General features: G+C 48.3%; 1 protein-coding gene across 2 annotated transcripts; it reads right to left on the minus strand.

Moving 5' to 3' along the window:
- Window positions 1-27,409: 27,409 nt before the first annotated feature.
- Window positions 27,410-32,184, minus strand: LOC134911910 (putative nuclease HARBI1). 2 transcript variants are annotated; one of them, XM_063919858.1, is made up of 6 exons: window positions 32,167-32,184; window positions 31,317-31,431; window positions 30,860-31,232; window positions 30,529-30,550; window positions 28,661-29,233; window positions 27,410-27,531 (listed from the first exon to the last, which is right to left on the minus strand). In XM_063919858.1, the coding sequence occupies exons 1-4, from the start codon at window positions 32,179-32,181 to the stop codon at window positions 30,547-30,549; spliced, it is 507 nt and encodes a 168-aa protein (XP_063775928.1). In that variant the 5' UTR covers window positions 32,182-32,184; the 3' UTR covers window positions 27,410-27,531; window positions 28,661-29,233; window positions 30,529-30,546. The 2 variants fall into 2 exon arrangements, with proteins under 2 accessions (XP_063775928.1, XP_063775929.1); XM_063919859.1 differs by lacking the exon at window positions 32,167-32,184 and having other exon boundaries at window positions 31,317-32,160.
- Between the last annotated feature and the right edge of the window lie 39,905 nt (window positions 32,185-72,089).

Genomic DNA, 72,089 nt, shown 5'->3' on the forward strand with positions numbered 1-72,089 from the left:
CAGCGGAGAGACAGCCAGTAAGTATCTCTCTCTCTATCCTGTCTATCTATTTACCTACTACCTACTATCTATCTATCTATCTATCTATCTATCTATCTATCTATTATATGTCTAACTATTTATCCTATCTGCTGTATCTATCTATCTATCTATCTACTGTCTATCTATCTATCTATCTATCTATCTATCTATCTATCTATCTATCTATCTACTGTATATCTATCTATCTATCCAGGGCCGTAACTAGGTGCCACACAGTGCATAGTCCATAATAAAAGGGGACTCTACCTGCCGTAATGTGTAAAAGGGGACTCTCCCTGCTGTACTGTGTAAAAGGGAGCTCTACCTGCCATAATGTGTAAAAGGGGGACTCTACCTGCCGTAATGTGTAAAAGGGGGAATCTACCTGCTGTAATGTGTAAAAGGGGGACTCTACCTGCCGTTATGCGTGACAGGGACTCTACCTGGTGTAATGTGTAAAAGGGGGACTCTGCCTGCCGTAATGTGTAAAAGGGTACTCTCCCTGCCATAATGTGTGATAGGGACTCTACCTGCCGTAATGTGTAAAATGGGAACTTTGCCTGCCATAATGTGTAAAAAGGGGACTCTACCTGCCGTAATGTGTAAAAGGGGACTCTGCTGTAATGTGTGATAGGGACTCTACCTGCTGTAATGTGTAAAAGGGGACTCTACCTGCCGTAAGGTGTAAAAGGGGCACTCTACCTCCCGTTATGCGTGACAGGGACTCTACCTGGTGCAATGTGTAAAAGGGGGACTCTACCTGACGTAATGTGTAAAAGGGGCTCTACCTGGTGTAGTGGCGCTACTCTGTGGCATAATTTGAATAAGGGAGACTACTGTGCAGCATAATATGAATTGGTATTATTGCGTGGCCACACCCCGATGCTGTTTCTTGCACACAGCGCTAAAATGTTTAGTTACGGCACTGCCAAACAGGTTACGTTTCCCAGGTCACCCGGCAGCTGCACAGGTGTACTCATTACTCACTGACACATTTGAAAAGATCCACAGGTGCAGCAAATTATTTCACTTGCAAATCTGTGAGGAGACCTGAAAAACATGAACTGTGTGGGGTCCCGAGGGCCGAGTTTGAGAGCTATGCCCTATAGAATTCAGTTCAAACACCTCACTCTCACCTACAGGAGCCGTCAGGGGAGGGCCCCCACGTTGCAGCAGGGAGAGAAGACTCCAGGTTGCCGGGGGAGGAGTGCAGCATGGTCGGGGACTGATCCATGCAATCTCCAGCCTCCGCTGCTACCAGGAGAGCTGCTGCTGACAGCGGAGGCTAGAGAGTGGAGACAGCAGCACCAGAGCAGTGCAGAGCTCCGGCTGGGGGGCCCCTAAAGACAGGGGGCCCAGGGGTACCGACCCACTGGGCCCCCCCCCGTCTCTATGTATAGTGCTCTGTAAGGTACCGCAAGAGAAAATAAAGTATGCCGCCGATTGATAAGCAAAAAAGCCTTTAGCGCCATTTGAAAGTGTGACAAGTAAATAAATAGACCTCGGCCCCTCCGGCCCTCCCATCCTGCACCCTCCCATCCCATTATATTTCCCACCATTCCCGGTCCAGTCCTCTCTTTTCCCGTAGCGCTCATTACGTGTACCGTGTATTCGCTGCGTTCACAAATGTGTGTAATTACCTAATGTCTTTCAGGCTACAGTTTTATAATAATAGATTATATACTCCCCTAATGGGGAATACAAAGATATTATAAGTCACTGGCTGGCTGCTTTTATATAGGTCACTCTGCGGTGACTTGTATTATCCTAATGTTTCGCAGCAGTGGCTGCATAGTTCTCTGGAATACGTTCTATGACCTTCACCGTTACATATCACAATTTGTGTAGTTATAGTGGTTCTTGTTTTTACCAAGAGAAAGGAAAGTCGTGAAGCTGTGATGTCAGAAGCATGAGGGGATGCTGTAAGGGGAGGGGCTGGGGCGGGGCCAAGCACGGGGTTGTCCTGTATGCAGCGCAAATCCCAGTAACATTGGTGCATCTATAATGGGTGCAGGTTATAATACCTGAAGCTGTATCCTCCCTCATCGCACCTGTGCATGGATTGTGGCGGTGACTAATTGCACCTGCTTGCGACTAATTGCGGGTGTGAATGCACCAATGCATTCATAATGGAAGTGGGTGTACACACTTGCTCACGCACCCCCGCAGGCACACTAGAGTCCGTATACGCATTGCAGCAGCAGAATTCACCAGGAGAATGGTGTGGCAGCCATTTTCCTGGAGATTTGTACATGTGCAGCAGGAAGACCCTGGGACATGGAGGCTACGCTGAGTCAGACACTGGCGTGTTTCCAGGTGCTTCTCTAGCACCGTATAGGCCGCTGCAAGTGCCCATATTTAATGATGATGCATAGAAAGCCAAGCATATCAATAGGGAGGGGGGGAGGGGCCACGTCAGAGGATGCGCAAATCTCTGTCAATAGGCAAATATAATACATGCATTTACCTTCATGTACGCAACTAGTGAGAACGTCCGACCGACTTTGGCTCAAGTCTGCATCAGCATTTTATGGTGATTAATAAGGTGAATTTAACAAGTTCTGATATTTATAACATGGTTTAGCACCTATAGAATGTGGGGATGCGCGGTCAGGATCCCAACACACGGCCACAATGCCGGCACCGAACTCCACCAACGGATGAAATGCAGACGCCGTAATCCCAACATCCAGCATCCCGATCGTAAGTATGCGGGGACTGTCAGTGTACGCCCGCGGGGTGGGGTTTAGGTTTAGGCACCCATAGAGAGGGTTATGGTTAGGCTGAGGGTAGGAGGGTTATGTGTAGGCACTGCTGGGGAGGGTTATGTTTAGGTGTGGGGGGGTTAGGTGTAGGCACCCCCGGGGAGGGTTATGGTTAGGCTGAGGGTAGGAGGGTTATGTGTAGGCACTGCTGGGGTGGGTTATGTGTAGGCACTGCTGGGGAGGGTTATGTGTAGGCACTGCTGGGGAGGGTTATGTTTATGCTGTGGAGTGGGGGGGGTTAGGTTTAGGCACCCATAGGGAGGGTTATGGTTAGGCTGAGGGTAGGAGGGTTATGTGTAGGCACTGCTGGGGTGGGTTATGTTTATGCTGTGGAGGGGGGGGGGTTAGGTGTGGGCACCCCTGGGGAGGGTTAGGGTTAGGCTGCTGGTAGGGGGGTTAGGTGTAGGCACCCCCGGGGAGGGTTAGGCTGCCGGTAGGGGGGTTAGGTGTAGGCACCCCCGGGGAGGGTTATGGTTAGGCTGCCGGTAGGGGGGTTAGGTGTAGGCACCCCCGGGGAGGGTTAGGCTGCCGGTAGGGGAGTTAGGTGTAGGCACCCCCGGGGAGGGTTAGGCTGCCGGTAGGGGGGTTAGGTGTAGGCACCCCCGGGGAGGGTTAGGCTGCCGGTAGGGGGGTTAGGTGTAGGCACCCCCGGGGAGGGTTAGGGTTAGGCTGCCGGTAGGGGGGTTAGGTGTAGGCACCCCCGAGGAGGGTTAGGCTGTGAGAAGGAGATGGGAGGTTTATGGTTAGGCTGTGGGGGGAGGGTTAATTTTAGGCTGTGGGTAGGGGGATTAGGTGTAGGCACCCCCGGAGAGGGTTAGGGCTAGGCTGTGGGGTTGGGGTTATGGTTAGGCTGTGGGGGGTGGGGGTGGGGGTTATGTTTAGGCTGAGGGTAGGAGGGTTAGGTGTAGGCACCTCTGGGGAGGGTTAGGCAGCGGGGAGGGGGGTAAGATTATAAGATTAGGCTGCCGGTAGGGGGTTAGGTGTAGGCACCTATGTAGAGGGTTGGGCTAGGCTGTGGGGGTGGGGTTATGGTTAGGCTGTGGGGGGTGGGGGTGGGGTTATGTTTAGGCTGAGGGTAGGAGGGTTAGGTGTAGGCACCTCTGGGGAGGGTTAGGGTTAGGCTGTGGGAAGGGAGTGTTAGGGTTAGAGGGGCATTGGGGCAGGGTAAGTAAACATAGCTACCCCCAACGTGATTTTCACCATCTGGATGCCGTGGTCGGTCTTCTGACCGCCAGCATCCGGACCACTGGTAATGCTTATTGCACCCACTGTATATTCATTTCACACAGGCACACACACACACGTATGTTACAATGTCTTCTTGCGATAACGTTTCCTGTCTTGTGCTCAGCAGAGCTTGCTCTGTTACACTTAGACTAAGCAGGAGACATGTACATGCTACATGTGAGGTACATGCTATATGTGAGGTACATGCTATATGTGAGGTACATGCTACATGTGAGGTATATGCTACATGTGAGGTACATGCTACACGTGAGGTACATGCTACACGTGAGGTACATGCTACATGTGAGGTGCATGCTACATGTGAGGTACATGCTACATGTGAGGTACATGCTATATGTGAGGTACATGCTACAGGTGAGGTACATGTTATATGTGAGGTACATGCTACATGTGAGGTGCATTACTTTTACATGTAAATCCCTCTGTAAACTTTTCTTCTTGACCTTGTAAAAGTTATTTTATGTACCTGCGCCAACAGGGAATAGAATCTAGCTGGCACCTGGCCATAATCAGAGCCCCCCCCCCCCCCCCCTCCCCGCTCCCTGCCCCTGGCAAGGACACGGAGCACCTGGGGTATTACAGTGATGTACTGTATATAAGTCACATATAATGGCGCAGTCCCTGAGGCCTCTCCGTCCATCAGTCCCTAGCGCAGCGCAGGGTTGAGATTCAGCTGACTGAAGACTAGAAGAACAAATATAAAAAATATGATGATTTTGACAAAAATGTTATTATTATTTTCTTTATAATATATTTTAGGACAAAATACATCTAACGGTGGCCTGATCTGAGCCACTCGCCGCTGCGACCGCTTAACTGGCTTTTACCGTAGGCGTGTCTGCGACTTTATGCTAATGCTGGTGTCAGGGCCCCCCAGGCATGGGAGGAATGAGACGCCCACTTTGAGCGTCCACCAATTATCGGTCGCGCCATAGAAATTTACAGCAGCAGCCCCATGCTACGCGCAGAATCTCCGTCAGAGTCTGCCCTCCAATGTGAGCGATTACGTGTCTGAGTTTAACCCCAGTTCAGTGACATGCCCGATTGGCCACCTCCCAGGATATTTCCAATCCACTTGACGCACCATGCATCTTTATAGCTACTGCGGCTCTGTGCGCACACAGTGTAACACGAGCGCCATACAAATTTTTAGGGATTTTCATGTACGCTCAAAAGCAAAAAATCACCTCGGTGAACAGAAGCGTTGTGCAAGACTCAGGCTCTGTATCTTTTACTGACGTTGTACCAGGTTATACCTCGTTATATCATCATACCATTAATAAGCTGCATTATCTGGTTTTATGGGAACCTAGGCGCCTGGCTTCCAGCTTCCAGGAGACTGAGCTTCGTCCCGTGCGCAGCATTTATTTAGCGAAGATTTTGGAAAGCGTTAACAAAAAAAAACATTTTTTTTTTTATCGTTTAGTCTATAGTGACATAAAAATGTAATTTTCCATCCTCCAAACCTGGATGCATCAATATCACTAATCCTTGTATACACAGTTCCCTTTTCCGCTGAATGCAGAATTTTTGCTACACTGTTATATTTGTAACAGATTGAGGGTTAAAAAAATGTAAAAGTAACAAATGCTGGAATTGTTGTTGTGAAATGTTTATATTAGAGCGTCACTGGCCGCAGATGTTGGGGAAGGGGGTCTGTTCTGTAGGAGACCATCTCTCAGGCCTGACATGGAATCAGAGCGACGCTTGCAGAATATTCTCTTGTTGTGGCAGAAGTTGACCCTTCATGACATTTCCAGTTCATTGTATTGGGAGATTTCCAATAGTTCTGGTACAAGGCATGCTCACTTGTAATGAAATTATCTGTCCTTAGATACAATATTACTTTGTCAGGCAAAGACAAAAGAGGAAGCAAGCGGCGAAGAAAGCGCCATATGGTCAGGATGATGGGAGGCCGAGGAGCGCAGATGTCTAGAAATGTTTTGCTCATTGAATCAAATTGTTTATCCAGTTTTAAACTTTACAAAAATCACTTCAGGAAAATGAAGAAAGTTAGGAGAAGCCATAAACTACTTATTATGGACAGAACACCTGCCGCCTGCGTTCAGCAATCTGCTGCCATAACTCCTGATATTTGTGAGAGCTCTTCTACATGAAATTGCACGCTTAAAATGCAGCAACAGACTGTCTGCCGTGTCACAGATCGGTCCAGTTTACAATCAGTTTCCATGGTTACAGGTGTTGCTAAGGAGTTTCAGTCAACAGTGTGTTTCTGCATTTTAAGCAGAGATGTGCGGGTTCAGATTTACTTTGTTCTTTTCACCAAATTAGCGTAAGTTCGCATTTATACAGATTTATCTTATTGGCTGTCCAAAACACGTGAGAGCCGATAGCCAATAAGATGCCGTTTTATAAATCCTAGTAAAATCTAGTAAATCCGAACGCATTTTAGCATAGCAGGGCTGCGATCGCTTGTGCAGCACTGCTATGCTAAAAAGGTTTCCTGCAAAACAAGACCAGGGTCAGACCTACTTACCCTGTGCGACGGATCTAGCGACGAAGATCCCGGGATTGACGTCAGACATCCGCCCTCCAAACGCCTGGACACGCCTGCGTTCGGATCTCCACGCCCGGAAAACGGTGAGTAGACTCCCCGGAACACCTCACCGCTGTCAATCTTCTTTGCGATCGCGCTATCACTTTCTTCTTTGTTCTGGCTGCTGCCCGGTGACAGCCGTCACCGGGTAATGACGCACGTGCTCATTGCGGCCGCCGCGCATGTGCAGTTCTGACCCCTTCGCACCGCAGCGAAGAACCACTGCGTGCGAACAGGTCGGAATGACCCCCTTAATCCCTTGCTGTAATAATTTAGGGCCTAATTTAGACCTGATCGTAGCCCTGCAAAATTTTACTACTTGTCGCTGCCCGGGTCGCAGCGGCTGTGTGTGACGTCGCCTGCGTTAGCTGGACTGCGCCCACAAAAACGGCGGCCAAATGCCACCGTGCCACCCCCTCCCGCCCATCGACTGCCTCTGCCTGTCAATCAGGCAGAGGCGATGGCTAGGCAATGACAGCATGCGCACTTCTGACCTGACCGCTGCGCTGTGATGAAAGGCTGCGTGCGATCATGTCAGAATGACCCCCTAAATCCTCTGCTGTATTGACGTCTCTGTATTGTATTGCAGCTGAGAACAATAGATGAAAGGCTTATGCTAATAAGCCTTGGTGCACCTTGGTGCAGCAGAGAAGGCTAGATGGGTGAAGCTCCATCTGTTTCTCAGCTGCCAGTAGCCTGGTCTAATATCCGATGAAGGGTCTGATTTGGATCTGTGCATAAACCCGATAGTTTAAGTACAAATCAGCTGGTGGGGGAACTGGGACTGGAGAAGGGGCAGCAACTGGGACCGTTCGACAAAACGGGGGCAGGACACCCTTGTTTTGTAGGTGTGCCAAGCCCAGGGTCTGCAACGCCGGACGCAGACTTCACGAATCCAGCAGACATGTTATAATGGCCAGTCCGAGTAAGCGTCTGCCGTAACCAATGGCTAATACCAGTGTCGGACTGGAGCATGAAGGGCCCACCGGGGGTATGCAGTGGTAGGATCCCATGATTAGAGGTGTGGCCAGCCTCCAAAGGGGGTGTGGCCAGCCACCACAGAGGTTTGGCTAACCATTGTAGAGTACCTGGTCTGAACTTGATAATTTATATAATAATTAATGCTAATGCATGCATGATAATGTGCCAGATTAATGACAGCAATGTACTGTAGAGAATATATCATAATCCTGTGCAGTATAAGGTAACATATATATAATGTATAATTCATGTGCACAGTCTAGAACCTGATCCCTAGAGGAGGAGGGCCCCGCAGGCAGTGGGGCCTACCGGTGGTTTCCCCTGTACCCCTGTGGGCCAGTCCGAGCCTGGCTAATACTACTGTAGTAAATTAAAAAACGATAAAGCACGCCTGATAGCAACACTAATCCAGGAGGTCACCCAAATAAAATACAATGATTCTATGTTTAATATTGTCACAAATATTCCATGAGGGAAGTTTAGTTCTCCGTCTATAAAGGCTCCAGATTATATCACTTTGTAGTCAGGGTTGTAACTCACATTCACTGGAACCCATGGTACAGTTTGGGGGGGACCCCAGCGATGGGTATATATTTACCTATCACATGCTGTGATGTCAACATGTCACATAGGGGATAAACTGGAGAGAGATAAAGTACCAACCAATCAGCTCCTGTCATTTTTCAAACACAGCCTGTAACATTGCAATTAGAAGCTGATTGATTGGTACTTTATCTCTTTCCAAGGTTTGATTTCTCTCCCCCATAGATCTTAAAAGCTAATGAGAATGCCCTAAGCTGCATACCCAGGATGATGACTGAGAGCTGGGAGTTGTACCTGAACTCTCGGAACGAACTGTGATAACTGACAGAAGCCAGAGGATGGCGATAGTGATTCACATGGGTGGCAAAAACAGCACCAAGAAGCATTGATTTACAAGCAAGTTCCTCTGTGTATTGGGAAAATACCCCTACATATGCTCTGGGTGTGGATCATTGGGTTGACACTAACTAGGTCAACAGTCATTAGGTTGACCACTATTGGTCAACAGTGACTAGGTCGACATCTGAAATAGGTCAACACAGTCATGAGGTCAACACGTAAAAGATCGACATAGAAAAAGGTCGAAACGAGTTTTTTTTCTTTCTTTTTTTGTGTCGTTTTCTTTGTAAAGTGACCAGGAACCCCACTTGGTGCACCATGTCCCCTCGCATGGTGAGCGAACTTCGAGCAAGGTTACTATTCCCAATCGTAGTCCACGTGGATAGTAAAGTAAGAAAAAGTTTTAAAAAATATTTTTTATTTAAAAACTCATGTCAAGTGTCAACCTTTCATGTGTCAACCTTTGCATGTCGACCTAATGACTGTCAATCTAAGTGAGGTCGACCTAAAGACCGGATACCATATGCTCTTATGGTGGTTCCATTTCTGGTTCAACAGAAGCATGCCCCGGGGCTGGGACCCCCACTATCCTGGTACAGAGGGATGGCCTATGATTATTAAACTACTTTTTATAAAGTCTATTTGGCCGTCACCATTAACTACTTAGGACAAATGGCCGAGCAGCCCTTACACAGGGGAATGGGTGCTGGTTTGGGCTGCAAGAAATATAAGAAGCAAAACCTGTCTTCAGTTGCTAAACCCAGAGCCGCATTTATAATAACCTTTCCCATAATACAGAATTGTAATACCCACATCTCACAGGTGTGCACAGTAATCAGATCCTCAGCCGCCTAATCCCCAGTAAGTACTGCATAAGTGTTAGGCAATCAGAACAGGGCGACTGATATTGTTGTAAAATTGGACATGACTTTAAAATTAGCCGTTTAGTGGAACAGGTGGCAACACTTAAATGATGAAACCCTTTAGTGGGATTTAATCTGTCGCTTTCACGGATCACAAAAACACATTCCCTGGAAAAGAAGGGCCCTAACTATGTGGCTGTGTAGGAGTCATTATCAGGAAACGACATTAATAGGAAATCCTCAGGCTTTTCACCTCCATCGCCGTGTAATAATAGCGTTTGATAAAATGATACTTCTGTTTTATATTTAGAATTATAAATCAAATATCTGCGACAAATTAAACTGCATCTATTTGTGTGATACCAAAAATAGGATTTTAATTACCTACCGGTAAATCCTTTTCTCGTAGTCCGTAGAGGATACTGGGGTCCACATTAGTACCATGGGGTATAGATGGGTCCACTAGGAGCCACTGGCACTTTAAGAGTTTGAGAGTGTGGGCTGGCTACTCCCTCTATGCCCCTCCTACCAGACTCAGTCTAGAAACTGTGCCCGAAGAGACGGACATCTTCGAGAGAAGGATTTTACACAGATAGTGGCGAGATTCATACCAGCTGACACATACAAGGCACATCAAGCTAACGAGCTTGAAAACTCAGCAACAGCTGAACAATATTACTTAACCAAGTAACAAAACAGTACTAAACCAAAAACTAAGCAGTACTGAACAAAGTAACCACTGCAGGATCACGAAGCACTGGGCAGGCGCCCAGCATCCTCTATGGACCACGAGAAAAGGATTTACCGGTAGGTAATTAAAATCCTATTTTCTCTTACGTCCTAGAGGATGCTGGGGTCCACATTAATACCATGGGGATGTACCAAATCTCCCAGAATGGGAGGGAGAGCGCGGAGGCTCCTGCAGAACTGATTGACCAAACTTCAGGTCCTCAGCGGCCAAAGTATCGAACTTGTAGAACTTTGCAAACGTGTTCGACCCCGACCATATAGCCACTCGGCAAAGCTGTAAAGCCGAGACACCCCAGGCAGCCGCCCAGGAAGAACCCAACTTACGAGTAGAGTGGGCCTTAACAGACGTAGGACACGGCAATCCTGCCATAGAATATGCATGCTGGATAGTGAACCTGATCCAGCGAGAGATCGTCTGATTTGAAGCAGGACACCCACGTTTCTTGGGATCATACAGGACAAACAGAGAGTCCGATTTTCTGTGACGAGCCGTCCTCTTCACATATATTTTCAGAGCCCTTACAACATCCAAGGACTTTGATGAAATTGAGGAGTCAGTGGCAACTGGCACCACAATAGGTTGGTTGATATGAAATGCCGACACAACCTTCAGAAGGAACTGCTGACGTGTCCGGAGCTCAGCTCTATCTTCACGGAAGATCAAGTAGGGGCTCTTACAAGACAAAGCCCCAAGCTCTGACACACGTCTAGCAGAAGCGAAGGCCAACAAAGTGACAAACTTGACCTCAACCTCCTGTAAAGGCTCGAACCAATCCAATTGGAGAAACTGCAGCACCACGTTAAGATCCCATGGTGCCGTAGGAGGCACAAAGGGAGGCTGGATATGCAGAACCCCTTTCAAAAAGGTCTGAACCTCCGGGAGGGAAGCCAACTGTTTCTGGAAGAAAATGGATAAGGCCGAAATCTGGACCTTTACGGATCCCAACCTCAGGCCCCTGCAGGAAGAGGAGAAACCGTCCCAGTTGAAAGTCCATCATAGGAAACTTCTTGGACTCACACCAAGATACATATCTTTCCAAATACGATGGTAATGTTTAGACGTTACTCCTTTCCTAGCCTGTATCAGGGTAGGAATAACCTTGTTCGGAATGCCCTTCCGAGCTAATATATGGCGTTCAACCTCCATGCCGTCAAACGTAGCCGCGGTAAGTCTTTATAGGCGAACAGCCCATGCTGCAGCAGGTCCTCCCGAAGAGGAAGAGGCCTCGGCTCTTCTAGCAGTAGATCCGCGTACGAAGCCCTTCTCGGCCAGTCCGGAACAATGAGGATCGCCTGAACTCTTGTTCTCCTTATGAGTTTTAGAACTCTTGGAATGAGTGGAAGTGGAGGAAACACGTACACCGACTGGAACACCCACGGAGTCACTAGGGCATCCACCGCCACGGCTTGTGGGTCCCTCGACCTGGAACAATACCGCTGAAACTTCTTGTTGAGACGAAAGGCCATCATGTCTATTTGATGTACACCCCAAAGACCTGTTACCTCCGTGAACACCTCCGGATGGAGTCCCCACTCTCCTGTATGGAGATCGTGTTTGCTGAGGAAGTCCGCTTCCCAGTTGTCTACTCCCGGAATGAAAATTGCTGACAGTGCCAACGCGTGTTTTTCTGCCCAGAGGATGATTCTTGTTACCTCTGACATTGCAGCTCTGCTCTTCGTTCCCGTCCTGTTGGTTTATGTAAGCCACTGTCGTTACATTATCCGACTGCACTTGAATGGCTCGATCTCGCAGAAGATGGGCCGCTTGGAGAAGACCGTTGTAGACGGCTCTTAGTTCCAGAATGTTTATTGGTAGGCTCGATTCCAGACTTGACCACCTTCCTTGGAAGTTTTCCCCCTGAGTGACTGCACCCCAGCCCCGGAGACATACATCTGTGAATAAAAGGATCCAGTCCTGAATCCCGAACCTGCGTCCCTCCAGAAGATGAGGTAGTTGTAGCCACCAGAGGAGTGAAATCCTGGCTTTCGGCGACAGACGTATTCTCTGGTGCATGTGTAGATGAGATCCCGACCACTTGTCCAGGAGATCCAGTTGGAAGGGCCGAGCATGAAACCTCCCGTACTGCAGAGCCTCGTAAGAAGCCACCACCTTCCCAAGAAGGCGAATGCACTGATGAACCAAAACCCGGGCTGGCTTCAGGACATCCCGGACCAGCGTTTGTATCACCAATGCTTTCTCCTCCGGAAGAAACACCCTCTGCACTTCTGTGTCGAGGATCATTCCCAGAAAAGACAACCTCCTGGTCGGCTCCAAATGTGATTTTGGAAGATTCAGGATCCAACCATATTCCCTTTAGCAGATTGTCACGCTCGGCGTAAGTTGGGGTTCCGACAACCGAGTTTTGGCTGAAGGGACAGCTACCTGTGAGGAGAGTAAACGAGGTGGCTGAATGTAATTCCTCCTCATGGGGTGGAAGCCAAACTAAGTGTTAACGTTGGCCGGAGGGCGTAAAGAAAAGGAGGACTTCGTAGGAAGATAACTGTAGTTTTAGTGAATAATCAGGCTGTACACGAATATTGGAGAAATAGAAGAAACTGGAAGAATTAGAGCCTATGGTTAAATGACTTGAAGAGTGAAGCTGAAGAACTCCTGTAAAGAAGAGCTGAAGACTGTGTTTTATGATTAAAAGACGAGGCTGAAGTACTTGGACTTTGAAGAAATGAAGACATGGTTTGTGATTGAAAGATGAGGCTGAAGAACTTTGACTTTGAAGAAATGAAGACGTCTGCGGGAACCGCCGTTAGCACCTGGAGCACCTCTACGACCTGGAACCCCATGAGCGCTTCCACGAGTGGCAACGGACTTAGACAGCAGGACTGCAGCAGCGTTTAGGTAACCGATAGATGAGAGCAACCAGGACCAGGGAACCAGAAGTAACCTGGGAGCACAGAGCTGGAGAACCTTTCACAAGGAGGTAACTTGAAGCACTGGCTCTCTCCCTCTGAGCCAGCCCCCTTTTATAAGGGGAGAATACGCAGGATTGGCTGGACACAGATTGGGAACTTCATTGGTAATACTTGGTCTCCAACATGGCTGCCCCCAGCACAGGAGATATATACCCCTTTTCCGTTACGATGCGGGTCACAGCCGGGAGCCTGACACGGGTGCTACCCGGCTGCGACCGGCATCGATGGCCCCTTTGCCATCAGCAGTCACCATCCCGGCATATTGCCGGGTTGGTGACGCTGCTAGTGACGCGGCAGGGGCGGCACTCAGAGATCACATGGTCTCCCAGCGCCGCCCCTCCATACAGTGTAAACGGGAGCCGTGTCGCATCGACACGGCTTCTGTTTACACTACAACCCTACCCGAATCATTCCCGTGTCCTACCCAGGTAGCTACCCGGGTAGGATTCACGGGTCACTTGATCCGGGTTTTTACGGAGGGACCCTTTTCCACTAGCAAAAAACACTGGTAAATGCGCGCCCCGGTGCATTTACCCATGTTTTTTGAACTAGTGGAAAAGGGGTAATACTTAGCTGTTAGCACACAGCTTTAGCCAGCTTCTGTCTCTGACACACTATACTGTGTCACCACTAGAGGACCTTACCGCAGCAATCCCCGTCGCAGCACCCGGCTCTCCAGACCCTCGGCCCTTGGCAGCCGCACATCCATCCAGGAGGATCCGCTGCCAGCAGCTCCCTTTCTCTGCAGCCGTGCCAACCAGCGGGACGGTATACCACCGGAGCACCCGCCGGAGGTAAGGCTCCGGAGCCTGACACAGATGAGTCGTGAGAACAATGGACTGCAACAGCTTCTCCCTGGACGATGCCTTTATTAGCAGATCATCCAGATACGGGATTGTATTCACCCCCTGTCTGCGGAGGAGAACCATCATCTCCGCCATCACCTTGGTGAAACCCTCGGTGCCGTGGAGAGGCCGAATGGCAGTGCCTGGAACTGAATTGACTATCTAACAGTGCGAATCGGAGAAAAGCCTGATGCGGCGGCCAAATCGGAATGTGGAGGTGTACATCCTTGATATCCAGGGATACCAGGAATTCCCCCTCCAGACCTGAGATCACCACCCTCAGAGACTCCATTTTGAACTTGAACTCCCTCAGAAAGGGGTTTAGTGATTTCAAGTTCAAAATGGGCCTGACCGAACCATCCGGTTTCGGTACCACAAAAAGGTTTGATACGTAACCTTTGTTTTGCAGATGAGGTGGAACTGGTACAATGACCTGTGACTCTACCAACTTTTGGATGGCTTCCTGTAGGACAGCCCTGTCTGCCAGCAAAACTGGCAAGCCTGATTTGAAGAATCGGTGAGGTGGGAGATCTTGAAACTCTAGTCTATACCCCTGGGACACAATATCCTGTACCCAGGGGTCCAGGCCGGACGACACCCAGACGTGGCTGAATCGTCTGAGCCTCGCCCCCACCGGCCCTACCTCCAGGCTGCACGGTCCACCGTCATGCTGAGGACTTTGATGTACCTGAAGCAGGTTTCTGTTCCTGGGAACCCGCAGTAGCAGGTTTCTTGGACTTTGCCCGACCTCCTCTAAAGCAGGTGTTAGACGGCTTGGTCTTTCTGGATTTGGCAGTCCGAAAGGACTGTGACGCAGCTGAAGAAAAAGGTTTCTTCGTAGCAGGCGCAGCTGAGGGAAGAAAAGGTGACTTACCCGCGGTTGCCGCGGAAATCCACGCATCCAACGCTTCCCCAAAGGGAGCCTGACCTGTGTAGGGTAGGTTCTCCACACCTCTCCTGGATTCCGCTGAGACAGACATGGAAGATATCCCTGCAGCCATCGAACCCAGGTCTTTCATGGATTCCACCATAAATCCTGCAGAATCCTGTATGTTACGTAAAAACAATTCAACGTCCCTTTTATCCATTGTATCCGAATCTTCAAGTAACGTGTCTGACCACTTTACTACAGCTTTAGAAATCCATGCACAGGCAATAGTAGGACGTAGTATCGCCCCTGAAGCCGTGTATATGGATTTGAGCATAGTGTCAATTTTGCGATCAGACGGTTCTTTCAACGCGGTAGATCCTGGAACAGGTAAAACCACCTTTTATGAGAGTCTGGAAACAGATGCGTCAACTATGGGTGGGTTTTCCAATTTTTTCCTCTCCTCCTCAGGAACAGAAAAAGAAACCAGAACCTTTCTAGGGATCTGAAATTTTTTCTCCGGGTTTTCCCAGGATTTCTCAAATATAGCGTTTAATTCCTTAGATGCAGGGAAGGTTAGCGAGGCTTTCTAATTGTCAGTGAAGTAAGCCTCCTCATCCTGCTCAGGTGTTGTGTCAGCAATATTCAACACATCTCTAATGGCCTCAATCATCAACTGCACCCCTTTTGCAAGAGAGATGCTGCCCCCCCGCAGCACATCTCCATCACCGTCTGCCGTGTCGGTATCCGTGTCATCTTGCATAATCTGGGCAAGAGCACGTTTTTGATAGTGTACGTTAGGGGGCCCTGAGGGAACAGAACCGGACCAAACTGCCATAGAGTTCTGTAAAACCTGAGCTGCAGATTAATTCTGTGCAACCCTAGTAGAAATCTGAGAAATCATACCTTTAAGAGAGGCTGACCACTCAGGCTCCCTTGCAGGGACCTGCGCTAAAACAGTGCAATCCTGATGACATGGAATGGGATCATCCTGAGAGGACATATCCTCTGCAGCATATGACACAGTGTCCCTGGACAAAGTTTTATGGAGACAACAAACACTCCACACACACACAGGGAAGGACAGACAGAGTTTCCCCCCTAAGAATGCCAAGAGACACAGAGAGATTGGAGCCAACCCACACACAGCCCTTCAATATATATGGAAGCCCTACCCAGTGCTTACTGTGCACCTTAATAGATTACACAGTACAGATATACAGCCTCCCCCCCTCTACAACACCCTGGTACCGTATAATATAGCTGGAGTCGACTTGGAGGGACAGCTCTCCCTGTCAGCGTTTCTGCAGGCAGAAAATGGCGCTGAATGCTGCTGGGTCCGCTCTGAGGAGAAGCTCCCCCCCCCCCCCCCTTTCATGGCGCTGCTTCCCGCTCTTCTGTAGTTTATGTTTGAAAGGGTTAAAGCTCGTCTCTGCTTCAATGTCATAGAATTGCTTGTGTTATAGAACTTAATGTTCCAGCACATTCCTTGCTACTGTCCTTGTCTCTTATCTTTTTCTTATACCGTGTGAACAACCTCCCTATTTGAAATACAAACTTGCCCATATATGCATATCCTTCCACTGCGGCAGTTCCTAGCCAATCATGTTATGTTAGCCCCTTTTTGTGTTCTGTCCAATTAGTTATTGACTTGGGATATACACGCCCTAAATCCTTTCTTTTATATACTTTTGTTAAACGAACAATAAACAGTGTGAATCTTTACTGCTTGTGTTGTGCATGTAACTCATAGCATGAAGGTTTACACTCACAGACGTCTGAGAGGCCATCACATCGAGGGTTAAAGAATATAGGGACATATCCTTTCAAGTGGGGGCTACGTCCGCGATTCAGTGATCGTCCCTGGATGGTAAAGATAGAGAATTTATTGTCTGTCTTTGCCATACGGGATTGCGGTCATACACTGAAGCTGAATCCGTGTCAGTGTTCTGGGAACACGTGACCAAACATCTTTAATGTCTGGGACTTAAAGATACGTCTGAGAAGGGACCAGGGGTCCAAGCGCAATTCTCCAAAGACGTTAGTATCTGGGATACTTAAAATAGACCTGGGAGTCTATACATAACGTGACGTTAGTATCTGGGATACTTAAAAATAGACCTGGGGTCTATACGTAACGTAGAGAATACCTCGATTTGATCGTATATATATTCTTGTATGTTTGTAGTGAGATAAGTTCTTATATTTGGTCCAGACGGCTGGTAAGTTTTCGTCTGCCAGATATCTTTACTCAAACACTTTTCCTGCTTCCTGTTTAAAACGCTGTATTTTTCTGACATCTTGTACGAATGGTAAGTATCGTACACGTCAAAAGATTTCATGTTCTCACTATACAGATAATATTGTGATATTGTCAATGACTAATTAACTGGTTAGCTGATGCATATAGTAAGTAGAGTGTTGTAAATTTTAGATATTTTCTTTTAAAGTTGTACTGTTGATTTATATTACTGTCTGACAATGGGCTCTAGTCAGAGAAAAAAAAAAAAAAAAACTACATATCCCCCGCCCCTCCCTGGTGAGACATGCAAGATGTATGTCGCCCGCAACTCTACCTCAGAGTATTACTTAGTTAACCCCTGGGTGGATAATTTAGCGGGATGGACAGAGAAAGCAGGACAGGACCCATTCCTACGGGAAGGCAGTAATTACCCTTTCTATATGGAGGATTACAAAAATGTCAGTTCCCAACAGCACAGAAGCGAAGAAGTGAGAAACTGTAAAATCTTTGAAAACCCTCTCCCTCCCCCTTACATTCCAAAGACCCCGCGCACTGACGGGGCCCGGAGGAGGGTATCCCAGCCTTTATTCAACTCACCCGTCATAGTAAAGATTCACCTCTGCTGCCACTTATTATAAATGGAAGTAAAATTCCCTTTTTAGTGGACAGCGGTGCAACAACTAGTGTTTTGTGTTCTGACCTATGCAGTATCCCCTCTCACCAGAAAAGATAGAAGGTCTCCGCCCCATAATACAGCAATTCTTACAACAGGGTATTCTCAGACATATTGTATCACCATACTGTACTCCTGTGAACCCTGTTGCCAAAGCTGATGGCAGTATAAGATTTGTACAGGATCTCAGAGCGATCAATCAGTTAATTGTCCCAATTGCACCAATTGTTCCAGATGTAAACTCACTCATTTCTGCAATCCCTGCAGATGCTGCGTTCTTCTCTGTAATTGATTTGAAGAATGCCTTTTTTCAGCATACCTGTAGATTCACAGACACAATTACTTTTTGCCTTTTCTTTTGAGGGTAAACAACTTACCTGGTGCAGATTACTGACGCACCTGTTGTCTCCAGGCCACATTGGGGCCCTGGCAACCTCACCATGGTTCAGTCCTGCTACAGTATGCAGATGATCTGCTGCTCTGTAGTCAAACTGAGGAGGCCTGCCGAGAGGATGGTGTTTCATTACTAAACTGGCTTTGTGAATGTGGACACAAGGTGTCCAAAACAAAAATGCAATGGTGTAAAAAGCATGTTGATTGCTTAGGTTTTGTGCTCACTCAGGGAGAGAGGAGGGTCAGTCCACAACGCATACAGTCTGTATTGGGCCTGGTCACCCCAACTACCCAGAAGGAACTACTGTCCTTCCTGGGTATGGTAAATTACTGCAGACAGTGGATTTCTGATTGCTCTTATTATGATAACATTTTGAGACAAGCCACACTGAAGGACAAACCTAAAACTGTACAATGGTCACAAGAAATGTTAACTGCATATGAAAGTTTAAAATGTATGTTGATGAAAAGTCCGGCACTTGGCCTCCCCAATTATGTACTACCTTTCCATCTATATGCAAGGGACAATTGTAAAACCATGGCGGGGGTGCTCACACAGTTTCATGGAGGGAAGTTGCGCCCCGTGGCATTTTTTTTCCAAAGTCATGCCAGTGTCTGTGCAAGGTATGCCTGCCTGCCTCAGGGCTTTGGCAGCCTGTGCAATGGTTGCAGAAATGGTCACTACCCTCACTTTAGGCCACATCACAGTACTCCACACCACACATGATGTCCTGGCAATACTTAAAGGCTTGCACACACAGCACATGTCAGCACAACGCCTTAGTGGATATGAAGTACTCCTTTTGAGTAACCCTACCCTTACCATCAAGTACACTGCTAGTTCTTCTGGCCCTGCACCCATTCTCAATGCCCTTTTAGGCTTGAAAGGTCCCGAGGATGAACCACCCGACCTACATGACTGTGCTGCTTCCATTGAAGCTGAAACTTCTCCCAGACTTGACATGTCTCCCGTTCCCATACCAGGCGCAGACATAGTTTTTGTTGACGGCTCCTGTAGTAGGCCCAATGACAATACATACCAGGCTGGCTATGCCATTGTCACCCTCCCTGACACTGTGTTGGAAACCCTACCAATACCTTATCAGTCCGCGCAAGCTGCAGAACTCATTGCACTCACTAGAGCATGTCCCTCCCTTGACAGCGTCCATCTGCTCACTCAACTTCAAGCTGCTGCGACTAATACTGATCTCTCCGACTGAACTTACCCAATTCTGCAGAAAAAATCCTAAATCAGGATTAATCTGCAAAGAGGGGAAACCCTGTATACCCCAGTCCAGTGCCCCTTTGCTCGTTGCCCAGTGCCGTGGTGTTGGTCACCGTGGTGAAGCCACAACACTCCTCCTACTAACCAATGATTTTTATGTTACTAATGCCAAATCACTTGTGGACCAGTATGTTAGCAGATGCATCACTTGCCTCAGGAACAACCCTAACAACCCTAATAAAGCTAAACACCAGCATCTTGAATACCCCACCACCCCTTTTACACACTTACAAATTGATTTTACCCATATCCCTGGTACAGGTAAACAAGAATATGCCCTGGTCATTGTAGATATGTTCTCTCGCTGGCCAGAAGTATTCCTAACTAAGTCAGAGGATGCCAAGACAGTAGCAAGAATCCTAACACAGAAAATCATCCCTAGATGGGGGTGCCCCCTGCAAATAAATAGTGATAAAGGCTCAGCCTTTACAGCCAAAATCACACAGGCCTTAGTAAAAGCTCTGCAGGTGGAGTGGAAGTTTCACATCCCGTACCACCTGCAGAGTTCAGGGGTCGTAGGAAGAATGAATAGGACCCTCAAAGACAAACTAAGGAAGGCCACAGGAGGTACCTTCCACAAGTGGAAGCAGGTCCTTCCCATTATCCTAGCAGAAATCAGAATGACCCCACAGAAAACTCTAGGATACTCACCCTTTGAAATACTAATGGGCAGGCCTTTTCCTACACCCTGGGCTAAGAAACCACTAGTAATACAGGAAGGAGATCTAGAACTCATCAGAGAAGAGTATGTCAGGTCCCTGATAACAAAACTGAATGAAATTGAACATGAGGTTGTTTGTAAAAACCCTTTGAATCCACAGGAACCTACACACCCCTTTAAAGTCAGAGACAGAGTCGTGGTGAAGGTGCTCCCCAGGAACAAGAGCCCAGGAGACTTCACCTATGGTCCAGAGACAGAGGTCGTAGCAGTTACCCGAACAGCAGTCCTGACAGAGGAAAGTCCTACCTGGATCCATGCATCCCGAGTAAAAAAGGTTCCTAGACCAGACCTAGAGAGGGAAGCAAGTGATTCCAGTGAGGTACGAACCGGGGCAGACAGCCCTGACCTCCCACCTAGCGAAGACAGAAGAACAGAAAACGATGAAGAACCTGCCCCCTATCTTTACCCTGGGGACTATCTTGATAGCCCTACTGGCCCATTTTCCCCTCTCAATGACTGAGGTTGATATAACTCAGAATAAGGGAAACTGACACTATGGTATAACTCTTCCACCACATACACCGCAACCTACATACTAGATTATTTCCAATTCCCCCAACTAGCTGCTGTCCAAAAGTCTGTTGACTACCAGATCCGCGCTGACACCACAGACAACCTAAGCCCCGAGGTACCTTATATTTGCGTTACAGGCCATAACTGGGGAAATGATTGCAGCTCATGGTCCGCGGCTGCCTGGAACACAGGTACCCCATGGGGCTATAAGCCCGCTGAAGCCTTAGATGAAAAGGATAAACACGGAACATCATTAACCCAACGATTAACCCTTCTTAAAATGCCCAACAATTACTGCAACTCCCGCTCAGGCTAAAAATTGCGCCATTGGTGTGCAGAAAGACGTAAGCTTTGCAAGAATCATATAGTATAACAATAATGATTCTAAGAGGGGATTGAAAGGGTTAAAGCTCGTCTCTGCTTCAATGTCATAGAATTGCTTGTGTTATAGAACTTAATGTTCCAGCACATTCCTTGCTACTGTCCTTGTCTCTTATCTTTTTCTTATACCGTGTGAACAACCTCCCTATTTGAAATACAAACTTGCCCATATATGCATATCCTTCCACTGCGGCAGTTCCTAGCCAATCATGTTATGTTAGCCCCTTTTTGTGTTCTGTCCAATTAGTTATTGACTTGGGATATACACGCCCTAAATCCTTTCTTTTATATACTTTTGTTAAACGAACAATAAACAGTGTGAATCTTTACTGCTTGTGTTGTGCATGTAACTCATAGCATGAAGGTTTACACTCACAGACGTCTGAGAGGCCATCACATCGAGGGTTAAAGAATATAGGGACATATCCTTTCAATGTTGGCCTGAGGAAATGTGCTGGCAGCGATCCTGGGCCCACTGACAGGCTTGCTGGACAGTTTAGGGTGTAGGCGCTGGTTCAGGGCATCCCTCACAGCGCCGCACCATGTACCGCTGAGCCCCGGAGCACAGTTAGTACTGCGCTCCCTACCCTGTAGCCGCTATCTTCACAATGGCTTTCCGCTTGCCAGGGGGGCCGGTGACTAACTCGCCACTGAAGTCTTCTGGCTCTGTAAGGGGGTGGCGGCATGATGCTGGGGCAAGCGGTCCCCTGTGGCGGGGAGCGATCCGACCCCTCTGGAGCTCAGTGTCCAGTCAGCGGAGACAGTGGCTCAGACCCCGCAGGGTGGACACTACTCCCCCCCTTAGTCCCACGAAGCAGGGAGGCTGTTGCCAGCAGCCTCCCTGTAAAATAATAAACTCTAAAATAAACTTTACTAGAGAATCTCTGTAGAGCTCCCCTAGCTGTGACCGGCTCCTCCGGGCACATTTTCTAAACTGAGTCTGGCAGGAGGGGCATAGAGGGAGGAGCCAGCCCACACTGTTAAACTCTTAAAGTGCCAGTGGCTCCTAGTGGACCCGTCTATACCCCATGGTACTAATGTGGACCCCAGCATCCTCTAGGACGTAAGATAAATATTATTTAGCAGGTTAGACATAAGTAACGGGGACAAAAATATATGTAACAATAATGATTTCAAAAACATTTCTCATAGCAGAGCTTACAGAGATTGGAGGGAATAGTCTTTACCTATTAGCATTTCATATGTTCCCCTGACATACCACAAGAGCATACATGTATGTGCACATGTAAATATAAAGCCTGTGGCAATTTTTGCATCTACAGCCTTGTCTGTTTGCATTTTCATTGGCTTGCGTTTGCATTGCAGTATGTTTTCTTTTTGGATATTGCTTGCTCCATTTCAGTGTTTTCAAAGCATGTCCAGTTCTATGAGAACGAATTGTGCTGTATTTTATTTCATTGTCAATGGCACATTCGTTTCAATGGAGTTGTGTACTATAAATTGTAATGAATTGGCCATTGAAATGAATTGACCTTTACATCACTGTTCATTTATCCTCTCCCGCAACTTCAAAGAAGTCTCAATGATGCCTATTCAAATCAGGGGGAATAACGGTGGCCTAGAACTTTGTAAGCTAGCCATACACCAGGACGATATATTTCCAACCAGCCAACTAGTTGGCTGGTTGAAAAGATAATCTGGCAGTGTGTGGGAGCAAACGATTATCAGCCGTTTGCTCCCACACGCTAAAAAACGGTCAGAAACGGTCTGACCAACTAGTTGGGAAAATCAAACCTGTTTGATTTTCCCAACCAATCGTTCAGGTGTAGGGGAAAACTTCCCCCCAACTGAACGATAAGTAGGCGGACACTGGCTGCTAGTGTCCGCCTACTTTTGTCTCGTGCTGCAGGTGACCCTCTGTGCTCCATACCCCTCCGGCCACCTCACCGCCCCAGCCGCAGTGACCAGCCACCGCACAGCCTCCCGCACCGCAAATTAACCCCCCTCCGCCCGCCAGTCCCTTTCCTCCGCCGGCCGCCCCATCCATCCCGCCAGCCTCCCTCAGCCCTGCTCAGCCCGGCACCGCAAATTTACACCCCGCCCGCCAGCCTCCCTCCGCCTGCACCGGCTGCCACACCAGTAATTCACCGCCCGCCCGCCCGCCAGCCAGCCTCCCTCCCCCGCATCGGTAATTCACCGCCAGCCAGCCCGCCCGCCAGCCACCCTCCCACCCCCGCACCGCTAATCAGCCGCCCCCCCCTGCACCCGCACCGCTAATTCACCGCACCCCTCCCCCCGCACCGCTAATTCGCCGCACCCCCCCGCACCCGTACCGCTAATTCGCCGCACCCCCCCGCACCCGCACCGCTAATTCGCCGCAACCCCCCGCACCCGCACCGATAATCAGCCGCACCCCCGCACCGCTAATTCGCCGCACCCCCCTTGCACCCGCACCGCTAATTCGCCGCACCCCCCCCCCCGCAGCGATAATCAGCCGCACCCCCGCACCGCTAATTCGCCGCACCCCGCACCCGCACCGCTAATTCGCCGCACCCCCCCCCCGGCACCCGCACCGCCAATTCGCCGCACCCCCCCCCGCACCCGCACCGCTAATCAGCCGCACCCCCCCCGCACCCGCACCGCTAATTCGCCGCACCCCCCCGCACCCGCACCTCTAATTCGCCGCAACCCCCCCCGCACCGATAATCAGCCGCACCCCCGCACCGCTAATTCGCCGCACCCCCCTCCCGCACCGCTAATTCGCCGCACCACCCCCCCGCACCGATAATCAGCCGCACCCCCGCACCGCTAATTCGCCGCACCCCGCACCCGCACCGCTAATTCGCCGCACCCCCCCCCCCGGCACCCGCACCGCCAAATCGCCGCACCCCCCCCCGCACCCGCACCGCTAATCAGCCGCACCCCCCCCCGCACCCGCACCGCTACGGTAGCACATCACTGCTGCCGGGCTGCCGCTGTCACAGGACACCCAGCAGTGGCACCCCTCCCGCGGCACCCCACCCGTGATCACGGTACCCCCCGCAGCTTACCCGCAATCGCGGCACCCCCCGCACCCCACCCGCGATCGCGGCACCCCCCGCACCTCACCCGCGATCGCGGCACCCCACCCGTGATCACGGTACCCCCCTGCAGCTTACCCGCAATCGCGGCACCAACCCGCACCCGCGATCGCGGCACCCCCCGCACCTCACCCGCGATCGCGGCAGCCCCCGCACCCCACCCGCGATCGCGGCACCCCCCGCACCCCACCCGCGATCGCGGCACCCCCCGCAGCTTACCCGCAATCGCGGCACCCCCCGCAACTTACCCGCAATTATGGCACCCCCTGCAGTTTACCCACAATCGCGGCACCCCCCGCAACTTACCCGCAATCGCGGCACCCCCCCCCTCCCGCGATCGCGGCACCCCCCGCATATCACCCACGATCGCGGCACCCCCGCATAGCACCCGCGATCTCGGCACCCCCCGCATATCATCCACGATTGCGGCACCCCCCGCATATCACCAGCGATCGCGGGACCTCTGCTCCCCTCCTGCAGTCACTGCCCCCCAAGATCGCGGCACCCCTTCCCCCTCACCACCACCAGGGCCAGCTCCAGCCCGCACCGCTAATTCACCCCCCCCCCCCCCCCGCCAGCCTTCTGTCACTTCAGACGCGCACGGAGACAATCAGGTGAGACACTTCTGTGACAGCTGTGACCGGGGTGTCTGCATTCGTGGAAAGGGTTCCCATGTGTAAACATGGGACCCCTTTCAGTCCGTTTGGTCCGGGTGTTCGGTTTGTTGTTTTGCCAAGTACGTGGATTATAATCTGGACCCTGGATCAGGTGAGTATAATTATCTTTTATTTTCAGGTACCCGTGGATTCTACTTGGAGAAGAGGACCGACTGCTTCGTGTCAACATAGGTAAGTATGTGTGTGTCGACATGTGTGAAATAAAGTTTTACTGTCACGGTGTGTGTCTCCTGTTTTTATTTGGGTATTTTTTTCCCATTAGAACCACAGGTACCAGCGGGCCCGTTTTTCTCCCGCATGCTGGTACTTGTGGTTCTCCAAGTACCAGCTTGCGGGGGAGGCTTGCTGGGACTTGTAGTACTACTGGAAAAAACAATATTCTTTTAATTTTCTCAAGGCTATCAGCCCCCCATCCGCAGCCTTTGGATGGGGGGGACAGCCTCGGGCTTCACCCCTGGCCCTTGGGTGGCTGAGGAGGGGGACCCCTTGATTGAAGGGGTCCCCACTCCCCCAGGGTACCCTGGCCAGGGGTGACTAGTTGGATATTTAATGCCACGGCCGCAGGGCACTGTATAAAAGTGACCCCCGGCTGTGGCATTATCTGTCCAGCTAGTGGAGCCCGATGCTGGTGTAAAAAATACGGGGGACCCCTACTCTTTTTGTCCCCCGTATTTTTTGCACCAGCACCAGGCGCAGAGCCCGGTGCTGGTTTTAAAAATACGGGGGATCCCCTGTCCGTTTTTCCCCCGGATTTTTAGAACCAGGACCGGCTCGAAGAGCCCGAAGCTGGTTATGCTTTGGAGGGGAGACCCCACACAATTTTTTTTCAGGTTTTTCCCATTCCATTTAAAAAAAAAAAATAATAATAATAATAATAATAATCTTTTTAAAAATATATAAATAATACTTGTGCCTCCAAAAAAGACAAACCAAGTACCTAATCCCTTCTAATATAAATAGATATGCTATTACCCACCCAAAAAAACACCAAAAAAAACATGTTTTTAAATTTTTTTATTAGATTCCGCCAGCAAAGTGTGGCGGATTGAAAATGACCGAAACGTTAAGCTGTCAGAACAGGGTCACGTATGTTCTTGATTTTTGAAAAGTCCTAGAGTGCCGCCTATCGTTTGTGATATGTTTGCTTTTTGAAGCTCAGGAGGGCACCAGGCAAGCTGTACATTTTACTACATTGGGAGTGCCGAATATCTACATCTGGTATATATATATATATATATATATATATATATATATATTTTTTTTTTTTTTTTTTTGCCTTGGCAGCCCAACCATGCTGGTATCCATAGTTCAGTATAAAAAAACAAGTAAATCTAATAAATGTATGGCGGTGAAAGAAAAGCCCAGTTTCACTGAAAAAAAGACAATTCTGCATGTTTTGAAATGAAAAAAACAAAACAAAACTGAAGAACTGTAGGCAGGCACTGTCCGCCTACTTCGGTGACATCACAAGTTGGACAGAAGTTGGTAGGTTGGTTGGTCTGATGAAAAGTTGGTTAGATGTGTGGAGCACTGGTAAAAAGTTGGTGAGATGTATGGGGCACTGTTTTAGTTGAACAGACAAGTTGGATGGTTGGAAGTTTGGAGTGTTGGAGAAAAGTTGGTCTGATGTATGGCTAGCTTTAACATGGAAAACCGTGGTCGATTCAGTTCACAGTCAGTCTCTGGTGATGAAATCTGTAATATGCATTGTAACCTTTACAAGAAGAATATTTAAACTCCTGCACCACCAGAATGTGCTTCCACTGGCCTAGGCTAGCTGTGAAGCATGGTAAGGAATTTTATGTACAGATCTTCTACCTTTTCTTTCAATGGGTCATTCATTCCAATGGGGGTCCTCCATGCTGGTATCCTAACTGAAACAAGTTGAGCTATTGAAATCTATTGTATAAGAATGCATTACCAAATGCTTGTTAAAGCTAAGCAGCACATTTCCACCAAACGTGAACCATGTACCACCTATCCAATGTATGCACAAATGCATATAACTTATGTGGCCCTCATTCCGAGTTGTTCGCTAAGTTTTTCGTTCGCACAACCTATTAGTAAAGTTGCGTTAATGTAGTAAATTTGCGAACATCCGCCCCCAACGTATTTTTGCTCATTCGCACGCATTATTACACAAAGTGGGCGTACGCCAAATGACATCGCAGCAATGCGAAATCCTCGCAGCAATGCGAACCCATCGCATTAACACATACTTCTTCGTAAAAATACTAAGTTGTAGTAGATTTACACATTTTTCAGTTAAAGTGCTCACTTTTGCTGAGAAACGCAGCACAATTTGTTTTTATACTATTAAGTGGACTAACACCTTCCAATTAAAAGTCCACAAGCCCTCCTCAATAACAAATCCAATTAGTGAATGATTTGAAATGTTCATGATCAATTAAGTATTTGTTTAAATACCTGAAGTGCACTTTGTAGCCATAAAAGAGCCTCCTTTTATTTACATGTTTAATATAAATATAGATGTTTGCAATGTGCTTGGTCTAATGTGTTTTCTGAATTTATTAAAGTAGAGTTTTTGTATGTGAATGAAGGTGTTTGCATGTTTATTTAGCCAATAACATGTTTTATTTGGTGTTTTAAAATAACTTACGTTAGATGTTTGAAATGTTTAAGGTAAAAAATGTTTGTTCTGCAATCTGCTGTTCCTTTATTGCATTAATAAATAATAAAGAGCCGCTGAAGTATTTAAATTTAGTAGTTTATTTTTTTTTTTTACTGGAATAATGATAATATCCTTTTTTTTTTTTTTAAATCACAAAATTAACAACATTTTTCCATTGCGTCCACAAGACCCAACAAGGCCTGGAGATGGAGCCTCATGTTGGAAACAATCTCCTGCAACGATGTGGGATCTCCAACGGCAACATCTGAAATTAAGAGATAACATAAACATTACTAACTTACTCACATTGCTTATTATCCAAGCAAGGCACAAAGCACACTTTAATGCAGGCAGGTCCAAACTGCATCCCTCAAGCTTGTGTGAAACTACATATACCAGCATGCGTTGACTCAGTTTTGGGGCCAGGGAATGCCAAACCTGTGTCAGGGCATGCTGGGATGTGTAGTTTCTCAACAGTTGCAGTTGCGCAGTTTGGACAGGCCTGCTTAATGGCAAAGTTGATACATCATGGCTGTTTTATGGTACAATCATTAGCAGAAAAACACACAAGCCTGCTCAGTCTTTTTTTGTTACTTATTACAGTTTTCTTGACCATGGGCTACATTTACTACTATGTGAGTTCATTTTAAGATGTAGCGTCGCCCATAGCAAACAAGCCAAAATAAGATTATTATCTTGTAGAAGTGGTTCCCCAATTGTAAAGATTAATTGTATTGGTTGTTATGGGCGACATCCCATGTTAAAGATAACTTCCATCTTCGTCACTGTTACACCATGTTGGCATTCATTCTCATCTTTTTTTTATTTTTATTTTTTAAGGGGTTTGGTCCTGCCTCATCACACTGCATATCAACATCTTCAGAAGGCCAACATATCCTAGCATTCCCACACTCCCTGAAAGCTGCCCTTACTAAATAAGTGCAAACAGGTTTGACTTGAACAATTAGTCATTTTGTGAATGTAACTTTCACACCACAAATCAGTGTGTCATTAGGCTGCATAACAAAGTGAAGCATGTGATTTGTAAGTGCAAATATTAAGACTACACAGGCACAAGTGTAAAAGACCAACAACATACTAAACTCCACTCAGGTCTAACTGTTTACCAGAAAATGTAACACATATAAACCCTGTTGTCCTGGCAACCCTGGCTACCTAATGAGTGTCAACCTAGAGTGGACACACAAAACATTGCACACATACACACTGTACATATAATGACACTCACAAATATGTAAAGGCAACATGTACACCATGAAGAAAAAAACAAATATTTGTCCTTGGCCCAAGAATTCAAACAGTACAACACTGCATGTTTTGTCATTGTAAGTGTAAGTGGGTAATCATTTGTAAAAATTTTTTAAAAAACTTACTTTCCACGGCAACATGAAGACTCCCTGAACTGTCTTCAGGGGCTTCCTCTGCCCATTCACTGGGTGGGGATGTTGGCTGGATGGGGGAAGGCGGCTGGATGGGGGAAGGAGGAGGGATTGGGGAAGGAGGAGGGATTGGGGAAGGAGGAGGGATTGGGGAAGGAGGCTGGATGGGGGAAGGAGGCTGGATTTGGACTGCAATTTCAGAGGGGGGGTCTGATTGAGAGGGCGAGGGGGGCGGAGAGAAAGCTAATGCAATAGAGGGTGAGGGGGGTTGAGATGGTGATGTAGAAGTTGAAGGAGAAGGGGTATGTGAAGGAGGAGAAGGGGTCCCAGAAAGAGATGGAGAGGTGTGGTGAGAAGGGGAGTGGAAAGTGGAGTGGGCCAGGGAAGCTGAGGGGGACTGGGAAGCTGATGGGGACTGGGAAGATGAGGGGGACTGGGAAGCTGAGGGGGACTGGGAAGCTGAGGGGGACTGGGAAGGGGAGGGGGACTGTGAAGGGGAGGGGGAGTGAGAAGGGGAGGGGGACTGGGAAGGGGAAGGGGGCGGAGAGTTGTGCCGTTGTTGTTGTCCTATAATGATATTATTGACAACATTTAGTTTACATGAGAAATTACATAGTAAACAATTTGAATTATCAATGTTCTGTTCCATGTAAAATTCAGTGTTTTTAAAAATTGAAAAGCAAACATGTTAAGATCCTCTTCATGTTGGCCACAGCAAACAAAATGAGTCCAAACTTTTACTTTGAAGCTCATTCCTTAATCTAGTCCATTGAGTCATAGTGATTGGTCTAGGCAACATCACCAGATCACTATTCAAGGCACCTTATTATATAGCCAGCACTGATCAAGTATTTGTGTACAGTTTCCTGGCTGGTTCTTATTTCTTGAAAACATGCACTTGTTTGGTGACAGTTTGCTACAGTCAGTACTGTTTGCCCTAACCACACACACTGTCCTATTTTCCAAAAAAGGACACTCAAGGTTGCAATTAGCCTACCACTTAGTGTAAATTGTGGGTAATTCCAAGGGGATTACAGCAGGAATATAGTTTGCAATTGGCCAAAACCATGTGCACTGCAGGGGAGGCAGATATAACATGTGCAGAGAGAGTTAGATTTGGGTGGCTTATTTTATTCTGTGCAGGGTAAATACAGGCTGCTTTATTTTAACACTGCAAATTATTTTGCAGATTGAACACACCCCACCCAAATCTTACTCTCTCTGCACATGTTACATATGCTTCCCCTGCAGTGCACATGGTTTAGCCCAATTGTTCACTAAATTCCTGCTGCAAACAACTTGGAATTTCCCCCATTAGCACAATTTATGCTAATAATCTTATGTAATGTAACTTACTTCGTGTATGCATAGTTCGGATTTGCTGGCGGATCTCCGCCAACAGATCGGGAGACCTCCTGCGGAGATCACTCCACCTCCTCTCAAGTTGTATGATTGTCCGCCTGCTGCGGACGCGAGTCCGCAGCAGGCGGCGGACCTCCGCGTAGGCCTCGCGCTTCACCCGATTGGGGATGAAGCGCCCAACGCGGCCTACGCGGCGGTCCATCACCGCAACCAGCACGCGGAGCTCCCGCCTGGTGAACGGTGCTGCACGCATCATGGCAATGGCGTTTTCCTTATTTGGGCATATATTTATAGTGTCTGTTAGCATGTGATTGGTCCAAAATCTATGTTGTCATTTCTAATAACTTTATTGATCTTTGCAATGCTGTGAAGAGCAGAGTGTTATTTCGCACGAGCGGAAATACGCATTCGCAGAAGCAAATATCAAACAAAATTTTAAAAAAAACACAGACACAGAGACACAGTTTATTTAAAATTACTATACATATCTGTGTACTCACCACAGTTCGTGTGATCATTCAGCTGGACAGTCACAAAGTGGGAAACATTGAGTATCATTTGTTTGTGTGTTTGTTTACATAATCAGGATTTGAGGATATAAAACAAATAAGGACACTATTTAGCAACATTACATTATTTGGTTTTCTAACTAAACATTGTAAACTTAACGTGTTTGCGGAATTTGACGCCAACAAAAATTACCCATTCCAACACAACAAAAGCCTTACACAATCACTTTACAATATCATACAAAATGTCATCATTGTTAAAAAAACATAAGCATACTGTGTTTTAAAAATTTTAAAACTAGAAAATATCAAAACACTATACCTGAAATATTCGGCAACAATCCTTGCCCTCACTTGGCTCCCCCTCCGTGTAACACTCCCCCCACCGAAATGTCGAACAACCCCTGGCTCCTCATCAGGCAATTCCTCTGCCTGAGGAAGCTCTACACTACTCCTTACTGCGATATTATGTAGTATTGCGCACAGGACCACTATTTTACTTGCCATCTCCGGCGAATACATGATGTCGCCACCAGTGCGGTGGAGCACACGAAACCGCCCTTTAAGGACACCAATTGTGCGCTCCACCAGCTGCCTAGTGGCAGTAAGCGCGGAGTTAAATGCCATCTGTGGTCCTGGCCTGGGATTACGGTAAGGAGTCATGAGCCAGGGGGTGCAAGGATATCCACGGTCTCCTGTTGGAAGAAAATCCAAAATTTAGAAATATTAAATTTGTCAAGTTACTTTTTTTAGAAAAAAATATTTGAGCAACAACTCACCCAATAACCACATGTCTGCTCGTTGACTTGATCTTAATCTCTGCCATATCCCTGATTGTCTAATGACATATGCATCATGTGAACTTCCAGTAAATTTTGCATTCAGGGAAAGGATCTGGAGGGATGGCCCACAAACAACCATTACATTCAGAGAATGAAACAGTTTCCTGTTTCTATAAATTTCTTCATTATGTCTTGGTGGCTGAATAGCAACATGTGTGCCATCCACAACCCCAATAACATGTGGGAAGCGACTACCACCTTCCTCAAATTGCCGCTTCACCACATCTAGGGCACCAACATCCAAAGGCATATCAATGAATTGCTTCACCCGCTTTAGGAAAGCCTGGCAGACACGCCGCAGGACCTTACTGAACTGGCCCTGCGACATGCCAACCAGGTCTCCCACAACATGCTGATATGAGGCTGTAGCCAAAAAATGTAACACTGCAAGGAATTGTGTCAATGGTGGTATTGCTGTAGGATACCGAATTTCAGACTCCAGATCACTCTCTATTATGGAGAGAGTGTCTAGGATTAGATGTGGTGGCAGCCTGTATCTACGCACCACCACATCATCTGGCATACCAAAAAGTAGGACACGGGTTCGGAAAATTGGTGGCCTAGCACGCCTCCGTTGCCTTGGTTGATGAGGAGCTGGCTGTGGTTGTGGGGCTGGCGGTTGGGGTGGGAGTGCTGGCGTGGGTTGGGGAGGTAGGGCTTCTGCAGCAATAAATATTGACATAACACACTTTTTTGAAAAAGAAAAAAAACGAGGTGAAAAATACAAAAACAACTTATAAAAAATATTCAAACAATAAATGTTGTAAAAAATGTTGGGGAAACTTACTGCAGGAGCGTACATTTTTTCTGTGTTGAATTCATGGCCAAAATGTGAAATTAATAAAAAGAAAAATTAAAAAAATATGTTATTTTTACAAATAAAAAAAAAACAAAATTAAACATTTCTGTGCATCAAAAGTCATCACAAACACCAATTAAAAAAACAAAAAAAAAAAAAACATTTAGTAGCTAGTCCAGGAAACACAAACACTACTTTGCAGATCAATCCTGGGAAACAAAAATTCAATTTTAGACAAAATGGAAAACAAACAGAATCACCACACTTTTAAGAAACACAAACAGCAAACCAAAACACAGGCCAAGGGCACTTACCTGCTCCAAAAAAAAAAAAGACTTGGTGTTCAGTAGCACACCCAGAAAATAAATGAAACCAGGGATATTTCTCCCAAAAGCAAACACCTACAAGAGAACACAAATGACAGTCAAAAAACAGCATACAGACCATTAAAACTAAACAGGCACCAACACAGGCCAAGGGCACTTACCTGCTCCAAAAAAAAAAAAAGACTTGGTGTTCAGTAGCACACCCAGAAAATAAATGAAACCAGGGATATTTCTCCCAAAAGCAAACACCTACAAGAGAACACAAATGACAGTCAAAAAACAGCATACAGACCATTAAAACTAAACAGGCACCAACACAGGCCAAGGGCACTTACCTGCTCCAAAAAAAAAAAAAAAGACTTGGTGTTCAGTAGCACACCCAGAAAATAAATGAAACCAGGGATATTTCTCCCAAAAGCAAACACCTACAAGAGAACACAAATGACAGTCAAAAAACAGCATACAGACCATTAAAACTAAACAGGCACCAACACAGGCCAAGGGCACTTACCTGCTCCAAAAAAAAAAAAGACTTGGTGTTCAGTAGCACACCCAGAAAATAAATGAAACCAGGGATATTTCTCCAAAAAGCAAACACCTACAAGAGAACACAAATGACAGTCAAAACAAAGAAGCACAGGTTTATTTTCACAAATGGACTAGCAAAATAGTTATGTTTTTAAAATATTTAAAACAATAAATTTTTACGAAAAAATTTAAACAAAACAAAAAAAAAAAAAAAGAATCAAGAATACTCACAAACGAAAAAACGCATAACAAATGCAACACTGTCTAGATTCAAAACGCAAACAAAATGACAAAGGTATGCTTGACAATTACTCACTCTGCAAATTCCACAAGCACCTTCACGCACAAGCCAACAAACAACTGAAACTCCAAACTACCTACACTCACAGCGTGCAAAGTAGGCCCTTAAATAAGCAGTGCAATCATTAACCAGAATAACAGTGTACAGCTGTGTGAATTAACGATTCGCACGTAGGTATATAAGCACACACCTCGGCGTACACACGTCATCACAAACATGGCTTCTCGTGAGCAAATCGCTGCAGAGATGGACCGCATTGCAGAGCAGGAGATGGCATTGCGGAAAAGACGCATAGATTGCCAACGGCGCATGCTGGAATACGCCTCTGCGGATGTTGAAGAGGCAGGACCTAGTACTCTGCAAATGTCTGCTTCTGAACCACAACAATTGACTGGGGATACTCTGCCACACACACAAAGTGACCAAACTGAGGGAGAATTGGCTTTAGCCACACAAACACAACAGACAGAAGCTGCTAGTGAGGAGGAAGATGGTGATGAACAACAAGAAACCTCACAGGCTACCTCCAGACGGAAGAAAAGACAGCCTGCATTCACTAAGAGGGAGTTGCGTGTCTTGGTCACGCAGGCCATGTCCAAAATCCATAGAGGGCCAAAAAACATGGGGGCTGCTTCAAAAGAACGAATCTGGAGAGACATCACCAAATCTGTGAATGAAGTTGGCTCTGTCGTCAGAACATCACAGGAAGTGAGACGACGGTAAGTGCATATTGACAGTCCTTTTTCTGTGCTAAGTTGACTAAAAAATGTAGTTACATGTGATCAGATGCGGGTCGGCCATAGTGTTTACAGGGAAGATTCCCGGTGGGCCGGTGCATCCACAGGGCCTGTTCTGTTTGAGGACATGTGGTCCTTTTTATAGACATAATGAATAAGATGCTAAATAATTTGCATATGTGAAAATGACTTTGCCACTTAGCCTGTGATTGCAGATGATCTAGTGTATGCTCTTAAGCCGTCCATTGATTTTATTAACGGCCTCGCCGTCCACCCCTTACCCCCCTTTTTCTCCCCAATAACCACTCGGACAACTGAATTGCGATTTAAAAGGTCACAGCCAAATTTATTGATCAAATTAGAATTGGTACTCTATAAGTGGGTGGCGAGAAAGCAGTGCATACCCCCGGCTACAGCCTCCATTTTAATTTCTCCTAAATTAAACAACGGGGCGGAACCTAAGTCCCGCCCTTGCGCAAGTTAGCTGAGCGGTACCACTTCCCCCCATTGGCATAGCACCGGTCCACCCTTAAGATGACGACCGTGTCGGCCCTTGAGGCCACGACAAATTCGCCGAGTATCTGGGGAAGTGCCGGCCAACCGACGTTGCGCTACTACAGACCGCCGAGGAGCACTGCTTGCCGCGCCTGCTGGACCTCTTTTGCCAGACCATGCTTAAAGCCAGAATTGGCCTGACGGTGCCTCCACCGGGCGTACTTAATTTCAATTCCAGTTACCTCACCCTCGCCCTGGTGATGCTGGAAACTCTGGACTGGCCTATCGGTGCCCCCACCGAAATGACTAATTAAACAATTCACTTTCCAATTACGAGGGCCTATTGCCCTAACATTTGGGTGGGCGGGTGGGTGCCTTCTTGGATCCTTGATCAGCAATGAAAGAGGGAGCCTGCCTGGTCTTCCTGGTCTTTTGTACCTCCCAGGTAACTCTCCTCCCCTTTTTCCTATAGGACCCTACTGTGCTACCTGCTCTATCCCCCCCCCCCTCCCCCTCCCCCTTTCCCTTAATCCCTGCCCCAGGCTCCTTCTTTTAAAAAACCCAGGACGCTTATTTATTCTCGGGCCTAATTTGTCCCTCGAATTCTTTAAGCCGTCCATTGATTTTATTAACGGCCTCGCCGTCCACCCCTTACCCCCCTTTTTCTCCCCAATAACCACTCGGACAACTGAATTGCGATTTAAAAGGTCACAGCCAAATTTATTGATCAAATTAGAATTGGTACTCTATAAGTGGGTGGCGAGAAAGCAGTGCATACCCCCGGCTACAGCCTCCATTTTAATTTCTCCTAAATTAAACAACGGGGCGGAACCTAAGTCCCGCCCTTGCGCAAGTTAGCTGAGCGGTACCACTTCCCCCCATTGGCATAGCACCGGTCCACCCTTAAGATGACGACCGTGTCGGCCCTTGAGGCCACGACAAATTCGCCGAGTATCTGGGGAAGTGCCGGCCAACCGACGTTGCGCTACTACAGACCGCCGAGGAGCACTGCTTGCCGCCATAGCCTGGTTCCTAGAACCCAGGCCCGCCACCCGCTGCTACCTCCTGCCTCCCACTGACGCTTTCTGCTATGTCGCCCAAGAATATAGCTAAACCTTCCTCTGTCAGGTGTACTCCGTCTTGCCTGAACAGCCCTTCCTCTCCGAACCTCAACAACGGGTGCCTGGCGATTGTATCGCCTTCTTCCGTTAATAGGCGGGCTACCGCTTTGTTCACCTTCCTTCTGACCCTTTCTAACCCCGGGCCCCCCTGCGCCCTTGGGACTATATCGGACCATGTGATCCCTGTATTGGGCCACCTTCCCTTCAGCCCTTGAATGTCAGCTTGTATTGCTGTAATCAGCTCGCTCCCCTTGCTTTTTCCCAGATCGTTGCCCCCTAGACCTTTTGCACTCCTGAAAAATAGAATTACAATTAATCGTTACCCCCTGTTGTATGCGGACCTATGGTGCGAACTTTCGCGCGACCCATATGAAGGTGAAAACCACAAAACCTCTTTTTGTTTGAGGGCAAAAATGGAAAAAGTCCTTCATTCCCCCATTTATGGCGGGCAGCTTAAGGCCTTGGGTTTCGCGAAAGACGCTGAGCTGCCTTCTAGTCTTGCTTTTCCGCGCGTAAGTGTACCTTGTACGCTCCTGATTTCCACCTGCCCAGCTTTTTGATCTCGGCCGCTGGCAACCCCTTACGTGCCACTACTGCCATGTCTTGTCAGTTGATAATTACACTTTCAAATGGCCTGACGGTGCCTCCACCGAAAATAAAAAATTTCTACATCCTAACGGTGCCACCACCGAAAATAAAATTTAAAAATTTCTACATCCTAAACGGTGCCACCACCGAAAATAAAATAAAAATTCCTACATCCTAAACGGTGCCACCACCGAAAATAAAATAAAAATTTCTACATCCTATCGGTGCCACCACCGAAAATAAAATAAAAATTTCTACATCCTATCGGTGCCACCACCGAAAATAAAATAAAAATTTCTACATCCTAACGGTGCCACCACCGAAAATAAAATAAAAATTTCTACATCCTATCGGTGCCCCCACCGAAAATAAAAAATAAAAATTTCTACATCCTAACGGTGCCACCACCGAAATTAAATTAAATTTTTCTACATCCTATCGGTGCCACCACCGAAAATAAAAAATTTCTACATCCTAACGGTGCCGAAATTAAAACAACAATTCTACATCCTAACGGGTTCAATCCGGTTTAGGTATACTCATCATATAGCGCCCTATGATCTATACCTAGCAACTGACATATGAAATAAGACACCCGAGAGTGCATACAGACTCCCCAAAGAATGCTCTTAACTGGATTGAACCCATGACCTAAGTACTGTGAGGCCGTAATACTACCCATTGCCACATACTGGTGCGTTTACGCTGACTTGATATTCATGCCTTGCGCCAGACTATAGTTGTCCTACGTTATCCCGTATACCGCTAAGGCACATGCAGCCTTGACCCCTACTTTATGCAGAGATGAGGTACTATTCAGCCCTTAAACCTTCGCTTTGCGCCTGGACCTTTGGCTTTCCTTTTCCTTCTGTCCTGTCTACCTTATTATGATACCATAAGCGACCCTCATATTGCACGTTCACTAAAGTAGCTTTGATGGGTTTTTACTGTGATCGCTACCGCTACTTGTTGCATTTTGTATGACCGTTTGGTTATGGAACAAACTTATTCAGCGCTTAAATGCATAGCTAGTAAATGTAATATGAATTAAGAACTGGGATTGAACCCATGACCTCAGCGCTGCGAGGCCGTAATGCTAACCATTGCCCCATAAATGGTGCGTTTCTGCTATTCTGCTACCTAAGTGAACATAATACTGCGTATTCCCCAAAGCCGCTTTGATGGTTTTTCTATTGAGATCGCTATCGCTACTTGCTTTGTCTCCCAGGCCTGCCTTTCGTATGACACTCAGGTTATATAACAAGCGGTTATCATTATAACTATATACCACATAATACAATGCCAGGGGATTAAACCATGCGTTTAGCACAGTGGAAGTTGTACTGTGCAGCGCTGAGCTGTACCGCGCTATGCAAATCGTGGCCTGTCTATTTTTTATTTATTTTTATTTATTCATTATTATTATTATTATTATTTTTGGTTTTTGTTACTGCCTCGTTATGCTCTGTGTACCCATGCATTTTCTAATGTATGGACTGTGCAAGGCATTGCCAATCGCCTGTGACGCCTTCCTACTAACTGTAATACAATAATAATGGATCTAAGGCCACGGGTAATACTGAAAGATTTGCTAATATGAACGTTATGGTGCGTGACTGTCCCACACTGATCTGTATTATACTGTTCTTATATACCTCCTATCCATGCAATAATACATGCTCACGGCAATGCGATGACTGTTCTGCCTTATATTATATAATTTATCGCTATTCCCCTCTATAATCCGCAAAATACCCCCCGGCCATTCGCTCCGGTATTAAGCTTTATATTAGCCCGCTAGTATACCTATGATGCTGAAATATCCTCTTGCCGCAATGCCCTCAGTAATCATTACGCTGTATACCTAGTACGACCCGTACCCTGTAATATACCCCTGCGGCAATGACATCGCTGCTTTGCTTTATCTCGTATACTTCCCCTTTCACACCGCAGACCGTACCCGGTATTTTGCCATTTTAACTGGCTTCCTAAACGGGTCAAATTGCGATGTGAAAGGGTCCCCTTCAATTTACTGCTTTCAAACTACAGGTATTTTTAAACGGTAACAGAAGGGTTCTCCCCATTTCTGTCCCATTTCACTGTGCAGTGTGAAAGGGTCTGAAGCGGTATTTGCAAGCCCCAGCAGGTCATAGGCTGTCTCCATGAGTGATGTCAGCAGCCACAACCAGGAAACAGCTTGGAAGACACAGGAGACACATGTGAGAGTGGCTTTATATTTTTATACTGCAACGCCATTATAAGATGTCTAATTGGAGTGATGCAGCGGTGAGGGAGCTGCTTTAGGATCAGAGGGGATGAGGAAATCTGCTGCCCAATTACTGGGACAGTCAAGAATACCCTCGTATATAAAAACATAGCAAAATGCTTCAAGCTGCTGGGTTCCATCGTACTGCTATCCAAAATTATTAATAATTAATTACTTAATACTTATTAATAATGTGCGGGCTAGAAAAGTCCCTTTATAATGACAACCACTGTTTTCTATGTGTGAAAGGTACCAAAAAGGTAATGAAATGGTAATATACTGGTTACCACGTGAGATGTGAAGGGGGTTTAACTGCTCAGACCCGTTTTAAGAACCGTTTCAAATACCATTTCAAAAGCAGGTTTTGCGATGTGAAAGCAGCATTACTAGTACCTATTCTACCCTGCAATATATACATGCCGTTGCCCTTCTGCGATCCTTCCATCACTCGCATATTATAACCCTATCATACTTTATACGCTGTAATTTAATGCTGGCTCTGCAATATAATCACTGACCCATGTTATACTGTCTACTATGACACCATTACACACTATGCGCTGCAATAACTCCCCCACCCTGTAATTCTACCCATCCCCCCCTGCCCTTTTATTTCATTTATTTATGTATTTTTATTTTTTCCCCCCCTCCCTCGTATACCGTACACTGGTCATACTGCTGTGAGGGGTTATGTGCAGGGGAGAAGATGAAAGGGAACCACCACCATTGTTGGAGGAGGGGAGATAAGATAACCCCCAGCCAGATAGCGTCTGCTGGACATGCTATCAGTAATTAAGTAACCAACTAAGCCACAGCGCAGCAGCAATACCCATAACCTGTAAATACATGATACTTATCTGGGAGAACCCTCTGCGTGCTTCCTAAGGAATCATTAGATTGCAAAGTTTCACGTGGGCCCCGCCCAAAGCTAAGCCGTAAGGAGAAACGAGACATGTAGTCTGATCGTCTGTAAGTAAGTACCGTAAGTGAAAGGGAAAAATACCATATTACAAAGTAACATGACAGAAAAGGGGAAAAATTATGGAAATAAATACTTAATTAACAACCCGATAAATTAAATTAATAAATAAATAGAAAGGTTTCGCCCCCTGTGGGCTGGGGGGGGGGGGGGAAGTACTACTGTATCTGGATTAATGTGGGAAGCAGGAACTGGCTGTCGGGGCTGGAAATCCACATGGGATCCGAACCAGGGATCCCACCATTATCATCAGTCCAGACCAGCTACTAGCCCCCTGAGCTACGAAGGCTACCGCCATGTGTGCGTTGGGGGACTGGGCTCTGTTCGCTAGCTGCGGGGGCGGAAGGGCTGGTGCTATAGCGCTATATATATGCCCCGTGCCGGGCGGCGTGGGGAAGGGGGGGGGGGGGGTTGACCGGGCCTTGGCGGGGGGGGAGGGGGGGCGGACTATTCCCAGCTGAGCTGGATGCCGCGGCGTCCCACTGCCCGATTGCCCGGCGTGCGTGCAGGGGTATGGCGGGTGTCCGGGACCCGGCGGGGGGGGCTATTCCCGCTGAAGCCGGAGGCTGGGGCGCCCCCCTGCTGGGCTGCCCAGCGTGACTGAAGAGGGGTTGCCCGGAGGGGGGAGGGGGTTGGGCGAGCCCAGCGCCGATGGCTTGACCCGGGCCCTGCAGCGCGGTGAGGGATGGTTGCCCGTGGCACTCAGAGTACCGGCCAGAGAGGACGTGATGCTGCGGGGGGCGGGGCGACTTCCGTTGTGCTGGGCACCCTGTCCGTCCTGCGTGGGCCAGGAATGAAAGGGGGAACACCTCTCGAACCCTCCTGGCGCCTGCAGCATGGGTGTCGAGCGGCCGGAGGTAACCGGGGCGGCCTGTCTCGGGCGCCGGGGGGGGGGGGGGGGGGGGGGGGCTGTGCGTGCGTGCTGCTTCGGCCTGGGGATGGCTAAGGCCGAGTGGCGTGCGGTGCTTGTGGGCGCTGCTCCGCTGCTTGTGGGGCCCGTCTCTGGAGAGCTGGCGAGGGCGGGGGTTATTTGGGCGGACATGGCCTGTAACCAGGTGGGGGGGGGAACACTACTGCCGGTGCCGGGGGAGTGAACGGGCGTCTCACGTCGGGGGATAGCCATGGCTGTCGGGGGGAACCGAGGCCCGGGCCGCCCGCTGCTGCCGCCGCATCTATCCTGCGGGGGTTGCTGGTAAGGCGGGCGGATGTATTGTGGGCGGGCGAGAAAGGGTGGACATCGGTCTGCATAAGGTGCGTGGGGGGGGGGGGCCTCGCTTACTGGCCTGGGCATGCTGCAGCAGGGACACCGCTGGAGTGTATACCCTGTGCCGTTGAATGTGGAGCTGACTAACGGCAGGGGTCAGCGGTGGGGGGAGAGAGGTACCATGTGCCCTTGGGTACAAGGCTGATCTGCGTGTGTGTGAGGAGAGGTGGAGGGAGGGGGTGAATTAAAAAAGATACTTATTCCTTCCTAGGATTACTGGTGCCTTCTTGGATCCTTGATCAGCAATGAAAGAGGGAGCCTGCCTGGTCTTCCTGGTCTTTTGTACCTCCCAGGTAACTCTCCTCCCCTTTTTCCTATAGGACCCTATTGTGCTACCTGCTCTACCCCCCCCCCCCCCTCCCCCTCCCCCTTTCCCTTAATCCCTGCCCCAGGCTCCTTCTTTTAAAAAACCCAGGACGCTTATTTATTCTCGGGCCTAATTTGTCCCTCGAATTCTTGTCTGCCTGCTTGGCTGACATATAAGACTGAGTGAATAGTGATTGGGATACGGTTGGTGTAATAAGCAAGAAAATATATCTTTCTAAAGAATTATATAGTTTCCTAAATTCTGAATGTGTATCATATAATGTGCTAATAATATTTAATTTTAATTATTTTTAACTTCCCCCTTGATGCTGGACATGCCCACTATCTGGAAAGTCATGGGGGTAGGGTGCTGCTGCCATGGCCCATGGCTAGAGCTTAAACCCCTGATGCTGCCCATGTGGGGCCACTAGTCCAAATTTTTCCAGGGCCGTTTTTTGTTCCCAATCCGCCCCTGCATGTGATGTTATGTCTAGCAAACACAAGCAGAACACGTGTCCTATATATTAGCTTAGACAAATAATAAGACTCTACTTTGTCCCTCTTTCACAATACATATGTAGGTGGGCCGACTTCAAATCCCGCCTGAAGGCAAAGAGGGCTGCGGAGTGGAATGCCTCAAGGGCTACAGGTGGAGGAGCACCTGTCGCTGTGGAGTATACTGACTTGGAGGAGATGGCGATGCCCTGTGTCAGTTATGAGGAGGGCCAAGGGGTGTCTCATATGGACACGGACCTGCCTGAGATCCTGACGGGACATGACTTGGAAGGTAAGTTTACACATTTATTTGTCTGTAATTTTGACAGTATTTATAATAATAAACTAATTTTGTATCCTACTTTTTTCCCACACATTCTTCTATTTGCTTGCCACAAAACACAGCACAGGGGGGTGAACAGTTTGAGTCACAGGCCGGTTATGTGGTTGAGGCTGAGGTGGAGGGACCTAGTGAGTCTGGCAGTGTGGGCCAACAAATCCCACCTCTGCAGGTTCCTACTGGCCCCCCCACCCAACCCTCTGCTATCCCGGAGATCCTGCTTGAAATCGCTAGGTATGGTGAGAGCCTAAATCGGTTTCAAGACGGGGTCATCCGGGAGGTAAGCCAGATAGCTGTCCGGCTCACTGAGCACCGAACCTGTGTTGAGCAAGGTGTTGCTCAACTCTGCCAAGGTCTGGCAGAGATCAGGCAGGGCCAAGAACAACTTGCCTCCTCATTCCAAACCCTTGCAAATAACATCTTGCAAGGGCTCCAGGCCATCGCTGTCTCCCTTGCCCACAGTGGCAGAGAGCCACCCACATCGGCTCCCTCCCCTGCCCCTGCCCAGGAAGAACAGCCCACTGGGCAGGCCCAACGAAGGTCGCTCCGCAGACCTTCCAAAGAAGAACAGCCTCAGGCGGGGAGAAAAAGAAGAAAATGATGTCTCTCCAGATGGGCAGCACCCATGTTTTTGATGTTGCCTCTCTGTATTTTTGGAGTTGGCTTGTGTGACCAGAATGGATAACTCCCTCTTAGTGAAATGTATTTTTTCTGTTTGGATGTATTGTAGCCTGTGAGTTTATGTGTATAAACACCAGAGCCATCTTCCTCTTACTAGTGTGCTATGTATTGTTGTGTTTGTGTGGTGGATCCTAATTCTTTCTCATTTGGTTTAAAATGTGTGTGTGGCAGGGTGTGTCATGTTTTATTTATGCTTTAAATATATACTTTTGGCAGAAGCAGACTTTTGCAGAGTACTGAGTTCTGCTATCTAATGATTGTCAGTGCCATCTGCTTGCTGCTTGGTCCATCTCTGCCTGTGCGACTCATGTGGAGCCATGTTTAAATGTTGTCAAAAAATTATATAGTAATAAAAAATATATTTCAAAAATTTGAGCAGTTTCTTCCAGGTAATGCAGTTCCAGAAAGATTAGGTCAGCATATAGACACTTGTAGACCAATCTGCTAATTCTCCTTAAAAATTGAAAAAAACACAAAAAAAAGGTATGCTTTGCACCACACTTTAATGTCCATATTAAGTAAACAGACACGACGCTTTTTATAAATATCTAGGGTCAACAGGACATCATTTCAAACATTGTCAGATATTATAATCAAATATTATTGTGACTTTTAAGGCTAAATTAAAGTGTATGCTGCATTATGTTGGTGTTGGTTTATTTTTAAACAATTATGCAGATTTCAAACACTTTCACAAAAATTTTCATTTGCTTGTATTTGGGAGTCTTACACACATTAAAACAAGTTTTAAAAAGGCTTACACAACAATTTCCAAAAAAACAAAAACCCTTATTTGGCAGTGTGTGAGATTTCTATGTGAGTAGACTAAACATGTAATGTGTGTTCAGACAATTGCTGGTTGGTAACTTTCATCTGCTCATTAATTAACAAGTAATTGGACATCAGATGAATGTGATATCCAATTAACTGCTAATTACTGCATACACACTTGTACCAGTACTTCGCAAATGTAGAGTAACTGCAGACCTACTCTGCTGCTGCGTGAATGTTGCTACGGTTTCCTATGTTAGTTTTAACAGCGACAATGTTTATTTGCTAAAAACACGCCCATTGCGAGTTGCATACTCCCACACTGTACGCCCACTTTCACGCCCATGTCGGAGCATTGCGAAGTCGCGCCTCCGCAACGCCCACGCCACTCCTCGTTTTCGGTTGCCAGTTACGGCTTTTTTTTTTCTAAGTAATTTTGCACAGTTGTCGGACGTATGTACTCGCGCATGCGTAATCACGCATTTGCGCATGCGCAGATACTTACATTTCGTAAATTTGCGATGCGATGACTCTTAGCGAACAACTCGGAATGAGGGCCTATGTGTTTTTTTCACACGTGGCCCTGTCCACAAGTCCAGTAGAGCCAGATCCTCATTCTGAAAGAGGTCATGGTTAGATTTTTGATTATCTTGTGGTAACATGAGCTTTCACTATCACTGACATTTAATCAACACAGAATAGGTTTTCATTTACAAAGAATATTGGCCCTCATTTCCGAGTTGTTCGCTCGTTCTTTTTCTTCGCATCGGTGCGATTAGTCGCAAACTGCGCATGCGCAATGTTCGCAGTGCGGCTGCGCCCAGTAAATTAGCACAAAAGTTTGGTATTTTACTCACGGCTTAACGAAGATTTTTCATCATTCTGGTGATCGGAGTGTGATTGACAGGAAGTGGGTGTTTCTGGGCGGAAACTGGCCGTTTTATGGGAGTGTGCGAAAAAACGCAGGCGTTTCTGGGAAAAACGCGGGAGTGGCTGGAGAAACGGGGGAGTGTCTGGGCGAACGCTGGGTGTGTTTGTGACGTCAAACCAGGAACGATCGCAGTGGCAGAGTAAGTCTCGAGCTACTCAGAAACTGCTAAGAAATTTCTATTCGCTATTCTATTCGCAATTCTGCTAATCTTTCGTTCGCAAATCTGCTATGCTAAGATTCACTCCCAGTAGGCGGCGGCTTAGCGTGTGCATTTCTGCAAAAAGTAGCTAGCGAGCGAACAACTCGGAATGAGGGCCCTTGTTGTAATACACAGCAGTCACAGCTGCGGTAGAGCTTACAATCTATTTCCCTGCCACACGGACACACAAACACTACAGTTAATTTACATTTGGGCAAATGAACCTACCAGTATGCTGTGTATTGTAGGAGGAAACTGGAGCACCCGGAGGTAGCACCCTGCTTATATGAGTTACCCCATACAAGAAGGGGGAGTACATTCAAACTCCACACATATGTGGCCTTGGTTGAAAACAAAACCATGACATGAAAAATAATGTAAATGCCTTATATAATTTCACTTGCTTTCCTTTGATTCCTTTCATTTCCCCGCTCTATTCTTGTGTTTCTTCCATACTGGGACATATAAGAACAGAGTATATAAAAGTGTTCTTTTGAGATAATTATCATAGACTCATTGGCTATCAGTGTATTACTCTGATCTTGCTGGAACAGCTCGGCCGGTAGATTGCTGTCCTGCAAAGTCTTTACTTCCAAGTTTCGCACCTGACAAATGTAATCAGGCCGCACAATATTTATTTATTACCAGTTATTTATATAGCGCACACATATTCCGCAGAGCTGCACAGAGAATAATTGGCCATTCACATCAGTCCCTGCCCCAGTGGAGCTTACAATCTATATTCCCTATCACATGTACACACACACATTCACACTAGGGTTAATTTTGTTGGGAGACAATTAACCTACCGGTATATTTTTGGATTGTGGGAGGAGACCGGAGTACCCGGAGGAAACCCACGCAAGTACGGGGAGAAGATACAAACTCCACACAGTTAGGGTCATAGTGCTAATCAAACCCTTGACCGCAGTGCTGTGAGGCAGTAATGCTAACCACTACACCATCCGTGCTGCCCGATTAGCCAATATCGGAGAGGATCCATTTCTCACCCTTACCTCTGGCCAAAACAGACTGCAGAAGAAATTTTATGAAATAAAATTATTTATTATTAAAAAAAATGTAATGTTTTTTTTTTCTTTTCCCCCAATTTTTAAAAACATTTTTCCCCAGCAAGTGGATATAGGCATTCAGTTCCACTCTGCATGCGTATACCAGCGATCCCCATATACCCACCTAGCTGCATATGCCCTGGGACGCCCCGAGTTAACGCTTACCACGGGCAGGTCATTCCGGCCGGCACCTCATTAACATTTAGCTAATATAGGGGTAAATTTACTAAGAATCGTATTTTTCCGTTTGAGGTCAAAGTTCAATCACGAATGACATCGAAAGTGTAAATATGCAACTTTTTGAATTGATTACGACTAATTTACTAAACTGCCGTATTCTGAATTTTCGGTTTTTCCGATGTCGATGTCATTCGTTTTTTTAGGCAGTGTTTTACGTGAGTGACTTGTAAAACACTGCCGACTTTAATACAATGAATCTCGGACGGATCTGAGAGATCCGTGCTGGGCTTCATTGTGCACCTTGTAAAAAAAATAAAAAATGTTTAAACTTAAAAAAAAAATTGCGTGGGGTCCCCCCTCCTAAGCCAAACCAGCCTCGGGCTCTTTGAGCCGGCCCTGGTTGCAAAAATATGGGAAAAAAATTGACAGGGGTTCCCCCATATTTAAGCAACCAGCACCGGGCTCTGCGCCTGGTCCTGGTTCCAAAAATACGGGGGACAAAAAGCGTAGGGGTCCCCCATATTTTTCAAACCAGCACCAGGCTCCACTAGCTGGACAGATAATGCCACAGCCGGGGGTCACTTTTATACAGTGCCTTGTGGCCGTGGCATCAAATATCCAACTAGTCACCCCTGGCCGGGGTACCCTGGGGGAGTGGGGACCCCTTCAATCAAGGGGTCCCCCCCCCCCAGCCACCCAAGGGCCAGGGGTGAAGCCCGAGGCTGTCCCCCCCACCCAATGGGCTGCGGATGGGGGGCTGATAGCCTTTGTTGAAAGTAATGAATATTGTTTTTAGTAGCAGTACTACAAGTCCCAGCAAGCCTCCCCCGCAAGCTGGTACTTGGAGAACCACAAGTACCAGCATGCGGCGGAAAACCGGGCCCGCTGGTACCTGTAGTACTACTACTAAAAAAATACCCCAATAAAGACATTACACACACACCTTGAAAGTATAACTTTAATGCATACATACACACCACCATATACACATACTTACCTTATGTTCACACGAGGGTCGGTCCTCTTCTCCACTAGAATCCATGGTGTACCTATTGAAAAAATCCTACTCACCAAATCCAGTGTAGAGGGCTCCTCGGATAATCCATTTGTAATCCACGTACTTGTAAAAATAAAAAAACGGGACACCCGACCACGAACTGAAAGGGGGCCCATGTTTTCACATGGGACCCCTTTCCCCGAATGCCAGAAACCCCCTCTGACTGATGTCTAAGTGGGTTTCTTCAGCCAATCAGGGAGCGCCACGTTGTGGCACCCTCCTGATCGGCTGTGTGCTCCTGTACTGTCTGACAGGCGGCACACGGCAGTGTTACAATGTAGCGCCTATGCGCTCCATTGTAACCAATGGTGGGAACTTTGTGGTCAGCGGTGAGGTCACTTTCGGTCAACCGCTGACTACAAAGTTCCCACCATTGGTTACAAGTAAATATACCCCATAGTGTTTAATAAATTATTATGATAGGTTGTCCTATCGCTAGAATAAGCAATTGTAGAAAACACAGACACACAGGTATAGTAAAGCACCATGACAGCCACTACAAATGGGGTAGAGACGCGTCTCGCTGCGCCATAATCTCTGTGACTAATTGGCGCTGCGTTGCTCAGAGCAACCAGTGATTTATGAGGGGACAGGTGCATGAATCACAAATTCTCTCTGCACGTTCTCTGTCATCTTTTATTTACTGCTCCATAATTAATTCGATGCTCTTAATTGTTTTAAGATAAATTTGAAGCTCAGGACACAAACATTCAGAGCAAAACAAGAACGTTTGGGCAACGTGAAGCGGTCTGGAGAAGTCGGGAAGTTATATGTATCCTTACGGTAGAAATTAATCAGCGAATCTAAATAAAACCCCTTCATCTGGAAAGAGCTAGTGTCATTCAGTTACAAGCAGAGGGGTCTATTCATTATTCTAATTGTAAAGCGCAACGGAATATGCTGCGCTATATAAGAAACTGCTAATAAATAAATAAATAAATAATAGGGGGCCTGTCCTGCTAATTTAGGGCTTGATGCATCAGAAGCTTCTCATGGGTGATGCAGCTAGAACAGCTACCACTATTCTTGGAAGGCTTTCTGTGGGAATTTGGGCCCATTCTTTCTGTAGTGTAGAGCATGTAGGACAGCGATGGCCAACCTGCGGCTCTTTCATCCGCGCTTGCGGCTCGGTCAGCTCCCGACCACCGCTGCCCTACACAGCTCTGACACAAACCTATCCTGCGGCGGTGTCTCTCTTCAATTCAACGCCGCGCCTCTCCTACCCCTCAATTCTCTGTGATGTCCAGTCTCCGCTCCGGCGGCGAGGGGGGGGGGGGGAAGGTGATGTCAATAAGGCATCAGTTTGCTATCCAATCTTGCTTGCGGATCATCAGCTAAGGCTCCTGATTGGCTGCCAGACTACGAGCTTTGATTGGCTCATGGACCAGCGCCTAATTGAAGAGAAACACCACCGCCGGAGAGAGAGGGACAAGAGAGGCGCACACTGCACTCTCCTCCCCTCACATACAGGAGCAGCAGCGCAGTGAGCAGCACTTGGGTTGGGGACAGTGGTGCAAGTAGAAAAGATGTCTTATAGGTAAAAATGGGTGTGGCCATATGTCATATGGGGTGTGGGCAATGAAAATGGGGGCGTGATACACATATGGGGGGGCGTGATACACATATTGGGGGGGGGCAGATACACATGTGACCCCCAATATTGTCAGATACACGTTGCCCCAGAGTGCCAGATACACGGATGCCCCCACAGTGTCAGATACACAAATGCCCCACAGTGCCAGATATACATTGCCCCACAGTGCCAGATACACAGATGCCCCCACAGTGTCAGATACACAAATGCCCCAGTGCCAGATATACATTGCCCCCCAGTGCCAGATACACAAATGCCCCAGTGCCAGAAATACATTGCCCCACAGTCCCAGATACACAAATGCCCCAGTGCCAGATATACATTGCCCCACATTGCCAGATATACATTGCCCCACAGTGCCAGATACACACATGCCCCCACAGTGCCAGATATACATTGCCCCACAGTGCCAGATACACATTGCCCCACAGTGCCAGATACACACATGCCCCCACAGTGCCAGATATACATTGCCCCACAGTGCCAGATACACATTGCCCCACAGTGCCAGATACACACATGCCCCCACAGTGCCAGATACACATTGCCCCCCAGTGCCAGATACACAAATGCCCCAGTGCCAGATATACATTGCCCCACAGTGCCAGATATACATTGCCCCACAGTGCCAGATATACATTGCCCCCCCCAGTGCCAGATACACACATGCCCCCACAGTGCCAGATATACATTGCCCCACAGTGCCAGATACACATTGCCCCACAGTGCCAGATACACACATGCCCCCACAGTGCCAGATATACAGTGCCCCACAGTGCCAGATACACACATGCCCCCACAGTGCCAGATATACATTGCCCCACAGTGCCAGATACACATTGCCCCACAGTGCCAGATACACACATGCCCCCACAGTGCCAGATATACATTGCCCCACAGTGCCAGATACACACATGCCCCCACAGTGCCAGATATACATTGCCCCACAGTGCCAGATACACACATGCCCCCACAGTGCCAGATATACAGTGCCCCACATTGTCAGATACACACATGCCCCCACATTGCCAGATATACAGTGCCCCACAGTGTCAGATACACAAATGCCCCAGTGCCAGATATATAGTGCCCCACAGTGCTAGATATACAGTGCCCCACAGTGCCAGATACACAAATGCCCCAGTGCCAGATATACAGTGCCCCACAGTTCCAGATATACAGTGCCCCCTGCTCACCGCTGTTTGTGCTATGTGAGAGGAGGAGAGCTCAGCGCCTCTACAGCTCCGGCACCTCAAATGATTCGCCGGTTCATTAGCCAATCAGAGCTTGCGGACCGGCAGCCAATCAGGAGCCGTGGCTGCCGGTACACGAGCTCTGATTGGATAGCAAACTGATGCCTTATTGAGATCAGCCCCCGCAGCCGCCGGAGCGGAGACTGGACATCACAGGGAATTGAGGGGTAGGAGAGACGCTGCGCTCTCCTCCCCTTGCATAGACACAGTGAGCGGCGGCCTGGCGGCGGTGGGTACAGCGTACCCGCGGCTAAATTCTTAACGGTACGCCGTACCTGCCCACTTGCACCGCTGGGTGGGGGGGATGGGGCGAGCACTGTGGGGACATGTGTATCTAGCACTGGGGGCATATCTGGCACTGGGGGCATATCTGGCACTGTGTGGGGACATGTGTATCTGGCACTGGGGGCATATCTGGCACTGGGGGCATATCTGGCACTGTGTGGGGACATGTGTATCTGGCACTGGGGGCATATCTGGCACTGGGGGCATATCTGGCACTGTGTGGGGACATGTGTATCTGGCACTGGGGGTATATCTGGCATTGTGGGGACATGTGTATCTGCACTGGGGGCATATCTGGCACTGTGGGGACATGTGTATCTGGCACTGGGGGCAAAGCTGGCACTGTGTGGGGACATGTGTATCTGGCACTGGGGGCATATCTGGCACTGTGGGGACATGTGTATCTGGCACTGGGGGCATAGCTGGCACTGTGGAGAAATGTGTATCTGGCACTGTGGGCATATATGTATCTGGCACTGTGGGGCATATATGTATCTGGCACTGGAGGAATATATGTATATGGCACTGTGGGGCATATATATATCTGGCACTGTGGGGTATATATGTATCTGGCACTGGAGGAATATATGTATCTGGCACTGTGGGGCATATATATATCTGGCACTGGAGAAATATATGTATCTGGCACTGTGGGGCATATATGTATCTGGCACTGGAGGAATATATGTATCTGGCACTGTGGGGCATATATGTATCTGGCACTGGAGGAATATATGTATCTGGCACTATGGGGCATATATGTATCTGGCACTGGAGGAATATATGTATCTGGCACTGTGGGGCATATATGTATCTGGTACTGTGGGGTATATATGTATCTGGCACTGTGGGGCATATATGTATCTGGCACTGTGGGGCATATATGTATCTGGCACTGTGGGGCATATATGTATCTGGCACTGTGGGGCATATATGTATCTGGCACTGTGGGCATGTGTATCCGGGACTGTGTGGGCATGTGTATCTGGCACTGGGGGCATATATGTATCTGGCACTGGAGGAATATATGTATCTGGCACTGTGGGGCATATATGTATCTGGCACTGGAGGAATATATGTATCTGGCACTGTGGGGCATATATATGTATCTGGCACTGTGGGGCATATATGTATCTGGCACTATGGGGCATATATGTATCTGGCACTGTGGGGCATATATGTATCTGGCACTGTGGGACATATATGTATCTGGCACTGTGGGGCATATATGTATCTGGCACTGTGGGGCATATATGTATCTGGCACTGGAGGAATATATGTATCTGGCACTCTGGGGCATATATGTATCTGGTACTGTGGGATATGTATGTATCTGGCATTGTGGGGCATATATGTATCTGACACTGTGGGGCATATATGTATCTGGCACTGTGGGGCATATATGTATCTGGCACTGTGGGGCATATATGTATCTGGCACTGTGGGGCATATATGTATCTGGCACTGTGGGACATATATGTATCTGGCACTGTGGGGCATATATGTATCTGGCACTGTGGGGCATATATGTATCTGGCACTGGAGGAATATATGTATCTGGCACTCTGGGGCATATATGTATCTGGTACTGTGGGGTATGTATGTATCTGGCACTGTGGGGCATATATGTATCTGGCACTGTGGGGCATATATGTATCTGGCACTGTGGGCATATATGTATCTGGCACTGCAGGGCATATATGTATCTGGCACTGGAGGAATATATGTATCTGGCACTGTGGGGCATATATGTATCTGGCACTGGAGGAATATATGTATCTGGCACTGTGGGGCATATATGTATCTGGCACTATGGGGCATATATGTATCTGGCACTGTGGGGCATATATGTATCTGGCACTGTGGGACATATATGTATCTGGCACTGTGGGGCATATATGTATCTGGCACTGTGGGGCATATATGTATCTGGCACTGGAGGAATATATGTATCTGGCACTCTGGGGCATATATGTATCTGGTACTGTGGGGTATGTATGTATGTATCTGGCACTGTGGGGCATATATGTATCTGGCACTGTGGGGCATATATGTATCTGGCACTGTGGGCATATATGTATCTGGCACTGTAGGGCATATATGTATCTGGCACTGTGGGCATGTGTATCCGGGACTGTGTGGGCATGTGTATCTGGCACTGGGGGCATATATGTATCTGGCACTGGAGGAATATATGTATCTGCCACTGGAGGAATATATGTATCTGGCACTGTGGGGCATATATGTATCTGGCACTGTGGGCATATCTGCCACTGTGGGACTTGTGTATCTGCACTGGGGGCATATCTGGCACTGTGGGGACATGTGTACCTGGCACTGGGGGCATATCTGGCACTGTGGGGACATGTGTATCTTGCACTGGGGGCATATCTGGCACTGTGGGGATATGTGTATCTTGCACTGGGGGCATATCTGGCACTGTGGGGACATGTGTATCTGGCACTGGGGGCATATCTGGCACTGTGGGGACATGTGTATCTTGCACTGGGGGCATATATGTATCTGGCACTATGGGGCATATATGTATCTGGCACTGGAGGAATATATGTATATGGCACTGTGGGGCATATATGTATCTGGCACTGTGGGGTATATATGTATCTGGCCCTGGAGGAATATATGTATCTGGCACTGTGGGGCATATATGTATCTGGCACTGAAGGAATATATGTATCTGGCACTGTGGGGCATATACAGTATGTATCTGGCACTGGAGGAATATATGTATCTGGCACTGTGGGGCATATATGTATCTGGCACTGGAGGAATATATGTATCTGGCACTGTGGGGCATATATGTATCTGGTACTGTGGGGTATATATGTATCTGGCACTGGAGGAATATATGTATCTGGCACTGTGGGGCATATATGTATCTGGCACTGGAGGAATATATGTATCTGGCACTGTGGGGCATATATGTATCTGGCACTGGAGGAATATATGTATCTGGCACTGTGGGGCATATATGTATCTGGTACTGTGGGGTATATGTGTATCTGGCACTGTGGGGCATATATGTATCTGGCACTGTGGGGCATATATGTATCTGGCACTGTGGGGCATATGTATCTGGCACAGTGGGGCATATATGTATCTGGCACTGTGGGGCATATATGTATCTGGCACTGTGGGGCATATATGTGTCTGGCACTGTGGGCATGTGTATCCTGGACTGTGTGGGCATGTGTATCTGGCACTGGGGGCATATATGTATCTGGCACTGGAGGAATATATGTATCTGGCACTGGAGGAATATATGTATCTGGCACTGTGGGGCATATATGTATCTGGCACTGTGGGCATATCTGGCACTGTGGGGACATGTGTATCTGGCACTGGGGGCATATCTGGCACTGTGGGGACATGTGTATCTTGCACTGGGGGCATATCTGGCACTGTGCTGACATGTGTATCTGGCACTGGGGGCATATCTGGCACTGTGGGGACATGTGTATCTTGCACTGGGGGCATATCTGGCACTGTGGGGATATGTGTATCTTGCACTGGGGGCTTATCTGGCACTGTGCGGACATGTGTATCTTGCACTGGGGGCATATCTGGCACTGTGAGACTTATGTATCTGGCACTGGGGGCATATCTGGCACTGTGGAGGCATGTGTATCTGGCACAGGGGGCATAGCTGGCACTGTGGGGACATGTGTATCTGGCACTGTGGGCATATATGTATCTGGCACTGTGGGGTATATATGTATCTGGCACTCTGGGGCATATATGTATCTGGTACTGTGGGGTATATATGTATCTGGCACTGGAGGAATATATGTATCTGGCACTGGAGGAATATATGTATCTGGCACTGTGGGGCATATATGTATCTGGTACTGTGGGGTATATATGTATCTGGCACTATGGGGCATATATGTATCTGGCACTGTGGGGCATCTATGTATCTGGCACTGTGGGGCATATATGTATCTGGCACTGAGGGCATGTGTATCTGGGACTGTGTGGGCATGTGTATCTGGCACTGGGGGCATATATGTATCTGGCACTGTGAGGAATATATGTATCTGGCACTGGAGGAATATATGTATCTGGCACTGTGGGGCATATATGTATCTGGCACTGTGGGGCATATATGTATCTGGCACTGTGGGGCATATATGTATCTGGCACTGTGGGACAGATATGTATCTGGCACTGTGGGACAGATATGTATCTGGCACTGTGGGGCATATATGTATCTGGCACTGTGGAGCATATATGTATCTGGCACTGTGGGGCATATATGTATCTGGCACTGTGGGCATGTGTATCTGGGACTGTGTGGGCATGTGTATCTGGCATTGGGGGCATATATGTATCTGGCACTGGAGGAATTTAAGTATCTGGCACTGGAGGAATTTATGTATCTGGCACTGGAGGAATTTATGTATCTGGCACTGTGGGCATATATGTATCTGGCACTGTGGGGCATATATGTATCTGGCACTGTGGGGCATATATATATCTGGCACTGTGGGGCCATATATGTATGGGGCACTGTGGGGCATATATGTATCTGGCACTGTGGAGACATATATGTATCTGGCACTGTGGGGACATATATGTATCTGGCACTGTGGGGCATATATGTATCTGGCACTGTGGGGCATATATGTATCTGGCACTGTGGGGCATATATGTATCTGGCACTGTGGGACATATATGTATCTGGCACTGTGGGGCATATATGTATCTGGCACTGTGGGGCATATATGTATCTGGCACTGTGGGGACATATATGTATCTGGCACTGTGGGGACATATATGTATCTGGCACTGTGGGGACATATATGTATCTGGAACTGTGGGGCATATATGTATCTGGCACTGTGGGGCATATATGTATCTGGCACTGTGGGACATATATGTATCTGGCACTGTGGGGCATATATGTATCTGGCACTGTGGGGCATATATGTATCTGGCACTGTGGGGACATATATGTATGGGGCACTGTGGGGCATATATGTATATGGCACTGTGGGGCATATATGTTTCTGGCACTGTGGGACATATATGTATGGGTATATGTATGGGGCACTGTGGGGCATATATGTATCTGGCACTGTGGGGACATATATGTATGGGGCACTGTGGGGCATATATGTATATGGCACTGTGGGGCACTCTTTGCCTCTGACAGGTTGGCCACCCCTGATGTAGGAGGTCAGGCACTGATGTTGGATGGGAAGTCATGGCTCGCAATCTCCTGTCCAGTTCATCCCACAGATGCTCTATGGTTTTGAGGTCAGGGCTTGGTGCGGGCCAGTCAAATTCCTCCACACTGAACTCATCAAATCATCAGCCGGATGTACTAAGCGGAAAATGCGGTAAACCCCCTGTTTACCGCATTTTCCTGATGTACTAAGCCACGTCCGGCAGGTCAGCGCCGCGGCGGGGTTCGCCAGCTTTAGCTGGCGATAGTCCATAGAAGCCTATGGGCTTCTCTCCGCGGCGCTGTGTGAGGGATCCGATCGGATCCCTCCCAGCATGCCCTGCGACCGCCCCCGTCACCCCGCGCATGCGCAGACTGACTCCTAGGGCCGAATCCCGGAAGTCAGGCTGCCGCTGTGCATCGCGGAGGACAGCTCTTATCGGAAGAGCTGTCCTCCGCAATGCTGATCGCATATGTTAGTACATATGCGATCAGCATCGTGGCGCAGGGCGGCAATGGGCGGCGATGTACATTAGTACATCCCGCCCCATGTCTTTATAGTCCTTGCTTTGTGCACCGGGGCACAGTCATGTTGGAATAGAAAAGGGCTTTCCCCAAACTATTGCCACAAAGTTGGAAGCTTAGCATTGTCCAAATGTCTCTGTATGCTGAAGCAGTAAGATTGCCCTCCACTGGAGATTAGGGGCCTAGGCCAAACCCTGACAACAGCCCCATACCATTATCCCCCCTTCCAGGGCCGGATTAAGCTTTGGGGGTGCCCGGGGCACTTAAGACAGGGGGGCCCCGGTGAAAGTTGGGGGGGGGGGTGTATATTAGATTGTGCATACCTCCCAACATGTCCCATTCTAAGATGGACAAGATGCTCTCTACCTGGACTTCCCTCTTAATATATGATTGGCGTCACCTGTGTTCAACTATTTAATTGATAAGAAAGGTGTTTCATCATAGGTGATTGCAATCATATATTAAGAAGGAAGTCCAGCTAGATAGCACGTTGTCCCTCCTGGAATGGGTCATGTTGGGAGGTATGGATTGTGTATATTAAATTTAAACCAATGGTGTATATTAGTTTTAAACTAATAGTTTAATAATGGCTGGGTACTGTTATAGCTCCACCTAATTGAAAGACAACTATTTTATACAATTTTCTTGTAGTGTAACAAAGGCAACTTAACTTTAAAATACACATAGAAAAATAAAATAATTTATCTTGTCACATGCAACAATAGCAACAGCTTCTGTACTACTTACACACTGGGACAGGACTCAGGAGTAGCTCATGAAACATGATACTCCTGCACCGCATACTGTCCTGCTCACAATGTGGCTGCTGGTTCTGCTGCTGCTTAAAAGGGAAAGCTAGTTATGTCAGTGTGCTTTGGCCGGAGGGGGGGGGGGGGCCCTGACAAAGGGGGGCCCGGGGTACAGTATGCCCTGAATCCCCCCCTTAATCTGGCTATGCCTCCTCCACCAAATGTCACAGCTGGTATAATGCAGTCAGGCAGGTAACGTTCTCCCGGCAATCCAACCAAAGCCAGACCCGCCCATCTGACTGCCAGAGAAGTGTGATTCGTCACTCCACAGAACACGTTCCCACTGCTCCACAGTCCAGTGTCGGCGTGCTTTACACCACTCCACAGAACACGTGTCCACTGCTCCACAGTCCAGTATCGGTGTGCTTTACACCACTCCACAGAACACGTGTCCACTGCTCCACAGTCCAGTGTCGGTGTGCTTTACACCACTCCACAGAACACGTGTTCACTGCTCCACAGTCCAGTGTCGGTGTGCTTTACACCACTCCACAGAACACGTGTCCACTGCTCCACAGTCCAGTGTCGGTGTGCTTTACACCACTCCACAGAACACGTGTCCACTGCTCCACAGTCCAGTGTCGGCGTGCTTTACACCACTCCACAGAACACGTATCCACTGCTCCACAGTCCAGTGTCTGTGTGCTTTACACCACTCCACAGAACACGTGTCCACTGCTCCACAGTCCAGTGTCGGCGTGCTTTACACCTCTCCACAGAACACGTGTCCACTGCTCCACAGTCCAGTGTCGGCGTGCTTTACACCACTCCACAGAACACGTATCCACTGCTCCACAGTCCAGTGTCAGTGTGCTTTACACCACTCCACAGAACACGTATCCACTGCTCCACAGTCCAGTATCGGTGTGCTTTACACCACTCCACAGAACACGTATCCACTGCTCCACAGTCCAGTGTCAGTGTGCTTTACACCACTCCACAGAACACGTGTCCACTGCTCCACAGTCCAGTGTCGGTGTGCTTTACACCACTCCACAGAACACGTGTCCACTGCTCTACAGTCCAGTGTCAGTGTGCTTTACACCGCTCCACAGAACACGTTCCCACTGCTCCACAGTCCAGTGTCAGTGTGCTTTACACCGCTCCACAGAACACGTGTCCACTGCTCTACAGTCCAGTGTCTGCGTGCTTTACACCACTCCACAGAACACGTGTCCACTGCTCCACAGTCCAGTGTCTGTGTGCTTTACACCGCTCCACAGAACATGTGTCCACTGCTCTACAGTCCAGTGTCGGCGTGCTTTACACCACTCCACAGAACACGTGTCCACTGCTCCACAGTCCAGTGTCGGCGAGCTTTACACCACTCCACAGAACACGTGCCCACTGCTCCACAGTCCAGTGTCGGCGAGCTTTACACCACTCCACAGAACACGTATCCACTGCTCCACAGTCCAGTGTCGGCGAGCTTTACACCACTCCACAGAACACATGCCCACTGCTCCACAGTCCAGTGTCGGCGTGTATTACACCACTCCACAGAACACGTATCCACTGCTCCACAGTCCAGTGTCGGCAAGCTTTACACCACTCCACAGAACACGTGTCCACTGCTCCACAGTCCAGTGTCGGCAAGCTTTACACCACTCCACAGAACACGTGTCCACTGCTCCACAGTCCAGTGTCAGTGTGCTTTACACCACTCCACAGAACACGTTTCCACTGCTCCACAGTCCAGTGTCGGTGTGCTTTACACCGCTCCACAGAACACGTTTCCACTGCTCCACAGTCCAGTGTCGGTGTGCTTTACACCGCTCCACAGAACACGTGTCCACTGCTCTACAGTCCAGTGTCTGTGTGCTTTACACCACTCCACAGAACACGTGTCCACTGCTCCACAGTCCAGTGTCAGTGTGCTTTACACCGCTCCACAGAACACGTTCCCACTGCTCCACAGTCCAGTGTCAGTGTGCCTTACACCGGCTCCACAGAACACGTGTCCACTGCTCTACAGTCCAGTGTCGGCGTGCTTTACACCACTCCACAGAACACGTGTCCACTGCTCCACAGTCCAGTGTCTGTGTGCTTTACACCGCTCCACAGAACACGTGTCCACTGCTCTACAGTCCAGTGTCGGCGTGCTTTACACCACTCCGCAGAACACGTGTCCACTGCTCCTCAGTCCAGTGTCGGTGTGCTTTACACCACTCCACAGAACACGTTTCCACTGCTCCTCAGTCCAGTGTCTGTGTGCTTTACACCACTCCACAGAACACGTGTCCACTGCTCCACAGTCCAGTATCGGTGTGCTTTACACCACTCCACAGAACACGTATCCACTGCTCCACAGTCCAGTGTCGGTGTGCTTTACACCACTCCAGAGAACACGTGTCCACTGCTCCACAGTCCAGTGTCTGTGTGCTTTACACCACTCCACAGAACACGTGTCCACTGCTCCACAGTCCAGTTTCGGTGTGCTTTACACCCCTCCACAGAAGACGTATCCACTGCTCCACAGTCCAGTGTCTGTGTGCTTTACACCACTCCACAGAACACGTATCCACTGCTCCACAGTCCAGTGTCAGTGTGCTTTACACCACTCCACAGAACACGTGTCCACTGCTCCACAGTCCAGTGTCAGTGTGCTTTACACCACTCCACAGAACACGTGTCCACTGCTCCACAGTCCAGTATCGGTGTGCTTTACACCACTCCACAGAACACATGTCCACTGCTCCACAGTCCAGTGTCGGTGTGCTTTACACCACTCCACAGAACACGTATCCACTGCTCCACAGTCCAGTGTCTGTGTGCTTTACACCACTCCACAGAACACGTATCCACTGCTCCACAGTCCAGTATCGGTGTGCTTTACACCACTCCACAGAACACGTATCCACTGCTCCACAGTCCAGTGTCGGTGTGCTTTACACCACTCCACAGAACACGTTTCCTCTGCTCCTCAGTCCAGTGTCGGTGTGCTTTACACCACTCCAGAGAACACGTGTCCACTGCTCCACAGTCCAGTGTCGGTGTGCTTTACACCACTCCACAGAACACGTGTCCACTGCTCCACAGTCCAGTGTCTGTGTGCTTTACACCACTCCACAGAACACGTATCCACTGCTCCACAGTCCAGTATCGGTGTGCTTTACACCACTCCACAGAACACGTATCCACTGCTCCACAGTCCAGTGTCAGTGTGCTTTACACCACTCCACAGAACACGTATCCACTGCTCCACAGTCCAGTGTCGGTGTGCTTTACACCACTCCAGAGAACACGTGTCCACTGCTCCACAGTCCAGTGTCTGTGTGCTTTACACCCCTCCACAGAAGACGTATCCACTGCTCCACAGTCCAGTGTCGGCGAGCTTTACACCACTCCACAGAACACGTGTCCACTGCTCCACAGTCCAGTGTCAGTGTGCTTTACACCACTCCAGAGAACACGTGTCCACTGCTCCACAGTCCAGTGTCTGTGTGCTTTACACCACTCCACAGAACACGTATCCACTGCTCCACAGTCCAGTGTCAGTGTGCTTTACACCACTCCACAGAACACGTGTCCACTGCTCCACAGTCCAGTGTCAGTGTGCTTTACACCACTCCACAGAACACGTGTCCACTGCTCCACAGTCCAGTATCGGTGTGCTTTACACCACTCCACAGAACACATGTCCACTGCTCCACAGTCCAGTGTCGGTGTGCTTTACACCACTCCACAGAACACGTATCCACTGCTCCACAGTCCAGTGTCAGTGTGCTTTACACCACTCCACAGAACACGTATCCACTGCTCCACAGTCCAGTATCGGTGTGCTTTACACCACTCCACAGAACACGTATCCACTGCTCCACAGTCCAGTGTCAGTGTGCTTTACACCACTCCACAGAACACGTATCCACTGCTCCACAGTCCAGTGTCAGTGTGCTTTACACCACTCCACAGAACACGTGTCCACTGCTCCACAGTCCAGTGTCGGCGAGCTTTACACCACTCCACAGAACACGTGTCCACTGATCCACAGTCCAGTGTCGGCGAGCTTTACACCACTCCACAGAACACGTGCCCACTGCTCCACAGTCCAGTGTCGGCGAGCTTTACACCACTCCACAGAACACGTATCCACTGCTCCACAGTCCAGTGTCGGCGAGCTTTACACCACTCCACAGAACACGTGCCCACTGCTCCACAGTCCAGTGTCGGCGTGTATTACACCACTCCACAGAACACGTATCCACTGCTCCACAGTCCAGTGTCGGCAAGCTTTACACCACTCCACAGAACACGTGTCCACTGCTCCACAATCCAGTGTCTGTGTGCTTTACACCACTCCAGAGAACACGTGTCCACTGCTCCACAGTCCAGTGTCTGTGTGCTTTACACCACTCCACAGAACACGTGTCCACTGCTCCACAGTCCAGTGTTGGTGTGCTTTACACCACTCCACAGAACACGTGTCCACTGCTCCACAGTCCAGTGTCTGTGTGCTTTACACCACTCCAGAGAACACGTGTCCACTGCTCCACAGTCCAGTGTCTGTGTGCTTTACACCACTCCAGAGAACACGTGTCCACTGCTCCACAGTCCAGTATCGGCGTGTATTACACCACTCCACAGAACACGTGCCCGCTGCTCCACAGTCCAGTGTCGGCGTGTATTACACCACTCCACAGAACTCGTATCCACTGCTCCACAGTCCAGTGTCTGCGAGCTTTTTACCACTCCACAGAACACGTGTCCACTGCTCCACAGTCCAGTGTCTGTGTGCTTTACACCACTCCAGAGAACACGTGTCCACTGCTCCACAGTCCAGTGTCTGTGTGCTTTACACCACTCCACAGAACACGTGTCCACTGCTCCACAGTCCAGTGTCTGTGTGCTTTACACCACTCCAGAGAACACGTGTCCACTGCTCCACAGTCCAGTGTCTGTGTGCTTTACACCACTCCACAGAACACGTGTCCACTGCTCCACAGTCCAGTGTTGGTGTGCTTTACACCACTCCACAGAACACGTGTCCACTGCTCCACAGTTCAGTGTTGGTGTGCTTTACACCACTCCACAGAACACGTGTCCACTGCTCCACAGTCCAGTGTCTGTGTGCTTTACACCACTCCACAGAACACGTGTCCACTGCTCCACAGTCCAGTGTCTGTGTGCTTTACACCACTTCAGAGAACACGTGTCCACTGCTCCACAGTCCAGTGTCTGTGTGCTTTACACCACTCCACAGAACACGTGTCCACTGCTCCACAGTCCAGTATCGGTGTGCTTTACACCACTCCACAGAACACATGTCCACTGCTCCACAGTCCAGTGTCGGTGTGCTTTACACCACTCCACAGAACACGTATCCACTGCTCCACAGTCCAGTGTCAGTGTGCTTTACACCACTCCACAGAACACGTATCCACTGCTCCACAGTCCAGTGTCTGTGTGCTTTACACCACTCCAGAGAACACGTGTCCACTGCTCCACAGTCCAGTGTCTGTGTGCTTTACACCACTCCAGAGAACACGTGTCCACTGCTCCACAGTCCAGTATCGGCGTGTATTACACCACTCCACAGAACACGTGTCCACTGCTCCACAGTCCAGTGTCTGTGTGCTTTACACCACTCCAGAGAACACGTGTCCACTGCTCCACAGTCCAGTGTCGGCGTGTATTACACCACTCCACAGAACACGTATCCACTGCTCCACAGTCCAGTGTCGGCGTGCTTTACACCACTCCACAGAACACGTGTCCACTGCTCCACAGTCCAGTGTCTGTGTGCTTTACACCACTCCAGAGAACACGTGTCCACTGCTCCACAGTCCAGTGTCTGTGTGCTTTACACCACTCCACAGAACACGTGTCCACTGCTCCACAGTCCAGTGTCGGTGTGCTTTACACCGCTCCACAGAACACGTGTCCACTGCTCCACAGTCCAGTGTCTGTGTGCTTTACACCACTCCACAGAACACGTGTCCACTGCTCCACAGTCCAGTGTTGGTGTGCTTTACACCACTCCACAGAACACGTGTCAACTGCTCCACAGTCCAGTGTCTGTGTGCTTTACACCACTCCACAGAACACGTGTCCACTGCTCCACAGTCCAGTGTTGGTGTGCTTTACACCACTCCACAGAACACGTGTCCACTGCTCCACAGTCCAGTGTCGGTGTGCTTTACACCACTCCACAGAACACGTGTCCACTGCTCCACAGTCCAGTGTTGGTGTGCTTTACACCACTCCACAGAACACGTGTCCACTGCTCCACAGTCCAGTGTCTGTGTGCTTTACACCACTCCAGAGAACACGTGTCCACTGCTCCACAGTCCAGTGTCTGTGTGCTTTACACCACTCCAGAGAACACGTGTCCACTGCTCCACAGTCCAGTGTCGGTGTGCTTGATACCACTCCACAGAACACGTTCCCACTGCTCCAGTCCAGTGTCGGCGTGCTTTACACCACTCCATCCGACGCTTGGCATTGGACTTGGTGATGTGAGACTTGCGTCCAGCTGCTCGGCCATGGAAACCCGTTCCGTTACCCTCCTGCCGCATAGTTTATGTGCTTACATTAGAGCGTTGGTGACTTTTACGCACCTTGGGGGTCATTCCGAGTTGTTCGCTCGGTAAAAATCTTCGCATCGCAGCGATTTTCCGCTTAATGCGCATGCGCAATGTCCGCACTGCGACTGCGCCAAGTAAATTTGCTATGCACTTAGGAATTTTACTCACGGCTTTTTCATCGTTCTGGCGATCGTAATGTGATTGACAGGAAATGGGTGTTACTGGGCGGAAACAGGCCGTTTTATGGGCGTGTGGGAAAAAACGCTACCGTTTCTGGAAAAAACGCAGGAGTGGCCGGAGAAACGGAGGAGTGTCTGGGCGAACGCTGGGTGTGTTTGTGACGTCAAACCAGGAACGACAAGCAGTGAAATGATCGCAGATGCCGAGTAAGTCTGAAGCTACTCAGAAACTGCTACGAGGTGTGTAATCGCAATTTTAAGATGCTATGATTCACTCCCAGTAGGCGGCGGCTTAGCATGAGCAAATCTGCTAAAATCCACTTGCGAGCGAACAACTCGGAATGACCCCCCATGCGCCTTAGCAGTTGTTGCCCCCGCTCTATGATTTCACAGCCGCCCGGGCTGATGGAGAGGTCAGTATAGTTAAATGGGTGCAGGGTGTACGGTGTGTGGGCCCCCCGGGAAACTGGGGCCCATGTGCTCCGCCCACATTCCTCCCATTATAGATATGTCTGTAATATACAGTAGTGGCCAAAATTGTGGAAACCTTTTGGAAAATGTCTGTTTTTAGGGTTTAATTGCGTATGAGTGCATTATTTTTACAGAAAATGATATAAAAGGTATATATGGAAAGATCATTTATACACAATATAATGCAGTTCTCCGCAATTATCTTTATTGCATAAAAAGTTATAGCTAAATACAGATAAGGAGACTTTGTTATGTAAAGAGAGTGGATTTCTTCAACTCAAAACTGACCGGTATCCGGACTCCAGGTCGACACACATTAGGTCGATGCTGCAAATAGGTCGACACAGACAAAAAACCAACATGAACAAGGTCGACTGGAAAAAAGGTCGATATGAGTCTTTCACAATTTTTTTCTTAATTTTTGTAACTTTTTCATTACTTTACGATCCATGTGGATTACAATTGTGAACGGTAACCTGCGAAGCGAGCCATGTGAGGGGACACGGTGCACTAATTGGGGTTCCCAGTCACATTACGAAGAAAACAACACCAAAAACACATAAAAAAACACGTCTGCCTTTTGTCCGTGTCGACCTATTTGCAGTGTCGACCCAAGGTGTGTCAACCAACTGCTGTCGACCTAAGTGGTGTTGATCTACTTGGTGTCGATCCTGAGTTCCAGATCCAACTGACCAATAGGAGTGTTTATTCTGAGAGCCAATCAGGTGTTGCGATGCCATCCAATAAGGTGTTAGCATGAGTAATCTCACATTGGTTGCTACCAGAATTGACCATAAAACAATTTAGTTTTTCACTGTTTTTAAAGTGTTTTTTTTTTTAACTTTCATTTCCTGCAGTAAACTGTGTAATTAAGAAAAGAGAGCTGACTGGTCACCTAGAAAGAGATACAAAATAATGACTTTACATGAAGGAGGTAACACAATGGAATTATAAGAAAAGTAGGTGGCAACATCACCAAAGGAGGAACTTTAAAACTATGGAATAAGACTGGGGGTAATTTAGACCTGATCACAGCAGCAAATTTGTTAGCAGTTGGGCAAAACCATGTGCACTGCAGGTGGGGCAGATATAACATGAACACCGTGCGCTGTGAGAGAGAAATGAGAACACCGTGCGCTGTGACAGAGGAAGGAGAACACCGGGCGCTGTGATAGAAGAATGAGAACACTGTGTGCTGTGATAGAAGAATGAGAACACCGTGTGCTGTGATAGAGGAATGAGAACACCGTGTGCTGTGATAGAGGAATGAGAACACCGTGTGCTGTGATAGAGGAATGAGAACACCGTGTGCTGTGACAGAGGAAGGAAAACACTGTGTGCTGTGATAGAAGAATGAGAACACTGTGTGCTGTGATAGAGGAATGAGAACACTGTGCTGTGATAGAGGAATGAGAACACCGTGTGCTGTGATAGAGGAATGAGAACACTGTGTGCTGTGATAGAGGAATGAGAACACCGTGTGCTGTGACAGAGGAATGAGAACACCGTGTGCTGTGATAGAAGAATGAGAACACAGTGTGCTGTGATAGAAGAATGAGAACACCGTGTGCTGTGACAGAGGAAGGAAAACACTGTGCGCTGTGATAGAAGAATGAGAACACTGTGTGCTGTGATAGAGGAATGAGAACACTGTGCTGTGATAGAGGAATGAGAACACCGTGTGCTGTGATAGAGGAATGAGAACGCTGTGTGCTGTGATAGAGGAATGAGAACACCGTGTGCTGTGACAGAGGAATGAGAACACTGTGTGCTGTGATAGAAGAATGAGAACACAGTGTGCTGTGATAGAAGAATGAGAACATTGTGTGCTGTGATAGAGGAATGAGAACACTGTGCTGTGATAGAAGAATGAGAACACCATGCTGTGATAGAAGAACGAGAACACCGTGCTGTGATAGAGGAATGAGAACACTGTGTGCTGTGATAGAGGAATGAGAACACCGTGTGCTGTGATAGAGGAATGAGAACACCGTGCTGTGATATAGGAATGAGAACACCGTGTGCTGTGATAGAGGAATGAGAACACTGTGTGCTGTGATAGAGGAATGAGAACACTGTGCTGTGATAGAAGAATGAGAACATTGTGTGCTGTGATTGTTATGCACACCAGTGCCTGCAGGAATGTACTGGTGTCTGAACGGTGAGGGATGCAAAACAAATGAACTCACAGACAGACTGGGGAATATGACATTACATACACAGAAGGTGATAGGGTAACAAAATAAACACAAAGTGAACAGAGAAGCCCAAAGGCTAAGAAACTGGGTGTCTCCCTAGTATTAGGAATGCTCAGATGGAAAGAAGCGAGATGTAGTGATTTAATACGTAGAGAACCCGAAATGCTGTTGCTAAGGGCAACAGCAAAACCCTAAAGGGTTACCAACGGGTGTGGCAGTAAACTCCTTGGTCAGAGATGGAATAATAGGCACAAGGAGAGTCTCCACAATCCTAGTCCTCACTTGCAGTGCACTGGTTCAGCTTACTGCCACTAAACTGACACCTGAACACCTTGCACAGTGAGAAAGGATTTTGGCAGGCAAGTCTGAGAATACAGCCGCAAACTTGCTAGGTTCACAGAGTAGCAAAAGAACCCCAGCAGGTTAAACGACTGACTCCAGTCTTACTGCTAGGTCTGGATTGGCAGAGTGTAATACCAAATCCCAAGGCCTATTTGCAGTAAGCAACAAACAAATACAAAGTTTACACAGTACTAGCTAGCTTACAGGAACTGACTAACCAACAAAGATTCAGCAGCATCTGCCTAACCTGAGAAGAGGGTTTATATAGCAGGTGCTGTCCACGCCCCACTCAGACCTCACAGACTGTGAGCACAAAAACCAGCACCGGATCCCCTGCCGTGCACAGAGCCTGTAACCACTGCACAGCAAAAGACCCGAACCGGAGTATCAGTTACGCTCAGGTTACTCCGCTAGCACTTGTCTCCCGGTTGCCATGACAACGTGGCAGCACAGAGCAGGAGACCCTAACAGTACCCCCCCTCTGACGAGGGGTCAAAGAACCCCTACCACCGGGTTTATCGGGGAACTGCGAGAAGAAAGAGCGTAACAGTCTGGGGGCATGAAGATCACAACTGCGCACCCACGACCGCTCCTCCGGGCCATACCCCTTCCAGTGCACCAAAAATGACAGCCGACCCCGAACCATCTTGGAGTCAAGAATCCTTTCAACAACAAACTCCCTCTGGCCACGTATCAGAAGAGGGGAAGGTCTTCCACTGGAAGAAGGATTACTAATCGCCCGTTTTAAAAGGGAACAATTAAATGTTTTATTGATACCCAAAGAACGGGGTAGATCTAACTGAAATGCCACCGGATTGATAACCCTAGTGATCTTATAAGGACCGATGAACCGGGGGCCTAACTTATGAGATGGCTGTCTCAATTTCAAATTCTTGGTAGACAACCAGACGAAGTCTCCTAATTTGAAGCTGCAGGGTCTTTTCCGCTTATCAAAAACCCTTTTGGTCACTAATGACACAGACACAAGGGCTTTCTTCACTTTCCTCCAAATACCTCTAAGGACCGAAACCACAGAGGAACCACCAGGCGTGGAGTCCAGGGGGTCAAAAGAATTGGACTTAGGATGATGCCCATACACACAATGGAAGGGAGAGATCCCTGTAGCAGAGTGAGCCGCGTTGTTATAGGCAAACTCCGCCATGGACAGATGAGCAACCCAGTCAGTCTGACACTTGGAGACATAACACCTGAGGAACTGCTCCAAGGACTGGTTCACCCTTTCAGTCTGCCCATTAGACTGCGGATGGTAGCCTGACGACAAGCTGACAGAAATCTGGAGATCGGAACAAAATGCCCTCCAGAATTTGGCCACAAACTGGGATCCGCGGTCAGAGACCACATCAAGTGGCAACCCGTGGAGGCGCACAACATGCAGCATAAATAATTCAGATAGGCGTCTGGCCGATGGCAGCCCAACCAATGGAACGAAGTGCACCATCTTCGAAAACCTGTCAAAGACAACCCAGATGGCTGTCATCCCCGAGGATTTGGGCAAGTCCACCACAAAATCCATTGAAATGTGGGTCCATGGCTTAGATGGAATAGAGAGTGGATGTAATGGGCCAACAGGAACCCCTCTAGGAGTCTTATTTCGGGCACAGATGTCACATGCCCGAACCCACTGATCCACATCCCTAGCCACCGAGGGCCACCACACCGCCCTAGATAGCAACTCCCGAGTTCTGGCAATACCCGGGTGACCTGCCGACTTCTTGGCATGGAATTCCAGGAACACTCGCTGTCTTAACCTAGGAGGCACAAACAAAAGACCTACCGGAAGGTCTGGAGGAGCCTGCTCCTGTGCTCTAAGGACTAATGACAAGAGGTCCTGGGTAATGCCCACTTTAATACATGATGGGGACACAATGGGCAATGGCTCCTCGGTGGTCTCCTGGATTGGAGCAAAACTCCGCGAGAGCGCATCAGCCTTGATGTTTTTTGAACCAGGGCGATATGTTATCAAAAAATTAAAGCGAGCAAAAAACAAAGCCCATCGTGCCTGCCTGGCATTGAGGCGCTTCGCTGACTCTAAATATGCCAAATTCTTATGGTCGGTGAGAATTGAGACCACAAACTTAGCCCCCTCAAGCCAGTGTCTCCACTCCTCGAGTGCATCCTTAATAGCCAACAATTCCCGGTTACCCACGTCATAATTCATCTCGGCAGGCGAAAATTTACGGGAAAAGTAAGCACAGGGATGAAGGCGATTATCAGACACCCCCATCTGAGAGAGCACTGCCCCAATACCCATCTCAGAGGCATCCACTTCCACCACAAAAGGACGCTCTGGATCTGGGTGTCGCAGCACCTTGGCCGAGACAAATGCCTTTTTGAGACGGGCAAAAGCCGCTTTGGCCTCACAAGACCAGTGAGCAACATCCGCCCCTTTCTTAGTGAGTGCCACCAAGGGCGCCACTATAGACAAAAATCCAGCGATAAATCGTCTATAAAAATTCGCAAAGCCCAGAAAACGCTGAAGCGCCTTCAAACTAGTGGGCTGCACCCAATCCAGGACTGCCTGTACCTTGGAACCCTCCATTTGGAAACCTTCTGGGGAGATAATATATCCTAGAAATGCGATTTGCTGAACTTCAAATTTGCACTTCTCCAGCTTCGCCCCAAGCCGGTGGTCTCTGAGTTTCTGGAGGACTAAGCGTACATGCTTCCGATGTTCCTCCAGGGAATGGGAGAAGATTAGGATGTCATCTAAGTATACAACTAAGAATCTATCCAAATATTCCCTGAGCACATCGTTCATGAAGTCCTGGAAGACTGCCGGGGCATTACAGAGCCCAAAAGGCATCACCAAATATTCATAATGCCCTGAGTGGGTATTAAAAGCAGTCTTCCATTCATCCCCCTCTCTTATTCGGATTAGATTGCACGCACCGCGTAGGTCAATCTTAGAAAAAATGGTGGCAGTACGAAGCTGGTCAAACAAGACCGAAATGAGAGGCAGTGGGCATGAGTTTTTAATCGTGATACGGTTCAATTCCCTGAAGTCGATGCAGGGTCGCAACGAACCGTCCTTTTTACCCACGAAGAAGAACCCCGACCCAACTGGAGACTGTGAAGGTCTGATAAATCCCTTAGCCAAGTTCTCCTGAATGTACTCTGCCATAGCCTGAGTCTCAGGACGTGACAGGGAGTACAACCTGCTCTTGGGAAGCTTAGCATTCGGCAACAAATCAATGGCACAGTCATAGGGGCGATGGGGAGGTAGTACCTCTGCAACTCTTTTGGAGAACACGTCCGCAAAATCAGCATAACATCCTGGCAATCCTGGCAAACTTAGCTGCGAAAGCCTGACTGGAAGGCTCAAGCAACTCCTGAAACAATCAGTACCCCAACTAAGAATCTCCCCAGAGACCCAGTCAAATTGAGGATTGTGGGCCCTTAACCAGGGTAACCCCAACACCAATGGTGCAAAAGTACAGACAGTCACATAAAAGGACAATTTTTCAGAGTGTGTGGCTCCAATAAACAAAGAAATCTGGCTAGTGCAAGAGGTAATTTTACCCTGGGATAATGGTTCCTCGTTTAACCCACAAATCTCAATTTCCGATGCCAAGGGTACTAAGGGAACAGAGTGTTTCAGGGCGAATTGGCGGTCCATAAAAACCCCGTCGGCCCCACTGTCCACAAAGGCCTCAGTCTTGACAGTTTGACCGAGGATCTTCAAGGTCACCGGAATGATAAAAGTCTTCTTGGGAAATTCTGACTTCTGGCCTGACAGGATATTTCCCATCACCCTCAGGCCCTGAAGTTTTCCGGCTTTTCTGGGCATGATACTACCACATGACCTTTATTCCCACAGTACAAACATAACCCCTGCTGTCTCCTCCGCGTCTTCTCACGCGAGGAGAGGCGGGTAGCCCCAATCTGCATAGGCTCCTCGGAAAATTCCTCAGAGTCTGAGGTTCCCTTGGGAAAGAAGGAAACCTCGGTCTCCCTTTCAAGCCTGCGCTCTCTCAGCCGTCTATCCACCCGAATGGATAACTGCATGAGCTGATCCAAGCTATCAGGCAAGGGATATTGTACCAGTTGGTCTTTTAACTGGTTAGAAAGACCTCTTCGGTACTGGTGTCTCAGGGCTGGGTCATTCCACTGGGTATCATGGGCCAACCTCCGAAACTTCGTACAATAAACCTCAACTGGCCTTCGCCCTTGCTTAAGGATCGAAATCTGAGGCCGTCTTGTCAGGGTCATCATACAACATGCCCAGTGCCGTAAAAAAAGCATCAACACTTTTAAGCGACGGACAGTCAGGCTGCAACCCATATGCCCAGACCTGTGGGTCTCCTTGTAGCAAAGAAATCACTATGCCCACCCGCTGAATCTCCGACCCAGAAGACTGAGGCCTAAGCTGGAAATATAGCTTGCAGCTCTCCTTGAAACAAAAGAACTGCGAGCGATCTCCAGAAAAACGATCCGGGAGATTTACTTTCGGCTCCATAACCCCTGAAGGTACTGCTGCTGCGGGAGCTCCGCCAGTGGCCTGCGAGGTGTGCATTTTAATGGACAAATCATTAAATTGTCGAGTCAGGACCTGCACCTGATCGACCACCTGTTGCAAAGTATTTTGAGGGGTATGCTCCATATTCCCACAAAATTTCAACAGGAGTATTTGGCTGCTGAATATGTTATGCACACCAGTGCCAGCAGGAATGTACTGGTGTCTGAACGGTGAGGGATGCAAAACAAATGAACTCACAGACAGACTGGGGAATATGACATTACATACACAGAAGGTGATAGGGTAACAAAATAAACACAAAGTGAACAGAGAAGCCCAAAGGCTAAGAAACTGGGTGTCTCCCTAGTATTAGGAATGCTCAGATGGAAAGAAGCGAGATGTAGTGATTTAATACGTAGAGAACACGAAATGCTGTTGCTAAGGGCAACAGCAAAACCCTAAAGGGTTACCAACGGGTGTGGCAGTAAACTCCTTGGTCAGAGATGGAATAATAGACACAAGGAGAGTCTCCACAATCCTAGTCCTCACTTGCAGTGCACTGGTTCAGCTTACTGCCACTAAACTGACACCTGAACACCTTGCACAGTGAGAAAGGATTTTGGCAGGCAAGTCTGAGAATACAGCCGCAAACTTGCTAGGTTCACAGAGTAGCAAAAGAACCCCAGCAGGTTAAACGACTGACTCCAGTCTTACTGCTAGGTCTGGATTGGCAGAGTGTAATACCAAATCCCAAGGCCTATTTGCAGTAAGCAACAAACAAATACAAAGTTTACACAGTACTAGCTAGCTTACAGGAACTGACTAACCAACAAAGATTCAGCAGCATCTGCCTAACCTGAGAAGAGGGTTTATATAGCAGGTGCTGTCCACGCCCCACTCAGACCTCACAGACTGTGAGCACAAAAACCAGCACCGGATCCCCTGCCGTGCACAGAGCCTGTAACCACTGCACAGCAAAAGACCCGAACCGGAGTATCAGCTACGCTCAGGTTACTCCGCTAGCACTTGTCTCCCGGTTGCCATGACGACGTGGCAGCACAGAGCAGGAGACCCTAACAGTGATAGAAGAATGAGAACACTGTGCGCTGTGATAGAAGAATGAGAACACTGTGCGCTGTGATAGAAGAATGAGAACACCGTGCGCTGTGATAGAAGAATGAGAACACTGTGCGTTGTGATAGAAGAATGAGAACACTGTGCGCTGTGATAGAAGAATGAGAACACTGTGCTGTGATAGAAGAATGAGAACACCGTGTGCTGTGATAGAAGAATGAGAACACTGTGCTGTGATAGAAGAATGAGAACACCGTGCGCTGTGATAGAGGAATGAGAACACTGTGTGCTGTGATAGAAGAATGAGAACACTGTGCGTTGTGATAGAAGAATGAGAACACCGTGTTCTGTGATAGAAGA

Source organism: Pseudophryne corroboree, chromosome 4 (assembly GCF_028390025.1).
Source record: "Pseudophryne corroboree isolate aPseCor3 chromosome 4, aPseCor3.hap2, whole genome shotgun sequence".
Lineage (NCBI taxonomy): Eukaryota > Metazoa > Chordata > Amphibia > Anura > Myobatrachidae > Pseudophryne > Pseudophryne corroboree.

Excerpts from the sequence above, each read along its gene's own strand:
- LOC134911910 (XM_063919859.1), bottom strand. The coding sequence starts at position 32,061 with ATGTCAATATTTATTGCTGCAGAAGCCCTACCTCCCCAACCCACGCCA. Across the intron at positions 31,233-31,316 it reads AGCAGACATGTGGTTATTGG|GAGACCGTGGATATCCTTGC; the intron begins GTGAGTTGTTGC and ends TTCTTCCAACAG.